The 50,599-nt window shown below is 38.9% G+C and overlaps 3 protein-coding genes across 4 annotated transcripts; 1 reads left to right on the forward strand and 2 right to left on the reverse strand.

The window, feature by feature from the left end:
• Positions 1-27,026: 27,026 nt before the first annotated feature.
• LOC101267716 (probable cyclic nucleotide-gated ion channel 5) lies at positions 27,027-34,406 on the forward strand. Of its 2 annotated transcripts, XM_069286889.1 has the most exons (9): positions 27,029-27,240; positions 27,836-27,960; positions 28,374-28,460; positions 28,947-29,532; positions 29,844-30,056; positions 30,661-30,965; positions 32,413-32,524; positions 32,881-33,117; positions 33,545-34,406. In XM_069286889.1, the coding sequence occupies exons 3-9, from the start codon at positions 28,402-28,404 to the stop codon at positions 34,238-34,240; spliced, it is 2,208 nt and encodes a 735-aa protein (XP_069142990.1). In that variant the 5' UTR covers positions 27,029-27,240; positions 27,836-27,960; positions 28,374-28,401; the 3' UTR covers positions 34,241-34,406. The 2 variants fall into 2 exon arrangements, with proteins under 2 accessions (XP_004242592.1, XP_069142990.1); XM_004242544.5 differs by lacking the exon at positions 27,836-27,960 and having other exon boundaries at positions 27,027-27,240.
• Positions 34,407-34,561: 155 nt separating this feature from the next.
• Positions 34,562-39,513, reverse strand: LOC101268005 (transmembrane 9 superfamily member 9). The gene is made up of 7 exons (XM_004242545.4): positions 39,026-39,513; positions 37,238-37,402; positions 36,980-37,089; positions 36,778-36,883; positions 36,566-36,678; positions 36,327-36,477; positions 34,562-36,009 (listed from the first exon to the last, which is right to left on the reverse strand). The coding sequence occupies exons 1-7, from the start codon at positions 39,146-39,148 to the stop codon at positions 34,852-34,854; spliced, it is 1,926 nt and encodes a 641-aa protein (XP_004242593.2). The 5' UTR covers positions 39,149-39,513; the 3' UTR covers positions 34,562-34,851.
• Positions 39,514-40,911: 1,398 nt separating this feature from the next.
• Positions 40,912-46,827, reverse strand: LOC101268290 (uncharacterized). Its single transcript, XM_004242546.5, has 7 exons — positions 46,343-46,827; positions 46,086-46,127; positions 43,606-43,688; positions 43,382-43,483; positions 42,630-42,844; positions 41,546-41,640; positions 40,912-41,463 (listed from the first exon to the last, which is right to left on the reverse strand). The coding sequence occupies exons 1-7, from the start codon at positions 46,482-46,484 to the stop codon at positions 41,210-41,212; spliced, it is 933 nt and encodes a 310-aa protein (XP_004242594.1). The 5' UTR covers positions 46,485-46,827; the 3' UTR covers positions 40,912-41,209.
• Positions 46,828-50,599: the final 3,772 nt, after the last annotated feature.

Raw genomic sequence — 50,599 nt, forward strand, 5'->3', positions numbered from 1 at the left:
TGCATAGGGTTGGCCATCACGGCTTTTCCGACCCATTTGGAGAGTCAAATGAGCCCCGAAGCGAGCATAGGCCTCATTTCGACGATTTTCGTGTGCAATAGCACACCATTTTTTGGGTGATCCGGATTCCGACGTCAAAAATGCCAAATTTTTTCGTGGACGTCCGTCAAGACCTTGTCTATGCATACAGTTGGCCATAACGGCTTTTCCGACCCACTTGGAGGGTCAAACGAGCCCCAAAGCGAGCATACGCCTCATTTCGACGATTTTTGTGTGCTATAGCTCACCATTTTTTGGGTAATCCGGATTCCGACGTCAAAAATGCCAAATTTTTTAATGGACGTCTGTCAAGACCTTGTCTATGCATACGGTTGGCCATCACGGCTTGTCCGACACATTTGGAGGGTCAAACGAGCCCCGAAGCGAGCATGCGCCTCATTTCGACGATTTTCGTGTGCTATGGCACACCATTTTTGGGTGATCCGGATTTCGACGTCATAAATACCAAAATTTTTCGTTGACGTCCGTCAAGAGCTTTTCTATGCATAGGGTTGGCCATCACGGCTTTTCCGACCCATTTGGAGGGTCAAACGAGCCCCGAAGCGAGCATACGCCTCATTTCGACGATTTTCGTATATAGCGCACCATTTTTTGGGTGATCCGGATTCCAACGTCAAAAATGCCAAATTTTTTCGTGGACGTCCGTCAAGACCTTGTCTATGCATACGGTTGGCCATCACAACTTGTCCGACACATTTTGAGGGTCAAACGAGCCCCGAAGCGAGCATACGCCTCATTTCGACGATTTCGTGTGCTATAGCATTCCATTTTTTGGGTGATCCAGATTCCGATGTCAAAAATGCCATATTTTTTCGTAAACGTCCGTCAAGACCTTGTCTATGCATACGGTTGGCCATCACGGCTTGTCCGACATATTTGGAGGGTCAAACGAGCCCCAAAGCGAGCATACGCCTCATTTCGACGATTTTCGGGTGCTATAGCACACCATTTTTTGTGTGATCCGGATTCCGACGTCAAAAATGCCAAATTTTTTCGTGGACGTCCTACAAGTCCTTGTCTATGCATACGGTTGGCCATCACGGCTTGTCTGACCCATTAGGAGGGTCAAACGAGCCCCGAAGCGAGCATACGCCTCATTTCGACGATTTTCGTGTGCTATAGCACACCATTTTTTGGGTGATCCGGATTCCAACGTCAAAAATGCCAAATTTTTTCGTGGACGTCCGTCAAGACCTTGTCTATGCATACGGTTGGCCATCACGGCTTGTCCGACCCATTTTGAGGGTCAAACGAGCCCCGAAGCGAGCATACGCCTCATTTCGACGATTTTCGTGTGCTATAGCATTCCATTTTTTGGGTGATCCAGATTCCGACGTCAAAAATGCCATATTTTTTCGTAAACGTCCGTCAAGACCTTGTCTATGCATACGGTTGGCCATCACGGCTTTTCCGACATATTTGGAGGGTCAAACGAGCCCCAAAGCGAGCATACGCCTCATTTCGACGATTTTCGGGTGCTATAGCACACCATTTTTTGTGTGATCCGGATTCCGACGTCAAAAATGCCAAATTTTTTCGTGGACGTCCGTCAAGACCTTTTCTATGCATACGGTTGGCCATCACGGCTTGTCTGACCCATTTGGAGGGTCAAACGAGCCCCGAAACGAGCATACGCCTCGTTTCGACGATTTTCGTGTGCTATAGCACACCATTTTTTTGGTGATCCGGATTCCGACGTCAAAAATGCCAAATTTTTTTGTGGACGTCCATCAAGACCTTGTCTATGCATACGGTTGGCCATCACGGCTTGTCCGATTCATTTGGAGGGTCAAACGAGCCCCGAAGCTAGCATACGCCTCATTTCGACGATTTTCGTGTGCTATAAGCACACCATTTTTTGGGTGATCCGGATTCCGACGTAAAAAATGCCAAATTTTTTCGTGGACGTCCGTCAAGACCTTGTCTATGCATACGGTTGTTCATCACGGCTTGTCCGACCCATTTGGAGGGTCAAACAAGTCCCGAAGCGAGCATACGTCTCATTTCGACGATTTTTATGTGCTATAGCACACCATTTTTTGGGTGATCCGGATTCCGACATCAAAAATGCCAAATTTTTTCGTGGACGTCCTTCAAGACATTGTCTATGCATACGGTTGGCCACCACGGCTTGTCCGACCCATTTGGAGGGTCAAACGAGCCCCGTAGCGAGCATACGCCTCATTTCGACGATTTTCGTGTGCTATAGCACACCATTTTTTGGGTGATCCGGATTCCGACGTCAAAAATGCCAAATTTTTTCGTGGACGTCCGTCAAGACCTTGTCTATGCATACGGTTGGCCATCACGGCTTGTCCGACCCATTTGGAGGGTCAAACGAGCCCCGAAGCGAGCATACGCCTCATTTCGACAATTGTCGTGTGCTATAGCACACCATTTTTTGGGTGATCCGGATTCCGACGTCAAAAATGCCAATTTTTTTCGTGGACGTCCGTCAAGACCTTGTCTATTCATACGGTTGGCCATCACGGCTTGTCTGACCCCTTTGGAGGGTCAAACAAGCCCCGAAGCGAGCATACGCCTCATTTCGACAATTTTCGTGTGCTATACCATTTTTTGAGTGATCCGGATTCCGACGTCAAAAATGCCAAATTTTTTCGTGGACGTTCGTCAAGACCTTGTCTATGCATACGGTTGGCCATCACGGCTTGTCCGACCTATTTGGAGGGTCAAACGAGCCCCGAAGCGAGCATACGCCTCATTTCGACGATTTTCGTGTGCAATAGCACACCAATTTTTGGGTGATCCGGATTCCAACGTCAAAAATCCCAAATGTTTTCGTGGACATCCATCAAGACCTTGTCTATGCTTACGGTTGGCCATCACGGCTTGTCCGACCCATTTGGAGGGTCAAACGAGCCCCGAAGCGAGCATACGCCTCATTTCGACTATTTTCGTGTGCTATAGCACACCATTTTTTGGGTGATCCGGATTCCGATGTCAAAAATGCCAAATTTTTTCGTGGACGTCCGTCAAGTCCTTTTCTATGCATACGGTTGGCCATCACGGCTTGTCCAACCCATTTGGAGGGTCAAACGAGCCCCGAAGCGAGCATACGCCTCATTTCGACGATTTTTCGTGTGCTATAGCAGACCATTTTTTGGGTGATCCGGATTCCGACATCAAAAATGCCAAATTTTTTCGTGGACCTCCGTCAAGACCTTGTCTATGCATACGGTTGGCCATCACGGCTTTTCCGACCCATTTGGAGGGTCAAACAAGCCCCGAAGTGAGCATACTCCTCATTTCGACGATTTTCGTGTGCTATAGCACACCATTTTTTGGGTGATCCGGATTCCGACGTCAAAAATGCTAAATTTTTTCGTGGACGTCCATCAAGACCTTGTGTATGCATAAGGTTGGCCATCACGGCTTGTCCGACCCATTTGAAGGGTCAAACGAGCCCCAAAACGAGCATACGCCTCATTTCGACGATTTTCGTGTGCTATAGCACACCATTTTTTGGGTGATCCGGATTCTGACGTCAAAAATGCCAAATTTTTTCGTGGACGTCCGTCTAGACCTTGTCTATGCATACGGTTGGCCATCACGGTTTGTCCGACCCATTTTGAGGGTCAAACGAGCTCCGAAGCGAGCATACGCCTCATTTCGACGATTTTCGTGTGCTATAGCACACCATTTTTTGGGTGATCTGGATTCTGATGTCAAAAATGCCAAATTTTTTCGTGGACGTACATCAAGACCTTTTCTATGCATACGGTTGGCCATCACGGCTTGTCCGACCCATTTGGAGGGTCAAACAAGCACCGAAGCGAGCATACGCCTCATTTCGACGATTGTCGTGTGCTATAGCACACCATTTTTTGGGTGATCCGGATTCCGACATCAAAAATGCCAAATTTTTTCGTGGACGTCTGTCAAGACCTTGTCTATGCATACAGTTGGCCATCACGGCTTGTCCGACACATTTGGAGGGTCAAACGAGCCCCGAAGCGAGCATGCGCCTCATTTCGACGATTTTCGTGTGCTATGGCACACCATTTTTGGGTGATCCGGATTTCGACGTCAAAAATGCCAAAATTTTTCGTTGACGTCCGTCAAGAGCTTTTCTATGCATAGGGTTGGCCATCACGGATTTTCCGACCCATTTGGAGGGTCAAACGATCCCCGAAGCGAGCATACGCCTCATTTCGACGATTTTCGTGTGCTATAGCACACCATTTTTTGGGTGATCCGGATTCCAACGTCAAAACTGCTAAATATTTTCGTGGACGTCCGTCAAGACCTTGTCTATGCATACGGTTGGCCATCACGACTTGTCCGACCCATTTTGAGGGTCAAACGAGCCCCGAAGCGAGCATACGCCTCATTTCGACGATTTTCGTGTGCTATAGCATTCCATTTTTTGGGTGATCCAGATTCCGATGTCAAAAATGCCATATTTTTTCGTAAACGTCCGTCAAGACCTTGTCTATGCATACGGTTTGCCATCACGGCTTGTACGACATATTTGGAGGGTCAAACGAGCCCCAAAGCGAGCATACGCCTCATTTCGACGATTTTCGGGTGCTATAGCACACCATTTTTTGTGTGATCCGGATTCCGACGTCAAAAATGCCAAATTTTTTCGTGGACGTCCATCAAGTCCTTGTCTATGCATACGGTTGGCCATCACGGCTTGTCTGACCCATTAGGAGGGTCAAACGAGCCCCGAAGCGAGCATACGCCTCATTTCGACGATTTTCGTGTGCTATAGCACACCATTTTTTGGGTGATCCGGATTCCAACGTCAAAAATGCCAAATTTTTTCGTGGACGTCCGTCAAGACCTTGTCTTTGCATACGGTTGGCCATCACGGCTTGTCCGACCCATTTTGAGGGTCAAACGAGCCCCGAAGCGAGCATACGCCTCATTTCGACGATTTTCGTGTGCTATAGCATTCCATTTTTTGGGTGATCCAGATTCCGACGTCAAAAATGCCATATTTTTTCGTAAACGTCCGTCAAGACCTTGTCTATGCATACGGTTGGCCATCACGGCTTGTCCGACATATTTGGAGGGTCAAACGAGCCCCAAATCGAGCATACGCCTCATTTCGACGATTTTCGGGTGCTATAGCACACCATTTTTTGTGTGATCCGGATTCCGACGTCAAAAATGCCAAATTTTTTCGTGGACGTCCGTCAAGTCCTTGTCTATGCATACGGTTGGCCATCACGGCTTGTCTGACCCATTAGGAGGGTCAAACGAGCCCCGAAGCGAGCATACGCCTCATTTCGACGATTTTCGTGTGCTATAGCACACCATTTTTTGGGTGATCCGGATTCCGACGTCAAAAATTCCAAATTGTTTCGTGGACGTCCATAAAGACCTTGTCTATGCATTCGGTTGGCCATCACGGCTTGTCCGACCCATTTGGAGGGTCAAACGAGCTCTGAAGCGAGCATACGCCTCATTTCGATGATTTTCGTGTCCTATAGCACACCATTTTTTGGGTGATCCAGATTCCGACGTCAAAAATGCCAAATTTTTTCGTGGACGTCCGTCAAGACCTTGTCTATGCATACGGTTGGCCATCACGGCTTTTTCGACACATTTGGAGGGTCAAACGGTTCCTGAAGCGAGCATACGCCTCATTTCGACGATTTTCGTGTGCTATAGCACACCATTTTTTGGGTGATCCGGATTCCGACGTCAAAAATGCCAAATTTTTTCGTGGACGTCCGTCAAGACCTTTTCTATGCATATGGTTGGCCATCACGGCTTGTCCGACCCATTTGGAGGGTCAAACGAGCCCCGAAGCGAGCATACCCCTCTTTTCGACGATTTTCGTGTGCTATAGCACAGCATTTTTTGGGTGATCCGGATTCCAACGTCAAAAATGCCAAATTTTTTCGTGGACATCCATCAAGACCTTGTCTATGCATGCGGTTTGCCATCACGGCTTGTCCGACCCATTTGGAGGGTCAAACGAGCCCCGAAGCGAGCATACGCCTCATTTCGACGATTTTCGTGTGCTATAGCACACCATTTTTTGGGTGATCCGGATTCCGACGTCAAAAATGCCAACTTTTTTCGTGGACGTCCTTCAAGACCTCATCTATGCATACGGTTGGCCATCACGGCTTGTTCAATCCATTTGGAGGGTCAAACGAGCCTCGAAGCGAGCATACGCCTCATTTTGAAGATTCTCGTGTGCTATAGCACACCATTTTTTGTGTGATCCGGATTCCGACGTAAAAAATGCCAAATTTTTTCGTGGACGTCCGTCAAGACCTTGTCTATGCATACGATTGGCCATCACGGATTTTTTGACACATTTGGAGGGTCAAACGATTCTCGAAGCGAGCATACGCCTCATTTCGACGATTTTCGTGTGCTATAGCACACTATTTTTTGGGTGATCCGGATTTCGACGTCAAAAATGCAAAAATTTTTCGTGGACGTCCGTCAAGACCTTGTCTATGCATAGGGTTGGCCATCACGTCTTGTCCGACCCATTTGGAGGGTCAAATGAGCCCTGAAGCGAGCATACGCCTCATTTCGACGATTTTTGTGTGCTATAGCACACCATTTTTTGGGTGATCCGGATTCCGACGTCAAAAATGCCAAATTTTTTCTTGGACGTCCATCAAGAGCTTGTCTTTGCATACGGTTGTCCATCACGGCTTGTCAGACCCATTTGAAGGGTCAAACGAGCCCCGAAGCGAGCATACGCCTCATTTCGACGATTTTCGTGTGCTATAGCACACCATTTTTTGGGTGATCCGGATTCCGACGTCAAAAATGCCAAATTTTTTAGTGGACGTCCGTCAAGACCTTTTCTATGCATACGGTTGGCCATCACGGTTTGTCCGACCCATTTCGATGGTCAAACGAGCCTCGAAGCGAGCATACGCCTCATTTCGACGATTTTCATGTGCTATAGCACACCATGTTTTGGGTGATCCTAATTCCGATGTCAAAAATGCCAAATTTTTTCGTGGACGTCCGTCAAGACCTTGTCTATGCATACGGTTGGCCATCCCGGCTTGTACGTCCCATTTGGAGGGTCAAACAAGCCCCGAAGCGAGCATACGCCTCATTTCGATGATTTTTCGTGTGCTATAGCACACCATTTTTTGGGTGATCCGGATTACGACGTCAAAAATGCCAAATTTTTTCGTGGACGTCCGTCAAGACCTTTTCTATGCATACGGTTGGCCATTACGGCTTGTCCGACCCATTTGGAGGGTCAAACGAGCCGCGAAGCGAGCATACGCCTCATTTCGACGATTTTCGTGTGCTATAGCACACCATTTTTTTGGTGATCCGAATTCCGACGTCAAAAATGCCAAATTTTTTTGTGGACGTCCGTCAAGACCTTGTCTATTCATACGGTTGGCCATCACGGCATGTCCGACCCATTTGGAGGGTCAAACGAGCCTCGAAGCGAGTATACGCCTCATTTTGACGATTTTCGTGTGCTACAGCACACCATTTTTTGGGTGATCCGGATTCCGACGTCAAAATGCAAAAATTTTTCTTGGACGTCAGTCAAGACCTTGTCTATGCATACGGTTGGCCATCACGGCTTGTCCGACCCATTTGGAGGGTCGAACGAGCCGCGAAGCTAGCATACGGCTCATTTCGATGATTTTCGTGTGCTATAGCACACCATTTTTTTGGGTGATCCGGATTCCGACGTCAAAAATACCAAATTTTTTTATGGACGTCCTTTAAGACCTTGTCTATGCATACTGTTGGCCATCACGGCTTGTCCGACCTATTTGGAGGGTCAAACGAGCCCCGAAGAGAGCATACGCCTCATTTTGACGATCATTTATTGGGTGATCCGGATTCCGACGTCAAAAATGCCAAATTTTTTCGTGGACGTCCTTTAAGACCTTGTCTATGCATACTGTTGGCCATCACGGCTTGTCCGACCCATTTGGAGGGTCAAACGAGCCCCGAAGAGAGCATACGCCTCATTTTGACGATCATTTTTTGGGTGATCCGGATTCCGACGTCAAAAATGCAAAATTTTTTCGTAGACGTCCTTCAAGACCTTTTCTATGCTTACGGTTGGCCACCACGGCTTGTCCGACCCATTTGGAGGGTCAAACGAGCCCCGAAGCGAGTATACGCCTCATTTCGACGATTTTCGTGTGCTATAGCACACCATTTTTTGGGTGATCCGAATTCCGACGTCAAAATGCCAAATTTTTTCGTGGACATCCGTCAAGACCTTGTCAATGCATACGGTTGGCCATTACGGCTTGTCTGACCCATTTGGAGGGTCAAACGAGCCCCGAAGTTAGCATACGCCTCATTTCGACGATTTTCGTGTGCTATAGCACACCATTTTTTGGGTGATCCGGATTACGATGTCAAAAATGCTAAATTTATTTGTCGACGTCCATGAAGAACTTGTCTATGCATACTTTTGGCCATCATGGCTTTTCCGACCCATTTGGAGGGTCAAACGAGCCCCGAAGCGAGCATACGCCTCATTTCGACGATTTTCGTGTGCTATAGCACACCATTTTTTGGGTGATCTGGATTCCGACGTCAAAAATGCCAAATTTTTTCGTGGACGTCCATCAAGACCTTGTGTATGCATAAGGTTGGCCATCACGGCTTGTCCGACCCATTTGAAGGGTCAAACGAGCCCCAAAACGAGCATACGCCTCATTTCGACGATTTTCGTGTGCTATAGCACACCATTTTTTGGGTGATCCAGATTCAGACGTCAAAAATGCCAAATTTTTTCGTGAACGTTCGTCTAGACCTTGTCTATGCATACGGTTGGCCATCACGGTTTGTCCGACCCATTTTGAGGGTCAAACGAGCCCCGAAGCGAGCATACGCCTCATTTCGATGATTTTCGTGTGCTATAGCACACCATTTTTTGGGTGATCTGGATTCTGATGTCAAAAATGCCAAATTTTTTCGTGGACGTACGTCAAGACCTTTTCTATGCATACGGTTGGCCATCACGGCTTGTCCGACCCATTTGGAGGGTCAAACGAGCCCCGAAGCGAGCATACGCCTCTTTTCGACGATTGTCGTGTGCTATAGCACACCATTTTTTGGGTGATCCGGATTACGACATCAAAAATGCCAAATTTTTTCGTGGACATCTGTCAAGACCTTGTCTATGCATACGGTTGGCCATCACGGCTTGTCCGACACATTTGGAGGGTCAAACAAGCCCCGAAGCGAGCATGCGCCTCATTTCGACGATTTTCGTGTGCTATAGCACACCATTTTTGGGTGATCCGGATTTCGACGTCAAAAATGCCAAAATTTTTCGTTGACGTCCGTCAAGAGCTTGTATATGCATAGGCTTGGCCATCACGGCTTTTCCGACCCATTTGGAGGGTCAAATGAGCCCCGAAGCGATCATACGCCTCATTTCGATGATTTTCGTGTGCTATAGCACACCATTTTTTGGGTGATCCGGATTCCCACGTCAAAAATGCCAAATTTTTTCGTGGACGTCCGTCAAGACCTTGTCTATGCATACGGTCGACCATCACGGCTTGTCAGACCCATTTGGAGGGTCAAACGAGCCCCGAAGCGAGCATGCGCCTCATTTCGACCATTTTCGTGTGCTATAGCACACCATTTTTTGGGTGATCCGGATTCCGACGTCAAAAATGCCAAATTTTTTCGTGGACGTCCGTCAAGACCTTGTCTATGCATACGGTTGGAAATCACGGCTTGTCCGACCCATTTGGAGGGTCAAACGAGCCCCGAAGCGAGCATACGCCTCATTTCAACGATTTTCGTGTGCTATAGCACACCATTTTTTGGGTGATCCGGATTCCGACGTCAAAAATGCCAAATTTTTTCGTGGACGTCCGTCAAGTCCTTGTCTATGCATACGGTTGGCCATCACGGCTTGTCTGACCCATTAGGAGGGTCAAACGAGCCCCGAAGCGAGCATACGCCTCATTTCGACGATTTTCGTGTGCTATAGCACACCATTTTTTGGGTGATCCGGATTCCAACGTCAAAAATGCCAAATTTTTTCGTGCACGTCCGTCAAGACCTTGTCTATGCATACGGTTGGCCATCACGGCTTGACCGACCCATTTTGAGGGTCAAACGAGCCCCGAAGCGAGCATACGCCTCATTTCGACGATTTTCGTGTGCTATAGCATTCCATTTTTTGGGTGATCCAGATTCCGACGTCAAAAATGCCATATTTTTTCGTAAACGTCCGTCAAGACCTTGTCTATGCATACGGTTGGCCATCACGGCTTGTCCGACATATTTGGAGGGTCAAACGAGCCCCAAAGCGAGCATACGCCTCATTTCGACGATTTTCGGGTGCAGCACACCATTTTTTGTGTGATCCGGATTCCGACGTCAAAAATGCCAAATTTTTTCGTGGACGTCCGTCAAGTCCTTGTCTATGCATACGGTTGGCCATCACGGCTTGTCTGACCCATTAGGAGGGTCAAACGAGCCACGAAGCGAGCATACGCCTCATTTCGACGATTTTCGTGTGCTATAGCACACCATTTTTTGGGTGATCCGGATTCCGACGTCAAAAATTCCAAATTGTTTCGTGGACGTCCGTCAAGACCTTGTCTATGCATACGGTTGGCCATCACGGCTTGTCCGACCCATTTGGAGGGTCAAACGAGCTCTGAAGCGAGCATACGCCTCATTTCGATGATTTTCGTGTCCTATAGCACACCATTTTTTGGGTTATCCAGATTCCGACGTAAAAAATGCCAAATTTTTTCGTGGACGTCCCTCAAGACCTTTTATATGCATACGGTTGGCCATCACGAGTTGTCCGACCCATTTGGAGGGTCAAACGAGCTCCGAAGTGAGCATACACCTTATTTCGATGATTTTCGTGTGCTATAGCACACCATTTTTTGGGTGATCCGGATTCCGACGTCAAAAATGCCAAATTTTTTCGTGGACGTCCGTCAAGACCTTTTATATGCATACGGTTGGCCATCACGACTTGTCCGACCCATTTGGAGGGTCAAACAAGCCCCAAAGCGAGCATACCCCTCATTTCGACGATTTTCGTGTGCTATAGCACACCATTTTTTGGGTGATTCGGATTCTGACGTCAAAAATGCCAAATTTTTTTGTGGACGTCCGTCAGGACCTTTTATATGCATACGGTAGGCCATCAAGGCTTGTCCGACCCATTTAGAGGGTCAAACGAGCTCCAAAGCGAGCATACCCCTCATTTCGACGATTTTCATGTGGTATAGCACATCATTTTTCGGGTGGTCCGAATTCCGACGTAAAAAATGCCAAATTTTTTTGTGGACGTCCATCAAGACCATGTCTATGCATACGGTTGACCATCACGGCTTGTCCGTCCGACCCATTTGGAAGGTCAAACGAGTCCCGAAGCGAGCATACCCCTCATTTCCGGATCACCCAAAAAATGGTGTGCTATAGCACACGAAAATCGTCGAAATGAGGGGTATGCTCGCTTCGGGGCTTGTTTGACCTTCCAATTGGGTCGGACAAGCCGTGATGGTCAACCGTATGCATAGACAAGGTCTTGACGGACGTCCACGAAAAAATTTGGCATTTTTGACGTCGGAATCCGGATAACCCAAAAAATGGAGTGCTATAGCACACGAAATTCGTCGAAATGAGGGGTATGCTCGCTTCGGGGGTCGTTTGACCTTCCAAATGGGTCGGACAAGCCGTGATGGCCAACCGTATGCATAAACAAGGTCTTGACGGATGTCCACGAAAAAATTTGGCATTTTTGACGTCGGAATTCGGATTACCCAAAAAATGGTGTGTTACACGAAAATCGTCGAAATGAGGGGTATGCTCGCTTCGGGGCTCGTTTGACCTTCCAAATGGGTCGGACAAGCCGTGATGGCCAACCGTATGTATAGACAAGGTCTTGACGGACGTCCACGAAAAAATTTGACATTTTTGACGTCGTAATCCGGATCACCCAAAAAATGGTGTGCTATAGCACATGAAAATCGTCGAAATGAGGGGTATGCTAGCTTCGGGGCTCGTTTGACCTTCCAAATGAGTCGGACAAGCCGTGATGGCCATCCGTATGCATTGAAAAAGTCTTGACGGACGTCCACGAAAAACATTGGCATTTTTGACGTCGTAATCCGAATCACCCAAAAAATGGTGTGCTGTAGCACACGAAAATCGTCGAAATGAGGGGTATGCTCGCTTCGGGGCTTGTTTGACCTTCCAAATGGGTCGGACAAGCCGTGATGGCAAACCGTATGCATAGATAAGGTCTTGACGGACGTCCACGAAAAAATTTGGCATTTTTGACGTCGGATCCGAATCACCTAAAAAATGGTGTGCTATAGCAGACGAAAATCGTCGAAATGAGGGGTATGCTCGCTTCGGGGCTTGTTTGACCTTCCAATTGGGTCGGACAAGCCGTGATGGTCAACCGTATGCATAGACATGGTCTTGACGGACGTCCACAAAAAAATTTGGCATTTTTACGTCGGAATTCGGATCACCCAAAAAATGGTGTGCTATAGCACATGAAAATCGTCGAAATGAGGGGTATGCTCGTTTCGGGGCTCGTTAGACCTTAAAAATAGGTCGGACGAGCCGTGATGGCCAACCGTATGCATAGACATGGTCTTGATGGACGTCCACGAAAAAATTTGGCATTTTTTACGTCGAAATTCGGACCACCCAAAAAATGGTGTGCTAAAGCACATGAAAATCGTCGAAATGAGGGGTATGCTCGCTTCGGGGCTCGTTTGACCTTCCAAATGGGTCGGACAAGCCGTGATGGCCAACCGTATGCATAGACAAGGTCTTGACAGACGTCCACGAAAAAATTTGGCATTTTTGACGTCGGAATCCGGATCACCCAAAAAATGGTGTGCTATAGCACACGAAATTCGTCGAAATGAGGGGTATGCTCGCTTCGGAGCTCGTTTGACCTTCCAAATGGGTCGGCCAAGCTGTGATGTCCAACCGTATGCATAGACAAGGTCTTGACGGACGTCCATGAAAAAATTTGACATTTTTGACGTCGTAATCCGGATCACCCAAAAAATGGTGTGCTATAGCACATGAAAATCGTCGAAATGAGGGGTATGCTCGCTTCGGGGCTCGTTTGACCTTCCAAATGGGTCGGACAAGCCGTGATGGCCAACCGTATGCATAGATAAGGTCTTGACGGACGTCCACGAAGAAATTTGGCATTTTTGACGTCGGAATCCGAATCACCCAAAAAATGGTGTGCTATAGCACACGAAAATCGTCGAAATGAGGGGTATGCTCGCTTCGGGGCTCGTTTGACCTTCCAAATGGGTTGGACAAGCCGTGATGGCCAACCGTATGCATAGACATGGTCTTGACGGACGTCCACGAAAAAATTTGGCATTTTTTACGCCGGAATTCGGACCACCCAAAAAAAGGTGTGCTATAGCACATGAAAATCGTCGAAATGAGGGGTATGCTCGCTTTGGGGCTCGTTTGACCCTCTAAATGGGTTGAACAAGCCGTGATGGCAAATCGTATGCATAGACAAGGTCCTGACGGACGTCAACGAAAAAATTTGGCATTTTTGACGTCAGAATCCGAATCACCCAAAAAATGGTGTGCTATAGCACACGAAAATCGTCGAAATGAGGGGTATGCTCGCTTCGGGGCTTGTTTGACCCTCCAAATGTGTCGGACAAGTCGTGATGGCCAACTGTATGTATATACAAGGTCTTGACGGACGTCCACGAAAAAATTTGGCATTTTTACGTCGGAATCCGGATCACCTAAAAAATGGTGTGCTATAGCACACGAAAATCGTCGAAATGAGGGGTATGCTTGCTTCGGGGCTCGTTTGACCCTCCAAATGGGTCGGACAAGCCGTGATGGCCAACCGTATGCATAGACAAGGTCTTGATGGACATCCACCAAAAAAATTAGCATTTTTGACGTCGGAATCCGGATCACCCAAAAAATTGTGTGCTATAGCACACGAAAATCATCGAAATGAGGGATATGCTCGCTTTGGGGCTCGTTTGACCCTCCAAATGGGTCGGACAAGCCGTGATGGCCAACCGTATGCATAGACAAGGTCTTGACGGACGTCCACGAAAAAATTTTGCATTTTTGACGTCGAAATCCGGATCACCCAAAAAATAGTGTGCTATAGCACACGAAAATCGTCGAAATGAGGCGTATGCTCGCTTCGAGAATCGTTTGACCCTCCAAATGTGTCAAAAAATCCGTGATGGCCAATCGTATGCATAGACAAGGTCTTGACGGACGTCCACGAAAAAATTTGGCAATTTTGACGTCGGAATACGGATAACCCAAAAAATGGTGTGCTAGCACACGAAAATCGTCGAAATGAGGGGTATGCTCGCTTTGAGGCTCGCTTGACCTTCAAAATGGGTCGGACAAGCCGTGATGGCAAACCGTATGCATAGAAAAGGTAATGATGGACGTCCACGAAAAAATTTGGCATTTTTGACGTCGGAATCCGAATCACTCAAAAAATGGTGTGCTATAGCACACGAAAATCGTCGAAATGAGGGGTATGCTCGCTTCGGGGCTCGTTTGACCCTCCAAATGGGTCGTACTAGCCGTGATGGCCAACCGTATGCATAGACAAGGTCTTGACGGACTTCCACGAAAAAATTTGGCATTTTTGACGTCGAAATTCGGATCACCCAAAAAATGGTGTGCTATAGCACATGAAAATCATCGAAATGAGGGGTATACTCGCTTCGGAGCTCGTTTGACCCTCCAAATGGGTCGGACTAGCCGTGATGGCCAACCGTATGCATAGACAAGGTCTTGACGGACGTCCACGAAAAATTTGGCATTTTTGACGTCGGAATCCGGATCACCCAAAAAATGGTGTGCTATTGCACACGAAAATCATCGAAATGAGGGGTATGCTCGCTTCGGGGCTCGTTTGACCTTCCAAATGGGTTATACAAGCCGTGATGGCCAGCCGTATGCATAGACATGGTCTTGACGGACGTCCACGAAAAAATTTGGCATTTTTGACGTCGGAATCTGGATAATCCAAAAAATGGTGTGCCATAGCACATGAAAATCGTCGAAATGAGGGGTATGCTCACTTCGGGGCTCGTTTGACCTTCCAAATGGGTCGGACAAGCCGTGATGGCCAACCGTATGAAAAGACAAGGTCTTGACGGACGTCCACGAAACAGTTTGGCATTTTTGACATCGGAATCCGGATCACCCAAAAAATGATGTGTTATAGCACAAGAAAATTGTCGAAAAGAGGGGTATGCTCGCTTCGGGGCTCGTTTGACCTTCCAAATGGGTCGGACAAGCCGTGATGGCCAACCGTATGCATAGAAAAGGTCTTGACGGACGTCCACGAAAAACATTGGCATTTTTTACGTCGGAATCCGGATCACCCAAAAAATGGTGTGCTATAGCACACGAATATCATCGAAATGAGGGGTATGCTCGCTTCGGGGCTCGTTTGACCTTCCAAATGGGTCGGACAAGCCGTGATGGCCATCCGTATGCATAGACAAGGTCTTGACAGACGTCCACGAAAAAATTTGGCATTTTTGACGTTGGAATCCGGATCACCCAAAAAATAGTGATCTATAGCACATGAAAATCATCGAAATGAGGGGTATGCTCGCTTCGGGGCTCGTTTGACCTTCTAAATGGGTCGGACAAGTCGTGATGGCCAACCGTATGCATAGACAAGGTCTTGACGGACGTCCACGAAAAAATTTGGCATTTTTGACGTCGGAATTCGGATCACCCAAAAATGGCGTGTTATAGCACACGAAAATCGTCGAAATGAGGGGTATGCACGCTTCGGGGCTCGTTTGACCTTCCAAATGGGTCGGACACGCTGTGATGGCCAACCGTATGTATAGACAAGGTCTTGGCGGACGTCCACGAAAAACATTGGCATTTTTGACGTCGGAATCTGGGTCACCCAAAAAATGGTGTGCTATAGCACACGAATATCGTCGAAATGAGAGGTATGCTCGCTTCGGGGCTCGTTTGACCTTCCAAATGGGTCGGACAAGCCATGATGGCCAACCGTATGCATAGACAAGGTCTTGGCGGACGTCCACGAAAAAATTTGGCATTTTTGACGTTGGAATCCGGATCACCCAAAAAATGGTGTGCTATAGCACACGAAAATCATCGAAATGAGGGGTACGCTCGCTTCGGGGCTCGTTTGACCTTCCAAATGGGTCGGACAAGCCGTGATGGCCAACCGTATGCATAGACAAGGTCTTGAAGGACGTCCACGAAAAATTTTAGCATTTTTTGAGGTCGGAATCAGGATCACTTAAAAAATGGTGTGCTATAGCACATGAAAATCGTCGAAATGAGGGGTATGCTCGCTTCGGGGCTCGTTTGACCTTCCAAATGGGTCGGACAAGCCATGATGGCCAACCGTATGCATAGACAAGGTCTTGGCGGACGTCCACGAAAAAATTTGGCATTTTTGACGTCGGAATTTGGATCACCCAAAAATGGCGTGTTATAGCACCCGAAAATCGTCGAAATGAGGGGTATGCTCGCTTCGGGGCTCGTTTGACCTTCCAAATGGGTCGTACAAGCAATGATGGCCAACCGTATGCATAGACAAACTCTTGACGGATGTCCACAAAAAAATTAGGCATTTTTGACGTCGGAATCTGGATCACCCAAAAAATGGTGTGCTATAGCACACAAAAATCGTCGAAATGAGGGGTATGCTCGCTTCGGGGTTCGTTTGACCTTCCAAATGGGTCGGATAAGCCGTGATGGCCAACCATATGCATAGACAAGGTCTTGATGGTCGTCCACAAAAAAATTTTGTATTTTTGACATCGGAATCCGGATCACCCAAAAAATGGTGTGCTATAGCACACAAAAATCGTCGAAATGAGGGGTATGCTCGCTTCGGGGCTCGTTTGACCTTCCAAATGGGTCGGACAAGCCTTGATGGATAACCGTATGCATAGACAAGGTCTTGACGGACGTCCACGAAAAATTTGGCATTTTTGACGTCGGAATCTGGATCATCCAAAAAATGGTGTGCTACAACACACGAAAATCGTCGAAATGAGGGGTATGCTCGCTTCGGGGATCGTTTGACCTTCCAAATGGGTCGTACAAGCCGTGATGGCCAACCGTATGCATTGACAAGGTCTTAACGGACGTCCACGAAAAAAATTGGCATTTTTGACGTCGGAATCCGGATCACCCAAAAAATAAGGGGTATGCTCGCTTCGGGGCTAGTTTGACCTTCCAAATGGGTCGGACAAGCCGTGATGTCCAACCGTATGCATAGACAAGGTCTTTACGGACGTCCACGAAAAAATTTGGCATTTTTGACGTCGGAATCCGGATCACCCAAAAAATGGTGTGCTATAGCACAAGAAAATTGTCGAAAAGAGGGGTATGCTTGCTTCGGGGCTCGTTTGACCTTCCAAATGGGTCGGACAAGCCGTGATGGCCAACCGTATGCATAGAAAAGGTCTTGACGGATGTCCACGAAAAACATTTGCATTTTTGACGTCGGAATCTGGATCACCCAAAAAATGGTGTGCTATAGCACACGAATATCGTCGAAATGAGGGGTATGCTCACTTCGGGGCTCGTTTGACCTTCCAAATGGGTCGGACAAGCCGTGATGGCCATCGGTATGCATAGACAAGGTCTTGACGGACGTCCACGAAAAAAATTGGCATTTTTGACGTCGGAATCCGGATCACCCAAAAAATAGTGTGCTATAGCACATGAAAATCGTCGAAATGAGTGGTATGCTCGCTTCGGGGCTCGTTTGACCTTCCAAATGGGTCGGACAAGCCGTGATGGCCAACCGTATGCATAGACAAGGTCTTGACGGACGTCCACGAAAAAATTTGGCATTTTTGACGTCGGAATCCGGATCACCCAAAAAATGGTGTGTTATAGCACACGAAAAATCGTCGAAATGAGGGGTATGCTCGCTTCGGGGCTCGTTTGACCTTCCAAATGGGTCGGACAAGCCGTGATGGCCAACCGTATGCATAGACAAGGTCTTGACGGACGTTCACGAAAAAATTTGGCATTTTTGACGTCGGAATCCGGATCACCCAAAAAATGGTGTTCTATAGGACACGAAAATCGTCGAAATGAGGGGTATGCTCGCTTCGGGGCTTGTTTGACCTTCCAAATGGGTCGGACAAGCCGTGATGGCCAACTGTATGCATAAACAAGTTTTTGACGGAGGTCCACGAAAAAATTTGGCATTTTTTACGTCGGAATCCGGATCACCCAAAAAATGGTGTGTTATAGCACACGAAAATCATCGAAATGAAGGGTATGCTCGCTTCGGGGCTCGTTTGACCTTCCAAATGGGTCGGACAAGCCGTGATGGCCAACCGTATGTATAGACAAGGTCTTGAGTAGGCAAATGTAGATTTTTCCAAATTTCGTGTGCTATAGCCCATGATTTTTTTATCCGAAAATCTTGAAACAAAATGTCTGAAATTTTTCATGGACGTCCGTTAAGATAATTGAAATGAAAATAATTCACATACGGGGAAAATGGTGTATTTTCAAGTACAAATGAGCCCCAAAGCAGGCAAAGACAGATTTTATCGATTTTTGTGTGCTATAGCTCATGTTCATTCAGAAATCCTAAAACTATATGACCGATTTTTTTTATGGACGACCATAAGGACCTTAGAAATGAAATAATTTTGTTCAGTAAGGAAAATTGTGCCTTTTCAATTTTAAACGAGCGTCGAAGCAGATTTAACCGATTTTCGCGTGTTGTAGCCCATGAATTTTTTTTAATCTGAAAATTTTGAAATCAAAACGAAGAAATTATACATGGACGTCCCTTAATACCTTAAAAATGGAACCAATTCATTTTATGGGGAAAACTTGTGCATTTTCAAGTTCAAACGAGCCCAAGCAGGCAAAGACACATTTTATCGGTATTTGTGTGCTATAGCTCATGAATTCTTTTTTATATGAAAATTTCAAATAAAATGGCCTAAATTTTTTTGAACGTCCATTAAGACCTGGATCAACTTACCTGTGGAGAAAAATGGTACATTTTCATGTTTAAACGAGCTTTAGAGTAAGCAAAGACACATTTTACCAATTTTCATGTGTTATAATCTATAAAAAAATTTAGAATCGAAAATCCAAAAACAAAATGGCCGAAGTTTTTCATGGACGTCCGGTAAGACCTTAGAAATAGAAGCAGTTCGTCCCGTAGGAAAAAATTGTGCATTTTCAAGTTCAAATGAGCTCACAGCAGACAAAGACAAATTTTACTGATTTTTATGTGCTATAGCCTATGTATTTTTTAAATCCTAAAATCCCGAAATAAAATGACCTGAATTTGTCATGGACGTCCGTTAAGACCTTATAAATAGAACAAATTCATTCCGTAGGGAAAAATGGTTCATTTCAAAGCTCAAACGAGTCTCAATGCAGGAAAAGACAGATTCTTTACTAATTTTTTGTGCTATTGCACACGATTTTTTTATTTCAAAAATTCTAAAACAAAATGGCCGAAATCTTTCCTGGACGTCCATTAGGACCTTAGAAATAGAACATGTTCATCCCGCGGGAAAAAATGGGGCATTTTAAAGTTCAGATGAGCCCAAAAGTAGGCAAATGCAGATTTTTCTAACTTTCGTGTGCTATAACCCATGAATTTTTTTATCCGAAAATCTTAAAACAAAATGGCCGAAATTTTCAATGGACGTACGTTAAGACCGTAGAAATGAAAATAGTTCAACGTACGGGGAAAAATGGTGCATTTTCAAGTTCAAATGAGCCTCAAAGTAGGCAAAGACAGATTTTATCGATTTTTGTGTGCAATAGCTCATGGGTTTTTTAATTCAGAATTCCTAAAACAATATGACCGAATTTTTTTATGGATGACTACAAGGACCTTAGAAATGAAATAATTTTGTTCAATAAGGAAAATTGTGCATTTTCAAGTTTAAACGAGCGTCAAAGCAGGCTAAAGCAGATTTAATCGATTTTCGCGTGTTAGAGCCCATGATTTTTTTTAATCTGAAAATTTTGAAACCAAAAGGAAGAAATTATTCATGGACGTCCCTTAATACTTTAGAAAGGGAACCAATTCGTTTTGTGTGGAAAACTTGTGCATTTTCAAGTTCAAACGAGTCAAAGCAGGCAAAGACATATTTTATCGGTATTTGTGTACTATAGCTCATGAATTCTTTTTGATATGGAAATTTCAAATAAAATGGCCTAAATTTTTATGAACGTTCATTAAGACCTGGATCAATTTACCCGTTGAGAAAAATGGTACATTTTTATGTTTAAACGAGCTCTAAAGTAGGCAAAGACACATTTTACCAATTTTCATGTGTTATAGTCCATGGATTTTTTTTAGAATCCAAAATCCAAAAACAAAATGGCCGAAGTTTTTTCATGGACGTCCGGTAAGACCTTAGAAATAGAAGCATTTCGTCCCGCACGGCAAAATTGTGCATTTTGAAGTTCAAATGAGCTCACAGCAGACAAAGACAAATTTTACTGATTTTTATGCGATATAGCCTATGTATTTTTTAAATCCTAAAATCCCAAAATAAAATGACCTAAATTTTTCATGGACGTCCGTTAAGACCTTATAAATAGAATAAATTCATTCCGTAGGGAAAAATGGTTCATTTCAAAGTTCAAACGAGTCTCAAAGAAGGAAAAGACAGATTTTTTACTAATTTTTGTGTGCTATAGCACACGATTTTTTTATTCCAATAATTCTGAAACAAAATGGCCGAAATCTTTAGTGGACGTCCATTATGACCTTAGAAATAGAACATGTTCATTTCGCGGCGAAAAATAGTGCATTTTCAAGTTCAGATGATCCCCAAAGTAGGCAAATGCCGATTTTTCTAACTTTCGTGTGCTATAACCCATGAATTTTTTTATCCAAAAATCTTGAAACAAAACGGCCGAAATTTTCCATGGACGTCTGTTAAGACCGTAGAAATGAAAATAGTTCAACGTACGGGGAAAAATGGTGCATTTTCAAGTTCAAATGAGCCTCAAAGCAGGCAAAGACAGATTTTGTCAATTTTCGTGTGCTATAGCTCATTGATTTTTTCATTAAGAAATCCTAGAATAATATGACCGGATTTTTTTATGGACGACCATAAGGACCTTAGAAATGAAATAATTTTATTCAGTAAGGAAAATTGTGCATTTTCAAGTTTAAACGAGCGTCAAAGCAGGCTAAAGCAGATTTAATCGATTTTCACGTGTTACAGCCCATGATTTTTTTTTAATCTGAAAATTTTGAAACCAAAAGGAAGAAATTATTCATGGACGTCCCTTAATACCTTAAAAATGGAACCAATTCGTGTTGTGAGAAAAACTTGTGCATTTTTAAGTTCAAACGAGTCAAAGCAGGCAAAGACACATTTTATCGGTATTTGTGTGCTATAGCTCATGAATTCTTTTTGATATGGAAATTTCAAATAAAATGACCTAAATTTTTATGAACGTCCATTAAGACCTGGATAAATTTACCCGTGGAGAAAAATGGTACATTTTCATGTTTAAACGAACTCTAAAGTAGGCAAAGACACATTTTACCAATTTTCATGTGTTATAGCCCATGGATTTTTTTTAGAATCGAAAATTCAAAAAAAAAAATAGCCGAAGTTTTTTTCATGGACGTCCGGTAAGACCTTAGAAATTGAAGCAGTTCGTCCCGCAGGAAAAAATTGTGCATTTTCAAGTTAAAATGAGCTCACAGCAGACAAAGACAAATTTTACTGATTTTTATGCGCTATAGCCTATGTATTTTTTAATTCCTAAAAATCCGAAATAAAATGACCTAAATATCATTGACGTTTGTTAAGACCTTATAAATAGAACTAATTCATTCCGTAGGGGAAAATGGTTCATTTCAAAGTTCAAACGAGTCCCAAAGCAGGAAAAGATAGATTTTGCTAATTTTTGTGTGCTATAGCACATGATTTTTTTATTCCAAAAATTCTAAAACAAAATGGCCGAAATATTTACTGGACGTCCATTAGGACCTTAGAAACAGAACATGTTCATCCCGCATTGATTAATGGTGCACTTTCAAGTTCAGATGAGCCCCAAAGTAGGCAACTACAGATTTTTCCAACTTTCGTGTGCTATAGCCCATGAATTTTTTTATCTGAAAATCTTGAAACAAAATCGCCTAAATTTTCCACAGACGTCCGTTAAGACCGTAAAATTAAAATAGTACAACGTACGGGGAAAAATGGTGCATTTTCAAGTTCAAATGAGCCTCAAAGCAGGCAAAGACAGATTTTGTCGATTTTCGTATGCTATAGCTCATTGATTTTTTCATTCAGAAATCCTAAAATAATATGACCGAATTTTTTTATGGACGACCATAAGGACCTTAGAAATGAAATAATTTGGTTCAGTAAGGAAAATTGTGCATTTTCAAGTTTAAACGAGCGTCAAAGCAGGCTAAAGCAGATTTAATCGATTTTCGCGTGTTACAGCCCATGAATTTTTTTTATCTGAAAATTTTGAAACCAAAAGGAAGAAATTATTCATGGACGTCCCTTAATACCTTAGAAATGAAACCAATTCGTTTTGTGGGAAAAAGTTTTGCATTTTCAAGTTCAAACGAGTCAAAGCCGGCAAAGACACATTTTATCGGTATTTGTGTACTATAGCTCATGAATTCTTTTTGATATGGAAATTTCAAATAAAATGGCCTAAATTTTTATGAACGTCCATTAAGACCTGGATCAATTTACCCGTGGAGAAAAATGGTACATTTTCATGTTTAAACGAGCTCTAAAGTAGGCAAAGACACATTTTATCAATTTTCATGAGTTATAGCCATGGATTTTTTTAGAATCGAAAATCCAAAAACAAAATGGCCGAAGTTTTTCATGGACGTCCGGTAAGACCTTAGAAATAGAAGCAGTTTGTCCCGTAGGAAAAAATTGTGCATTTTCAAGTTCAAATGAGCTCACAGCAGACAAAGACAAATTTTACTGATTTTTATGCGCTATAGCCTATGTATTTTTTAAATCCTAAAATCCCGAAATAAAATGACCTAAATTTTTTCATTGACGTCTGTTAAGACCTTATAAATAGAACAAATTCATTCCGTAGGGAAAAATGGTTCATTTAAAAGTTCAAACGAGTCTCAAAGCAGGAAAAGACATATTCTTTACTAATTTTTGTGTGTTATTGCACACGATTTTTTTATTCAAAAAATTATGAAACAAAATGGCCGAAATCTTTACTGGACGTCCATTAGGACCTTAGAAATAGAACATGTTCATCCCGCGGGAAAAAATGGTGCATTTTCAAGTTCAGATGAGCCCCAAAGTAGGCAAATGCAGATTTTTCTAACTTTCGTGTGCTATAACCCATGATTTTTTTTATCCGAAAATCTTGAAACAAAATGGCCGAAATTTTCAATGGACTTACGTTAAGACCGTAGAAATGAAAATAGTTCAACGTACGGGGAAAATGGTGCATTTTCAAGTTCAAATGAGCCTCAAAGCAGGCAAAGACAGATTTTATCGATTTTCGTGTGCTGTAGCTCATGGATTTTTTCATTCAGAATTCCTAAAACAATATGACCGAATTTTTTTATGGACGACTATAAGGACCTTAGAAATGAAATAATTTTGTTCAATAAGGAAAATTGTGCATTTTCAAGTTTAAACGAGCGTCAAAGCAGGTTAAAGCAGATTTAATCGATTTTCGCGTGTTACAGCCCATGATTTTTTTTTAATCTGAAAATTTTGAAACCAAAAGGAAGAAATTATTCATGGACGTCCCTTAATACTTTAGAAATGGAACCAATTCGTCTTGTGGGGAAAACTTGTGCATTTCAAGTTCAAACGAGTCAAAGCAGACAAAGACACATTTTATCGGTATTTGTGTACTATAGCTCATAAATTCTTTTTTATATGGAAATTTCAAATAAAATGGCTTAAATTTTTATGAACGTCCATTAAGACCTGGATCAATTTAACCATTGAGAAAAAGGGTACATTTTCATATTTAAACGAGCTCTAAAGTAGGCAAAGACACATTTACCAATTTTCATGTGTTATAGCCTATGTATTTTTTAAATCCTAAAACCCCGAAATAAAATGACCTAAATTTTTCATGGACGTCCGTTAAGACCTTATAAATAGAAAAAATTCATTTCGTAGGAAAAAATGGTTCATTTTAAAGTTCAAACGAGTCCCAAAGCAGGAAAAGACAGATTTTACTAATTTTCGTGTGCTATTATGCACACGTTTTTTTTTTATTCCAAAAATCCTGAAACAAAATGGCTGAAATCTTTAGTGGACGTCCATTAGGACCTTGGAAATAGAACATGTTCATCCGCGGGGAATAATGGTGCATTTTCATGTTCAGATGAGCCCCAAAGTAGGCAAATGTAGATTTTTCCAATTTTTGTGTGCTTATAGCCAATGAATTTTTTATCCGAAAATCTTGAAACAAAATGACCGAAATTTGCCATGGACGTTCGTTAAGACCGTAGAAATGAAAATAGTTCAACGTACGGAGAAAAATGGTGCATTTTCAAGTTCAAATGAGCCTCAAAGCAGGCAAAGATAGATTTTATCAATTTTCGTGTGCTATAGCTCATGGATTTTTTCATTCAAAAATCCTAAAACAATCTGACCGAATTTTTTATATGGACGACTATAAGGACCTTAGAAATTAAATAATTTTGTCCAGTAAGGAAAATTGCATTTTCAATTTTAAACGAGCGTCAAAGCAGGCTAAAGCAGATTTAATCGATTTTCGCGTGTTGTAGCCCGTGAATTTTTTTTAATCTGAAAATTTTGAAACCAAAAGGAAGAAATTATTCATGGACGTCCCTTAATATCTTAGAAATGGAACTAATTCATTTTGTGGGGAAAACTTGTGCATTTTCAAGTTTAAACGAGCCCTAAAGTAAGCAAAGACAAATTTTATCGATTTTCTTGTGCTATAGCCCATGGATTTTTTTTATCCGGAAATCCCAAAACAAAATGGTCGAAATTTTTCATGGACGTCATTTATTACCTTAGAAACTGAAACGGTTCGTCTCGCTGGAAAAAATAATGCATTTTCAAATTCAAACGAGCACCGAAGTTGGAAAAGACAGATTTTATCAATTTTCGTGTGCTATAGCTCATTGATTTTTTTAGATCCAAAAATCCTGATGAAAATGGTTAAAGTTTTTAATGAACGTCGATTAAGACCTTAGAAAAGGAACTAGTTCATCCCGATGGGGAAAATAATGCATTTTTAAGTTCAAACGAGCCCCAAAAAAGGCACAGACAGATTTTATCGATTTTCGTGTACTATAGTTCATGAATTTTTTCATTCGGAAATCCAAAATAAAATGACTGAAATTTTTTATGGATGTCCGTTAAGACATTAAAAATAAAACCAGTTCATTCCGTGAAGAAAAATGGTGCATATTCAAGTTCAAACGAATCCCAAATCAGGCAAATGCTGATTTTATCGATTTACGTGTGTGATAACCCATGAACTTTTTTAATCAAGAAATCTCAAAATAAAATTGTCAAAAAATTTCATGGACGTCCGTTAAGACCTTAGAAATGAAATCAAATAGTACCGCACGGAAAATGAGTCTTTTTGAAGTTCAAACGAGCCTAAAGCAGGCAAAGACAAATTTTATTAATTTTCTTGTACTATAGCCCATGAATTTATTTGATTCGGAAATCTCAAAATAAAATGGCCAAAATTTTTGTGGACGTCCGTTAAGACCTTTGAAATGAAACAAGTTTGTCCCATAGGAAAAAATGATGCATTTTCAAGTTCAAATGAGCACCAAAGCAAGCAAATTAAGATTTTACCGATTTTTGTATGCTATAGCCATAGATTTTCTTATCCGGAAATCCCAAAATTAATTGGCCAAAATACTTCATGTACGTCTGTTAAGACATTAGAAATGGAACCAATTTGTCCCGAGGGGAAAACTAGTGCATTTTCGAGTTCAAACAAGCCCCAAACAAGACAGACACATTTTACCAATTTTCGTGTGCTAATAGTCCATGAATTATTTTTGATTTGGAGATTCTGAAATAAAATGGACGAAATTATTTATGGACGTCCGTTAAGACCATAAAAATGGAACCAATTTGTCCCGCGAAGAAATTTGGTATATTTTCAAGTTCAAACAGCTCCAAACCAGATAAAGACATATTTTTTCAATTTTTGTGTGCTAATAGCCTATATATTATTTTAATCTGGAGATTCCAAAATAAAATGGACGAAATTATTAATGGACGTCCGTTAAGACCATAAAAATGGAACCAATTTGTTCCGCGAGGAAAATTGGTGCATTTTCAAGTTCAGACGAGCCTCAAAGCAAGCAAAGACAGATTTTATTAATTTTCGTGGTCTATAGCCCGTGGATTTTTTTCCCGAAAATCGTGAAATAAAATGACCAAAATTTTTCATGGACATCCGTTATCACCTCAGAAATGGAACCAGTATATCCCACGAAAAATCGGTAAAATTGGGAGTTTACCTACTCTGAGGCTCGTTTGACCTTGAAAATAAGCCGTTTTGACCGTGTTGACCAAATGACTCCATAGATAAGTTCTTAAAGAACGTCGAAAATTTGTGGCAAAAATAACGTCGGAATTCCAGATCACCAAAAATTTATAGACTATAGCATACGAAAAATTGCAAAATGGGGGATTTACCTGCTTTGGGGCTCATTTGACCTTGAAAAATGGATTGTTTTGACCGTGGTAATCAACTAGCTCCATAGCTATGTTCTTAATGGACGTCGACAAAAATTTTTGGCAAAAATGACGGTGAAATTTCGAATCACCAAAAATTCATGGACTCTAGCACATGAAAAATTGATCAAATAGGCTGTACCTGCTTTGGGTTCATTTGACCTTGAAAATAGATCGTTTTGACCATGACATATATATATATATATATATATATATATAAATATCTCTGTAGTAATTTTGTTTAAAAATTAGTTATATATATTATATAGAACAGATACTTAAATGACAAATCAAAAAATATTGAGACAAACTATTTGCAGTTCCTTTCTCGGTAAATTACTACATTTTCAGTTCCTTTGTCTAGATATGTCTATTTTGACTTCATCTATGTTCCATTCTTAACCCCCACCACCCCAACAAAAACAACTCACCATTTTCTTCATCATCGTCTTCTTCAGGTCTATTTTCAAGAATTAATTTTTCAAGACTTCCAACTGTAAGTCCTTTTACTCTGATCTATACTCATATATTGTCTTAATTATCCACTGTGGTTTCATATTTGTTCATTATGCTACAGTATGTTTGTTTGTTGGACTAAATTGATCTGAAAGTGGTCAATCAAGCTTAAAAATTGAATCTTGAAGGATTAAATCTTAAGGGGTTTGACTAAAAATTCAATCTTTATGTGTTACATCTTAAAAGGGATGTGTAATTTAGTGTATAGATGAGAATTTTTTTGTCTTATTGATGTTAAAATCATTGGATTTTGGAGATTGGTTGTAGAAATATGGGATTCATCTGGATTCAGTCAACATGATGAGTATGCTGAAATTATTCAGAAATTTTTTAACTTGTTATACTGATATTGAGATTTAGAATTTGTTCAAATTTGGATAATTTATGTAGTAAATAATAAAAGAGGGTAGAGGAGATGGTGTGGGGGGGGGGGGGGTAGGGGGGTCAGGCTTACTGATGTAGTACCAAATTGTAGGAAATTGAAGTATGATTTAAGCGATTTTAGTTATCGGGTATTTGAGCTATTATCTGGAGATTTTGCATTTTGAAATGCTATTGCTATATCCACAATGCAGACCTTCTTCTTTCTCTTGAAGTTTGTGTACTTCTCGCGATAGCTAAGCTGGTTTAATTTCCAAAGTCTAACTTCTAGTGGATTTACCGCACTGTGAAGTAGTAGCTCAGTGTGTCTGAGGTCAAGGTGAGCCAAAAAATTTGAGGGACCCCTTTCAATATTTTTTCATTATCAACTGTGGTTTCATATTGGGACTAGTTTCTTTACTATTTTGTTCATTATGCTAAAATCTGTTCCTTTATTGGACTAATTTATATATCCATGTGCAAAATTTGATCTGAAGTGGTCAATGGAGCTAAAAAAATCAATCTTGATGGATTAAAATCTTAAAGGATTTGACTAAAAATTCAATCTTGGTTACATCCAATGGGGATGTATCACTTAGTGTAGAGATGAGAAGGATTTTGTCTTGTTGGTGTAAGAATCCTGGGATTGGAACTTTCTTCTGGAAATAGCAATAGCATTTCAAAATGCAGAACTTTGGGTGCAGAACTTTGTTTTATTCCGTGATTAACTTTAAATGTTATGGTTTGCTGCAGTGACTGTATATGTGTTTGATAGTACAAGATGTTCGACTGTGGTTCCAAGTCCCAATATGTTGGGGGCCAGCGAGAGAAGTTTGTAAGGTACTAGAATTCATTCTCCTTTAAGGTTATTAATTTTATTTTCTTTTCACTTGATTTTTTTAGTCTAAGGACCCATTTGGACGTACAATATGAAATCAGATTGAAATGAAGTTGAAGGTTTGTTTGGACATGCAATTTGGATTTCGTGAGTTGTACTTTTTTTCCTCATAAACATAAGAACCCCACAAGTTGTGAAAACTATCAAATTTTCCCAATTCTTATATAATCTTACCAAATGAGTATTGTAGGCTTACATGTTTATTGTAGGCTTTTACTATTGTACTTCACATTTGAAGGATTTTCAGGCCTAGTAGTTAAAACCAATGTAGCAAATATGATATTTTTGCAGTATAGAAATTTAATTCTGATGAACGAGGAGACTTAACATTAACAGTGTGATTGTTACAGTTTTTTCACTGTTGTTCTTCCCTGATTATCTTATCTTCTTTTTGGCATCTAATATTGCTTCTTCACATTTTGGTTTAGGTTGGATGACTTGGATTCTAGACTATCCTCTCCTTCTGCATCACTAACAACAAATACATGTGGCTTCAATATTGAGGGTTTAAAACGTTCAAGCCATGCGACTAGCAGTCCGTCAAGGTCTTTCAAGAGAGGAGTGAAAAAAGGATCCGAAGGACTTAAATCAATTGGTCGATCACTGGGATTTGGTGTCTCTCGGGCTGTATTTCCGGAAGATCTGAAAGTTTCAGAGAAGAAGATTTTTGACCCTCAAGATAAATTCCTTCTGTTATGGAACAAACTGTTTGTTGTATCATGTATTCTAGCCGTGTCTGTGGACCCACTGTTTTTCTACCTTCCAGTTTTTGATAACAAGTCAAATTGCCTTCAGATCGATAGGAAGCTAGCTGTCATAGCCACTACCCTACGTACAGTGATTGATGCTTTCTATCTTATTCACATGGCTCTTCAGTTCCGCACAGCTTATATTGCACCTTCATCTCGAGTTTTTGGACGGGGTGAACTTGTGATAGATCCTGCACAGATTGCTAAAAGATACTTGCGATTCTATTTTATCATCGATTTTCTTGCTGTGCTTCCCTTGCCGCAGGTTAAAAGAAATACATTTCTCCATATGGAAGTTTTATTTGCTTTAGTAGTCTACCATGCCTCTGATGGTCACAGATTGAAAAAAGATACTAAACTATGGTTTTCCTTCTTTACATCATAAACCCTCTTTTAAAGGTTCTTGCTGATCTTATGTGTTTCCTGTTTCTTTATATGTTAGGGCAGTCATCAAATGTTTTATGTGTGGGTTTAGTCTTCTGCGTAAACACTTTTTTTGAATCATAGAACAGTACTGCTTATCAATAGGTGAATCTGTGTATTCTAACTTACTTTTCTTTTTATGCATCTATGCAGATTGTGGTCTGGAGATTCCTGAAGAGCTCAACAGGTTCTGATGTCTTCACTACAAAGCAAGCTTTGCTTTACATCATCTTACTTCAGTACATCCCCAGATTTGCCAGAGTTGTACCCTTAACTTCGGAATTGAAAAGAACTACTGGTGTCTTTGCTGAAACCGCATGGGCTGGTGCGGCGTCCTATTTGCTATTGTATATGCTTGCTAGTCATGTAAGCTCACAAGCATTCTCTTTTACTCTCTATGATATTTTTGTGTTTTTGTTCTGTTTGTCGGTCTGTATGTCACTTCCTTTTGTTTTCCTCTTGTCTATGCAGGGGAAGTGGGGCTAGCTAAGTATAGATTTGGGAAGGAGGGTTAAAAGGCCTAGATTTTTTTCATTTTCTTATCGTAAAAGATTGGAAAAAAAGGCAGTCTTGTGGTCCAGTTCAATTGTTGGTGATAGTGACACAATGGGTCACTTTTAATATATATTTGCATTGTTTCGTGAGTTGAAATTTGGGATTTTTTCACTCGCGAAAATATTCTTGCACCATGTGTGTAGGTATGATTATTCTAAGTTGAAAGTTTAGAATGTGTTAAGAGTCATGTTGGTGGCTTCTTTAGATCTATGAGTCTAGTGAATGCACATTTGTCAATTGCATGGAGTACGTGAATATCGTTCATTTATCTGTTCATCTTTTTTGACTCACATCTTATTTTATTACTTTTGAAACATGACAAAGGCTAAACTTTTAGGTCCAAATGTATGATCATGATCTACTTTCTGTTCATTAGACATGTTTTTCACTTCCCTTTTTTATGTATTCTTTGCAGATAGTTGGGTCTTTTTGGTACTTGCTAGCTGTGGAACGCTATGATACATGCTGGCAGCAAGCTTGTAAACACAATGCAACGTGCAACACTGATTTCTTGTACTGTGGGAATCAGTACATGACGGGTTATAATAGATGGAGCAGCATAAGTGAATCAGTTTTAAACAATGCTTGCCCTGCAGATAGTGACAACTCACCATTTGATTTCGGGATTTTTGATCAGGCTTTATCGTCTGGCATCATTTATTCCATGAAATTCGTGGCTAAATATTGTTATTGTCTGTGGTGGGGGCTGCAGAACTTAAGGTGAGTTACTTTAACGCTCAGCTGATATTGTGGTTGTCTTGATTGCTAATGTTGTTTCAGTCTTCATTTCCTTGGTTAATATTTCCATCTTTAGATTAAAGTATAAAATTCACTGCTGAGAATGACTGGTAAATGAAGTTTGATTCATGTTCCCTGTCCAATATTGCATTTTTTGACTTACGGGCTTTAATGTTTATCATATGTGTTAGAATGTCTCATATTGGTTGAGTAAATGAGTTGTTGTCTCCCCATATTACCATTTTTATTTCTATAAAGAGTTGTCTCCTCGTATGGTCTTAGGAAATTCTCAACTCAGGAGCAATCTTTCGGGATTGTGTTAGGTCTACGTTCTATTTTCTTAATATGGCCTTCAGACCCATCCCTACTGTTATTGATCTGTGAAATGTTGGACTCCTGCGTTATATTATGCGATCTCCAGCTTTGGCGTGTGTCTGTTTTTTTTGTTTTTTTTTTTTTTTTTGGGGGGGAGGGGGAATCTTCACCTAGTAAGCTAGCTTTTGGGTAGAGTTAGGCCTAAGATTTATTTTCTTAACAATCTGAAATAACAATGTGCAAATGACCTTCGGGACACCTGCATCTCCTCACCCTAGGCATTCAGGTGGTGGTAGGGGGTGGTGTTCTTTCACATTCTCGAATGGTATCAGAGTAGAGAAACCTCGACAAAAAAGTATATTGTATTAGGAAGTGAAACTATCTGTCATTAGTTACGAAATGGGAGAAGAGAATTGTATGAAGCAGAATTGCAATTATACTCGGTTTTGTCTGTACTTCTGTAGCAGAATGTGCACTTAGACTTTAACATCAATACAACGCCATGAATTTCTTCAAGAAAACTCGAATGATTTCTCTCGTGAAGACTCAGTTCTTTAAGGAGTTTATCATGGTAATATGTCTGAGGTTGCTGATTACGTAAAACAAACAGGAAGTCTACTTTGGTGGAGAACTTTGATGTTGCTCTGGACTGTAATCCTTTTCTCGTTTTGATAAAGTTAAAGAAACATGGACGGAGGGAGTATTAGTTAATTTTTTCTATTATAGGATCATACTTCAAGAATAACAATATAGAAGAACCATGACCACTTCGAATCCCATTCCGTCATAGGCACACATTGTTAAGTAGTATGCTCAAAAGTTGGATTTTGTAACAGAAAATTTACCAAATTAGAAACCGATGATCCTTTTTATGGAATGCTGAAATGCATTATTTTTGCTTGATAGCCCCGCTTCTGACATTTTGCATAATCTACTGCACAAATACTTGTAAAACGTAGCATTACCAATGGAATTAAGGACTCTTTTGATATATAATACGCTGCATATCTGTTAAATGCTGTATTATTTGATTTACAATTGATCTTTGCTGAACTTGTATTAATGATGATCTCTTTTTTTTTCTTTTTTTTTTTTGTTCTTTCTGTCCATGCAGTACCCTCGGACAGGGACTTCAAACTAGCACATATCCCGGGGAGTCTATTTTCTCTATAGGATTGGCTATACTTGGGCTCATTCTCTTTGCATTATTGATTGGTAACATGCAGGTAATGATGGACTGAATTGTACGTTTCTTTCTGTCAGTTCCATTTGAGTTTAGGCAGTAGTTATTGTCGATATGACGGAACTACCATCGGGAGAAGTATGTAATTAATAGTTATTTCGAAGGATGAAGGAATATTGAAGCTTAACGTGAAGAGTTGGCTCGAAATAAAGCAACACTTTTTGTTTATCAAATTATGAATTATGTGGAAAGCTAAAAAGTGAGATGTAGAATCACATGGTTACTATTTGCAAGATATCTATTTTATGGCATTTACGTTCTTCGCAATGCAGTGTTTGGTAATGACATTTGTATCTCTTGAGAAACCTGCGCTCAGATTTTGGTGCTTTTCTGTTACAGACGTATCTACAATCTCTTACCATTCGACTAGAAGAGATGAGAGTTAAAAGGCGTGACTCAGAACAGTGGATGCATCATCGGTTACTCCCACAAGATCTCCGGGAACGGGTTAGGCGCTATGATCAGTATAAGTGGCAGGAAACACGTGGAGTGGATGAAGAGAATATAGTCCAGAGCTTGCCCAAGGATCTTAGGAGGGATATCAAACGTCATCTTTGTCTGGCTTTAGTGAAGAGGGTAACCAACCAACTCTTATATTTCTGTGCTTCTGTTACATTTACACATTTTATCCACTTGTCTTTGGGCGGAGATTGAAGTATGATTTTTAGATCCCAACGAAGATAAAACACTAGGTGATCTCTTCCCATCTGTCTAAGCTTTGGTGGGGAGTGGTATCTGATAAATGTTGCTGATGGGAGGTAGCAGGTATTACGGGGAATTAGTCGAGGTGCACGTAAGCTGGCCCGGACACTGCGGCCATAAAAAAAAAGTCTAATTCTGTTGTTTCATTGTTTCCCTTTTTCACAACTACATACTAATGAGATGATGGGAACTAGTTGAAAATGTTCACTCCACAACAGGCGTCGTCTTGTTGCTAACTGTTGTTGGAGTCGGATTCTATCTGGTTGTGTTTTACTAATAATCTATTTGTCATTGATTTCAGGTTCCTCTATTTGAGAATATGGATGAAAGGTTACTTGATGCTATTTGCGAGCGTCTGAAACCATGTTTATATATCGAGAACACTCACATTGTTCGAGAAGGAGATCCGGTGGATGAAATGCTCTTCATCATTCGCGGCCGCCTTGAGAGTGTGACAACTGATGGTGGTAGAAGTGGTTTCTTCAACCGTAGTTTGTTGAAAGACAGCGACTTCTGTGGAGAGGAACTTCTAACCTGGGCACTGGATCCAAAATCTGGCTCTAACCTCCCATCTTCCACTCGTACGGTGAAAGCTCTTACAGAAGTGGAGGCTTTCGCTCTTACAGCAGATGAGTTGAAATTCGTTGCCAGTCAGTTCAGACGTCTTCACAGTAGGCAAGTTCAGCACACATTCCGTTTCTACTCACAACAATGGCGGACTTGGGGTGCTTGCTTTATCCAAGCAGCGTGGAGGCGGTACACAAAGAGAAAACTTATGGAGCTCCAACGGAAGGAAGAAGAAGAAGCCGAGGCATTAGCTGCAGGTAGTGGTAGTTCCGGTGGCCCGACTTACAGTATTCGTGCAACGTTCTTGGCATCGAAGTTTGCAGCAAATGCCCTCCGAGGCGTTCATAGGAATCGGAATCTCAAGAGTGCTAGGGAGCTGGTGAAACTACAGAAGCCTCCAGAACCAGATTTTAGTGCAGATGCAGATTGATTTTGTTTTTGAATATATGCTCATTCTGATTTTGGTGAGTTTGCAAAGAGGCTTTAATGTATAATTTTATGATTTAGAGTGCTACTGCAACAATATTGTGTAATTAAATATGGTTAGTATGACCTCTAATTCAAATCTTTATTGAATTTATAGCTATTTATGAAAATTTATATGATGTTGATATGAACTCTTAACCCTAGCCAGAGAAAGAAAACAACTTTGGTGATTCATGCTGAAGTCTTTGTAGGTCATCGATAGTGGTAAGATTTTGTGTTAAATTATGGGTAAATTGTGATAGCTGGTTAACAAAACTTCAAAATATAAACTGACTAGATTAACAAATAAACCATCCTTTACGATTTTTTTGGTACAAGAATAATATTGTCAACTAAAACATGCCGTAAATGAGGATTGAATTGGCCTAAAATCCTCTTAAAATGTCTCCATACAGAAGGAAAAAAATAAAACTAAAAAGAACAAATAGATTCGTGGAAAGGTGTTGGGTAGGTTACAGGAAGCAACTTTATACTATCAAAACCTGGAAGCAACAAACAATCTTGGTCCACAGTATGATATTATATGCGGTCTCTCTGGAACTGCAATACGACACTTTAGTCGATCTTCACAGATGAGTAGATGAGCCTTGTGAACCAGAAGCAAGCGTAGAACCCGATTGTGCCAGTCAAGACAAAGAAAGCATATGATGCAATCAACATGTAGCCAAAGTAGAGCATACCAGATACGGGCTTTGTGATCTCGAGCTTCGTGAAGAAATAGAATGCTGCATATAGGAAAAGGTAGAGAGCTGATGACCCTGAAGTGAGGTATGACCTCCACCACCAAAGGTAATCCTCACTGCATAGCTGGAAATAGCAGAGCACAATGGTGATCTCGGCACAGGTGACGATAAGGATGACGAGCACAATGAAGAGGAAACCAAATATGTAATAGAACTGCTGTAGCCAGATTGAGGTGAGGATGAAGAATAGCTCGATGAATACGGCTCCAAATGGGAGTATGCCACCGATAAGGATAGAGAACACTGGGTTCATGTACCAGGCTTGCTCTGGTACTTGTCGAGGGATCTTATTTGTTTTCACAGGATCCTCAATAGCTGGCTTCTTAAAACCAACATAACTGCCAACAAAAACGAGTGGTACAGCTATGCCAAACCACAAGAAAACTAAAGCAAACATGGTTCCAAAAGGCACTGCCCCTGACGATTTCTCTCCCCAAATTAGAGCATTCAACACAAAGAAAAGAACAAAAACAACTCCGGGGAACATGAGTGCTGTCTTGAGAGTGATTTTCTTCCATTCAGATCCTTTGAACATCTTGTAAAGGCGGGCTGAAGCATAACCAGCAAAAACACCCATGAAAGCCCAGAGAAGCAACATTGCTGTCATCAATCCTCCCCGATTTGAAGGGGATAAGAATCCAAGGACAGCAAATGTCATTGTAACTACTGTCATTCCAAAGAACTGGACACCAGTACCAACATAAACACACAACAGATCAGAGTTAATTGGAGGCCTAAAGACATCCCCATGGACCAATTTCCATCCTGTTTCTTCTTGAGCCTCTTCCTGGGTCTCTAACTGATTATACTTGGAAATGTCACGGTAGAGGGTCCGCAACATAATCATTGCTACCATTCCCGACAGGAAAAGAACAATCATCAATGAGTTAACAATTGAAAACCAGTGGATCTGATCATCAGCCATCAAAAGATAAGTATCCCATCTTGATGCCCACTTGATATCACTTTCCTGAGAGTCGAAGAACAGACACGGGAGTTACAAATTCATCACAACCAGCTAGCTTGCATGTGCTATTTATGTTGGCAACGAACTTTCTTTTAATTGTTCATGATTGTTACAAAGTAAAACACCGTCTTGAGAAAGTTTCATGAGAAATTCAACATCACCAGTAAAGTTTTGAATAGGACATTGGAGGTACTTTTGGGCATAAAGATAATGGCTGACCAGGGTATCAGGCTAGTAGTATATGCACTTAAACAGTAGAAGAGTCAAACACGGAGACTTAAAAAGATAAAACATTATCTCCATAGTTAGATGTCGTATACCTCAAATTCAACATCATATGTGAAGATGATTTCCTTCTTATCTTCAACCTCTTGGGGAGAATCAGAACTTGTAACAGTACGTTTGGCATGGGGATCACAAGTGGTCAATCGATTTTTGCCATTCCATTCCCCATCATATTCGTGTTTCACACTGGAAATGAAAAACACAATTTATAGATCAACATTCATGACAAAGAAACAATAATTGAAGTTGAAGCATATAGACCACACAAAATTACCTGAATGGTTTCACTTCAAATCCTACAACTCTCGCAGCATCAGTTTGTGGATCCTTGTGAAACTTGACAGTGAATGTCAGATGATTATGGATGAAATGCTTCTCCTCCTTGCTCTGAAGAGTAAAAAAATGCAGAGGAAATAAGTTCACAATACCTCCAGAGTATTACAAACCAAATTCACCAAAAGAACATTGAAGAAATCTGATACATACTCCAGCATATTGTCCCTTAAGACCAACATGAAAACCATGCTGATAGACTGTAGTGTCCAGATCAGGCCTTTTGATAGGCATAACAAGAGGAAGATTGTCCAAGATCCTGTTAAACGTCACATCTCATGTCAGACCCAATACTATAGAACCAGAAAAAAAGGAAACAAAATTTAATATGCAGAGTCCACAAGAGATTTCTCACATGTTGACCCGATACTCATCTTCAATCTTCTCTTTTAACTCTTTGGCATTCTTTGCATTGAGAACAACACGACACACAACATTGCACATCTGTGGTTCTCTCATATGGAACTGCATAACACATTTTCCAGTCAAAACAAATTCCCCCTTGTTCAAAGAATAAGACAACTGCACACTAGCAACCCAGCAAAACCCTCCACAAGAAGAAGATAACAAAGAAAAAGCATGGGGAAAAGCATATCTGAGATAAGTGACTAACCTCAAAAGGAGAGTTCTCAATACGATCACCACGAAGAACTTCACCAAGATTCTCTGCACTGTCAACAATTTGTTTTGGCGTGCAGTAAGGTAGGGAATAATAGGAATAAGGAAGTTGTGTTTTTGTAGAGGTCAACTTGTTGACTTTCACCATCAGAGGGTCACCCTGCCCCATGAAAAAGAGAGGTGAAAGAAATCAATTTAAGACAAAAGAACATTTTTTACCAGACTGACTAAGAAATTTTAGCGTGCTGAGGAGCTATTTAAATGTGGATACATGAACAAAATCATCATTTAACTTAAAGAAACTTGTACATAATTTCTTTGGACAAGAACAAGAAATGCTTAATAAAATTAAAGCTTTTTTCTGCATTCTGTCTACCAAGAATGTCTCTCTCTGACATTGCTCCTAACAATACTAGTAACAAAAGAAATTTCCTTTTTCATTATATCAATCTACAGAGTATACTCACTAAACATCTGAATCGACAACTAAAACTCTCAACAAGGACAACAACTTATACACCTCAATTCCAAGCTAGCTAAGGTCAGCTCTATGAATCTTTAGTCTCCAGTTAGCTCAATTTGGTCCCATTTCGTTCTGATATTCAAATGACAGTGATGATATTAACTTTGAATGACATCTTTTATAGAGATAAAAACAAAATATTCAAAAAAATTCTGATCCTACGTGGACACAATGAACACTTGATATAGTATATCAACCAAAGACTAGAAGTAAAACCAATAAACACAGAAAAGTTAGTGATGGTAATTAGCCAAATGCACGGCAAAGACACAATATATGAAACACCAAAGACATCCTAATTAAAACCATTGGCCCAACTTGCAGGCATAGACAATCGAAACGCCCATAAACTGCGGTGCTCAATAAATGTTGGATAGTAGGATCAACCATTTGTATAGCACATTCGAAAGTACAATGTTGATAATACTTCCTTCTTTTTACGAATAGAATGTTGATAATACCCGATTAAAACCATGTGTTTCTCTTGTACAAGGGGGAGTTGATTCAGACCATGACAAACACATCAAATCTAACAGAAAAAAACAGTAAAAACTACAGACACTAGACGACCAAAACCACTAAAATCCATTAAATGATATGCGTAGATCTAACAGAAACAAAGTGTTACATAACATCGGTCAATCTTACTAAATTTATTATCATTTTACTCTCAAACTTCCTAATCTACACCAGATCTAACATATAAGCCGCCAAATATCCAAATCTAAACTTATATCACCAAATAGCACATGTATCAACAAAATAGAATCCAGTTACATACTGCATAACAGCACACAAACTAGAATCGAGATCAACAAAGTACACTCATTTCTATCTCTAACCTCCAATATTCCCACCGAATAATGTAATTACAACAAATCGCACACATAAACACACATAAATAGCACAAAATATTAGCATCGAGATCAGCAAAGGAAGCTCATTTTTTCCTCCATCATTCTATCTTCAACCACTAATATCTTCACATAATCATGTAATTACAACAAATCGCACACATACCACATAAATTAGCAACGAGATCAGTAAGGAAGTTCATTTTTTCTCCAATATTCTATCTCAAACCTCCAATATCTCCACATAATCATGCAAATACAACAAATCGCACACAATACACACATAAATAGCACAAAAAAACAGCATCGAGCTAATATTTTCCTCATCATTCAATCTCAAACCTCCAATATCTCAACATAATCATCTAATTACAACAAATCCTACACTACAGCTGGAAAATCTCACCTTCATGAAATCCTGCGGAGCAACACCTGGTAGATAAAAACATTGAGCTTCAAATGAAAACAAACATATCAGCACAAAAACCGAGATCCACCGGTGAATCAACTGAGGCCTTACGACCTCCATAGCTCTCTCCCTCACTGAGATCTAGATCCACACACACAAGACACACAGTGAAAATCAAAATCCGAGAGCGGTAGAGTACAAACTCCGCTTCTCTCTCTACAAACTTTCTCTCTCTATATGTAAATCTTTCTTCAAAGCTTTGGTGATATATATATATATATCTAAATGATACACACAAAGTTAATTAGTGAAGAGTGGGGTAAAATGTGGATTAAGGAAGTGATTAAGAGATTAATTATGACGCGTCTGTTGTATAATGAACGGTTTAGATTGGATCTGAATGACTGCCGTCATATATATATAAGTAATAAAAAACATTTAATGAAGTACTAATGGATTATTATTGGTAGATTATTAGATTTAATTTGTATTTACTTGCCAAAACTTTTGTTTATAAAACCATCTTATTTTCTTAAATTTTTTTTCTTTCTTTTTATTATGTAGGGAAGTCGTTCTCCTATTTTAAAACACTTGTCATGTTTTATTTTTTGAGAATTGATTTAGTTAATTTCAGAGTTAAATAAATTAAATTATTTTAATGTTTAAAATAAAATTTAAAAATTCAAAAACTATTAAAGAAATGTTATAAGATACAATTTAAAAAGAAGCATCTTAAAATTAGGAGCAGATCTGGAGGGAGTGAGGATATTCACCCGAACCTGATTATAAAAAAAAATTACAATGTTTTTTTAATCAAAACAATAAAAATTTACTTAGTGATTAAGGAGTTCAAAATTCACTTATGAGGTACTAAGTTCAAATCTTACTTATATTAATAGTTTTTGAATCTACATAGTGAAAATTTAAATTCGTAACAATTTAATATATTAGATAAAATATGTGTAATTTAATTCATGAAAAAAGATGTAACAAGTAATTTGAAATGAAGGAAATACGTTTTAGGCTTATAAATACCTTTTTTCTTGTTGAGATTTTTATAAATTTGTTTTACTTAAAAGAATAAATAGATCAATCAAAATTGACACCGATTTTTACATTGACAAGTTTTGAAGGTTATATTTAAGAAAAATTCAATACCAGAATAAGGGAAAAAGGGTAAATATTTTATAAGATTATCATTGAAATTTATATATATAGTATATAGAAGTGGGAAAAAACATGTATATGCATGTTACATTTTTGCAACTTAATATATTAAAGTTATTTTTCTTCTCACTTATCTTTAATAATAAATATTCGATATCCAAAATTTACTAATCGAACTTATACGAGAAAATCAAAGCATTTCTAATCATGATCCTTTTTTTTCATTTATCAAACTCGAATCAACACCTTTGATTGAGGTTGATTTTACTTATCATTCAGTTTATTATAATCCTTGATGGTATCATAAATATACACCAAAAAAATAATATAATCAAACTTTTCTATATAACAATTATTTTCTATAACATCTTTTTTTACTATAACTGATTTTACTTATATTATTGTATCATAGCAATCAAAAAGTATTTTGAATTTTTCAAAAAAAGTATTTTTTGTCATACTAAAGTCTTTTTCATGGCAATTACTTTCACTTTAGAAATATTAAAATTTGGTAGAAAGCAAATTGAATCACCAAGCAATAAACAAAATTCCAACTGTAAGAGTACTTAAACAAGAAATAATTTGAGTATTTAATTACCTAGATTAGGACTACCTACTTGTATATGACTAAACAAAACTTTTATTATAACACATTAAAAAAATGTAAGTTTAATTCCTAAAACATACATATATAACAGAATTACACACACTTACAATAACACAAAATGGTATTAACCATTACTGGAATTTATTATCTGTCGTGTTTCTCTATTACACGCTTCAAAGAAAACATTAATATTAATTTCACTGAATAAGAACATGGTTCAGTATTGTAACCAACAAAACCACTCATTTTCCATTTGTTAACCAACAAATAAATCTTTCAACTTATCTCAATGAATTCACAGAAACAAGATCTTTGAGCCAATATACCAGCAACAAAAGAGAAAAAAAAATCAATCAATAAATAACAATGCACAAGAGCGAAATGGCGAAAAGTTCAACAAGTATAGTTTAGGTTTCGTTTTCAGGGGATGCTTCGGTTAGCCTTACTGAACGAGGAAGCATGAACTCGGCGTATACAGGATAATGAGAAGAAGGATAAAAGCCATCAATGTTGTCGCTTACCACCTCACACGAGACGGGTATGAGAGATCTGCCTCTGAAAAGGATCCAGTCAACATGTAGATCCTGAGTTTGGCGATCCCAGCACAAGCAAAGTGCTCGGAATATTAACTTGAAGAACTCGAGTGGACCTTGTTTGGTACCTGATAGAATCGAACAGTCATTTTCATCACATCATATATCGGTATGTCAATATAGCAATGGAATTTTGGAGGATTACACAACCTTTGAATCCATGATACGTCCGTATAAGGGATACGTTTTTTCTCACACGAGCATTTGGCCAAACATCTCTCATATCACCGACAACTCCGTGCTCTCTGAGAAATACAACATGTCAGCTATATCAAGCATTTTAGCTCATATATAGAACTAAGCATGGTACCATTTCGCTTCACACTTTAGTGGTAACCACCGGTGGTAGAGCCGGATTTTTACCACATGAAGAACCCGAAGGTATTCATCATATACTATATATACATAAAAAATAATTTTAACCATGTATAAACAATGTGATTTTCAAACCTGGCTGCACTCCTGGTAATCACCGACAGGCATGCAATCTAGGCGATGACAAAAATGTAAATCATAATTTACTATAGCTCGCGCTACTAGTTTAGTTATTTCTTTTTCTGTTTGGTAATCAATGTTCATAGAAAGCAAAAGTTATCATAGCTCAAATGCGAGGGGAAAAGGTTGTTTCCGATAGATGCTCGGCTCAAGGAAAAGCAAATGAAAGCAGTTCAGAAAAAGAAATAACGGAAGTGAAGAAGTCTTGGCAAAGGGAAAAACAACATTGATCAATAATATCTCCCGAATTTATTCACACGGCACAGTATGACAAGGCTTTGAAATCTATACGGCGCAGAATAGTAACGAATATTGTCAAGTCCTGAACAAATATGTCCTCTGGGGTTAATGTTCTAATAATACAAGTACAGTAGTTAATGATTTTCTAAACTCGATTATGTCTGAATAGCAACAATTTTCAAACTACATTTTGTAATCAGTATATTCCAAATGTTATATTGGAAGACGACAATCAGTTATTTGCTTATTCTATATGATAGATTAACCTGGCCGAGTAGAAACATCCTACGAGTTTGCCAGTTGTCAAATCACAACTTAAGGCAATATATCCCTTGTTTGAGTAGTTAAAACAGGCCATATTCCGTGGTCTGACAGGAAAACTAAGTAGTGCCATTGCAAGGTCGAGTTTGTGAATAACTGAATATAGTAAGCAAGGTACTATAATGGTAAGACTGCAGAAGTGATACAATAGAAAATAAAATGCCAGCGGCATTATTACCTAGATCTCCCAAGAAGAAAACGACCTGTAGTGGATTCCTTTTGGGTATTAAATCCCCCACAGTACACAACGGATAAGCTAGGGGGCAAGGATGCAATATGCTGCCAAGTGAGCAAAGCACCTCGCCTGCGAGCACGGGGACTGAACTCATCCATGGTTGTATTAACAATCTGAAATGAAAAACCTGGCGGCTCAACGCCTTTCAGCTGGAATGTGTAGAGTCTATGTCAAGGGAGCAAAGCACTCAATAATACATGCAGTAAGGGGTCATTTCGTTGCCGGTTAAAGTTATGCAGGTATTAGTTATTCAATAATCCATGAATATTTTTTTACCTTTCTCCCGGAGTTAAATTATAAAAGTCATGTTTGGCCATAAAATTCTAAAAGTCATATTTGGCCATATCACTCACAAAAATTCCAAAACAATTCCAATTTGTATTCATGGCCAAACACAACCCGGGAATCTCAGTAGCTCAGGTGGTTCGCTAAGGGCTTGATTCCCCATCATGCAATTCCCTCCCCCATTTCCCTTCCCCTTTGTAATACACCAATTTCCAAATACCATTTTTCACTTTGAAAACAAAAACGAGTTTTTTCAAATTTCGCAATTTTCATGGCACAAAGCAACTAATAACATGGTAGTAGCTCTTCTACTTTTGGATAGTTCCCTTCCTAGCCGGCAACCAAACGACTCCTAAAGAACAACGATGAAGGTGAAAAGACAATTAAAATTAAATAGATCAAAAGGATATTGCCCATGTTGCGGTGCACGGTACTGTAGAACCCCAAGACATACTTCCAGGCACCGAAGGTGATTCAGACAACCAAAATGTTCCCCCTTCTAAAAGCTCGACCTTCAATCGAAACCAGATGATCTAAGATAGCTTGTATAGAATAATTTTGTTTGATTTTCTCTAAGCCAGATGCTGAAGTTACATAACAAAAGAAAACATGGTTCTTTAGGGGGAAGAAAGACCTTTTCCTTGTCGTAAAATATGGTACAGTGCTGATCAGAAGTGTCTTCAGCTCCTTTTCTTGATATTCCAAACTGTTCATAACCTAGTTGGTAAAAATAAAACGATACAAATAACGACCAGCCATTAGCTCTTCAACATAAAGAATACTAACACAAAAACATAACTAGTGTAATCCCATGTGTGTAGGCAGACCTTACCCCTACCTTGGGAGGTAGAGAGGCGGTTTCTGATGGGCCCTCGGCTCAATGATCAAGAATACTAACACTCCAAAAGAAAAAGGGAAATCATAAATGTTGTCATATTATACTTATCAATAATATAAAATTAATTACTAAATACATCCTTGTATTTCTTAAAACACATGAGGAACTCCTTAGACTGAATATAAACAATGTATTGTAAAATGCATTATCTTATTTTCCATGAATAAAGTAAACTTGGTAAAATTATACATTCTATTCAGCAATCAAAAAAAGAAGGAAGAAGGTATTCAAAAGTCTATTTTTGACGACCAAGGAATCTGTTGTTTCAACTTCGAAAGTCGGGAATAATGTACTCATCCCTCTACCCCTCCCCACTTAATACTAGACAACCATGTTTCAAGCTCATAATGTGTGTCTACTATATCCCACTGTACTACTTTACTGTTAACAAAGTCTTTAAAGTTACTCTAGTTTCTAAGGTTCATATCTATCATACACAACGATCATTTGGGGAGGACATGATGATAAGAACAGGTGATCGAGGCAGATACTTCATCTATCCCATGTGAATAGAATGAACACAAACATTTCTTAGGAGAAAATTATGTATAGCTTTAACATTTGTTTGCCTATTACCTTCATTGTTTTTGCCTCAATTTGCATCATAACATGTAGAACCATCTTGATTCAACCCCTTTTCTCTCCCTACATATTCCCTCATACTTTCTAAGTCATAGACATGTTAGTTCCTACAAGTCCAGAAATAGGATATGTACAACAGTAATGCCTATTTTTTCATTACATATACTAACCTTCTCTCTGGTGGACCAAACACTAAAACATAGTCATTGTTTGGGTATTGAGTTGAACAAGCCGAGCCAAATCGAATTAGAGACAGAGTTTATTACAATACTATGTCAAGCTGAGATCAACCAAACTTGCCATAATAAGGAGTAGAGCTGAACTAAGCTATAATATATTCGAGCTAGACTTAACTGGAGACAACTCTTCAATATTTGTTTTACGAAAATCAAGTTGAGGTTATACAGTTTTAAGGTCTAAGTTTAGTTGGAGTGGAATGGTTATCTGAAAAACTAGTTTACCAGGATATAGGGTGAATATATACCACTCTGCAGTTCATGCCTTAGTTACTATTTTCTGGAAAACCATCTTCAAGAAATGGTACAACAATCTTCAGAAGAAGATGAAAGTAAAAGCCAAAGGTATCTCCTATCCCCAAACAGCTTTCTATAAACTGTAATTCTTCTATATACCATCCCCCGTGTCTTCTAATCGGAGATCTTTACATGGTAGTCCATCATCCACATTCCTTACACCGCCTCATTGAACATTATGACCCTCGTTTAATGTATTTGAGTTGTAAGATACTTATTTGAGTTGCCAATTGTGCTTGCCTACCAACCTACTTAATGTTTACAATGTTGCTTGGACTCTTCAAATATGTTGCAGTGTTCGTGTAGGATGCTCCAAAAGTAGTGTGTTTTCTTGAGGATCCGACATGAGGGCAGCAACATTTTTGGAGAGTCTAAGCAACATATATATTTCTAGAAGGCTGAACTTATAACTATATACAATAGAAGCTCCCTCTTGACGAAATGCTCAATATCTTACTCTTCGTAGCATATTTGAACAAACACTAAACTCTGGTCCATAACTCCATATACGGAAATATGTTCTTTACATGACATAAACTCAAAGTAAAGACGACGACTCTCAAACTGTCATCTATCTCCCCAACAACCATTTTCTGGAATGTCACACACAAAGAACAACCAGAAAAGTTGAAAACAAACATCTTCAATTTAACTTAGCTATACTGGCTACAACATTACACCCCCCACCCAAATTCTCATATCCAATTGATTCTGAGCACAAGCATGTGAGCACTTTGAAACAATTCTTCAGAAAAGCAAAATAACCTATTCTTCCCAGACAATGTGCAGAGATAATGAAGCTAGCTATAGTTCACAACTAACAACAATAGCACACCTAAACTATCACTTTTTCGCGACTTTCATACCTCAACCACCCATGGTTCTCTCTACCTACCTAAACTCTCATTCGATTTGTATTAAAACACACCTCGATGCTGAGTTGGTCAAATATTTGTTCCCAATCAACAACAACCCGTGTACGCCTACTCAGCATCGAGGTGTGTTTTAATACAAAGGAAGTGATAATTGAGATATAAAACTCGCAAAAAGGTGAGTTTTTTTTACCATTAACTCAAAATAAGATCAATCTAAAATATTTACCTTGCAAGCACTGCTGAATATAGTCCAACTGTGACTTCACACCTAAAAAGCAAACACAACCAAACATTGATTAACAAATGGCTGCAGAAACAAAACACAAATCCAAAGAACTGCAAAAAAAGACACAAAACCCATAAAGCAAATCACAAATCAAAGCAACCCCAAATCACCCATTCCAACAAAAACCACAGAAAACCCAATCAAGATCCACCTAAATACAGAAAAGTAACCAAAAAAAAATGAAACTTTATTCAAACCTTGTTGGGTACAGAGAATCATAGGAGAATAACTTGTAATAACACTTATACACAAATCTTTCCTCTTCTCCCATGTGTTTGGACTGTCCTCTAACTGATCTTCAAGAAGATTAAAAGTCATTACACTCAAAGAAACACTCATTTTTTCCAAAAAAAATTGAATCTTTTTCTGTATAATCAACTAAAATTGTATCTTTTTTATATAATCAAATACCCTTTATCTACATGTTCATGAATCAATCATCAAATACAAATTCAAGAACAAAACAACAAAAATCAAGATTGTTTTTTTTAAAATTATTTTCTGAAAGTTGTAAACTTTTGAAATGCAGTTTTATTCAATTTTAGCTAAAGAGAGCAGCAGACAGAATCAATCAAAGACGTGTCTGAAACCCAGAAGAAAACAGTGGCCATTTTCAACTTTCGCACGTGCCAAGTCACACGTGTGAAATGGATCAACAACAGTTGGACTAATTTTATTTTATTTTTGCTATTTATTGTTAAAAAAAATAATTCAAATTAACCAACGAAACGAAAGAAATGTGGAGAGTAAAACAAGAATATAAAAGCAAAAATTTGTTCATTTTATTATAATCCCAAAATTTGATAGTCACGTATAAAGCCATTCATACACAAACTATGAAAATAAAAAATGATTACAAGTCTCGGTGGCTTTGTTTCTCAAATTGAACAAAACATAAGATAAGGAACAAGAGAGTTCGTCGCAATGACAAGTAGCTATATCTCAAAAGTCCTCCGACAAGCTCCGAAAATAGGAGAATTTTCGGAGAAGAAGAAGGGCAATCATACTGTTTTGAGCTCGGAACCTTCACAAGTGTAGAAGCAAGGAGTTAGACCGACGAACACAAGTAACCAATAAACAAGATAAAACTAGCTAGAAAATGAGTACTTTTTCATTCCAAACAAACCTTCTTAAACTACAATATACATATAAATCAACTCATCCTGACAATTTCGCAATACACCATTCACAAGGCTTTAACGATCACAGTTCAATATGTCTATCACAAGTAACCAAATGCATCAAACCACAATATACAACTCTTGCTGGAATCATTTCTATTTGGCACAATATTACTAGCCAGAAATATTTCTCTTCAATTATTATATATCACTAGTAAGAACCTTTACCCTTTGCTTTATATCACATTAATTGCAGAAACGATTCCCCTTGGGCACATTATCACTAGTCAAAATTATTTTCTTGCGATTTCGTATCACATCACAAGTCGAATCATTTTTCTTCGACTTTATATTATGTTACTTATCCAAATCATTTTCTTAAACATAACATCACATATCTCATCACGATACACAATAATGTTAATGCAATAAATAATTTCACACTAATACTAATAATTGGTTAAAAAACATCCAAGTGTATCAAATAGGTTCAATTTTACCCCTTGTAGTATTAGATACTTGTTAATATAATAATCAGAAAAATAAATAAGCCAAAAATAAATAAAATTGGATGCATTTAATTAAAAAATATATTTCATCATTGTTTGGGAAGATCCCTAGAAAAAATTGATGTAATTGAGAATAATTTTTGTTTTAATTATTCTTCTTTCTTCACTATAAAACCATCATATTGTGCTATTAAGTTTTCAATCACATATCAAAAGTTTTAATTTAATGGACAAATCTAGAATTTTATATTTTATATTTCTCCTAGTAATTTTCACTTTCTTTTTCCTTTCATCAACAGTAAGTAATTTTTTTTTTAATTTCTCCAATTAGTTACATTGCTACTTTATTGTTATTTTTCCTTTTGTTGGTTTTGTTTACTATCTTCATTGAACCATCTTTTGGAATTTAATTAATTAAATTTTAGATTTATAAACATGATATTAGAACAAAATTTATTATTGATATTCGATCAGTCATATTATATATGTTATTTTTACGCTTTAAATGTCCAATTCTAAACACGAAAATAAATCTAACAAATGGTTATATAACTAGCATCGTTAACTTTTAAAACTGAGTTATTTTTGCCGTTTTTTAAATAAATCTACATGTGCTTGACCTATTTACCCAAGTTTTATACAACTAATTAAACATATATTAGGATAAATTAATATTATCAGGGGTGACTCAAACAATATTGGTGACTTAAAATTACTTATGATTCAAAAAGTAAATATGTACTCAGCTAGATCATTGGAAAAGAATCTTTTATAATTCACCCTTAAATAAGATTAACGTTAAATTACTATATTTAGCTATAAAATTTATCCGTCACATATTAAAAGAATCTCAATTATTTGTTGGTGCAGATATTGTAAGAGTTGAAGGTGGTGGTCTTTGTAAGATATGGAGTGGACAATTCAAAGGGCCATGTTTAGTTCCCTATTCTTGTGATGAGACATGTAGGTTAGAAGAAGGGGCTCTTCATGGAGAATGTGAATGGACTGGCATTAAAGGATTTGCTTGTATTTGTATAATTGGTTGCTAATTAATTTATAATTGTATTTAGCATTCAATAATGGTTTAAAGTGGCACGGTCAGGAATTTCACGAAGAGTGTTCTGCATTTTATTTATGCATAATAAAAGTTGATGAAAAGAAAATATTATAAGTTGTAGAACTTTAAAAAAGAAGAAGACAGATTTGGGGATAGATTCTGATTCGAATAAAATGAATAACAAGTTAATAAAGAGATTATTTTTTTCTTTACTACAATTCTGCTTTGATAATATTTCTTTTAACGAATCATGAAAATAAATAATATCTACGTAAATCTTATTTTACTCATTAAGTCATAGAAATACTCCATATATGTTATTGTTGTTGTCATTGTAGTGACTATTAACCGGTTGATATTGTTTATAGAATTAATGTGTATAATTTTAAATAGAAGTTATTAAAAGGAAATTAAATTTATAAATATTTTGTAAATTTAGAGTATGCCTTAAATAGAGTTTTAAAATCAGTTATATGTGCACTAAAAGCGCATTTCATAAAATTATTTTGAGAAAATTGAATAATGTTTTGGTTTAAACAAAACAAGTTTGGTTTGACTTTTAGGTAAAGTCCAAGATTATTTTTTGTTTTTAAAAAATAGTTTTAAGGCTATGAGTACTTTCTGAAACTACTTTGACTATATAATGACAATTAAGATATATTAATTTTATAATAAAGATTTTAAATTTAAATACTTGAAAATAAAACTATTCTTATTTAAAGAATATGAATTTAAATTTAAATGATCTCTGAATACGGAAAATATTATTCACGAAATGTTTGAAACATATCACATCAAAGTGAAAGCTAGAGGGGAAGATTTATAACTTGAAGCAACAAAATTTGTTTTATTTGTGTATTATTTGCTTAATTATATTATTTTTACAAATTTATATATTACACTCAATCGTGATGGAAATGTAACAAAATTTTAAATTGTAGAAACATTACCTCAATAATATATACTACAAGTTATCAGAAAATCGTTATTTTTTTAGAAAATATTTTTTTTGAACCGATCATAACCTTTATTTCAATTGTTTATGTAAGAATATAATGAAATTTAAAATCGTTATAAGCAGATGCTAATTATTGACTAAATGACATTTAAATGGATTTAAGAGGACCAAAAATTTCAATTTTTAACCCTTGGTGGATTAGATGCTTGTTAATATAATCAGACAAAAAAAGAGGAAATTTGAATGCATTTAATTCAAAATTATATTTCATCATTGATTTAGGAGATCCCAAGAAAAAATTGATGTAATTGAGAATAATTATTGTTTTCATTATCCTTTTCTTTTGCCTATAAATATGAAAATATTATGCTAGTACAATATAAAAGTTTTAATTAATGGATAAATCTAGAATTTTCTATTTTACATTTTTCCTAGTATTTTTCACCTTCTTTCTTCTTTCATCAACCAGTAAGTAAATATTTTTGTTTTTTTAAAAAAAAATCTTCCAATTAGTTACATTTCTACTTTATAGTTGAGTTATTTTTCATTATGTTTGTTTTATTTACTATTATCATTCAATAAACTTTTAGAATTGAATTAAATATAGAATCTGTCTCTCTATATAGATAAAAAAATAGGACAAGTAAACTAATATTAGGGCAACTTGATAATACTAGTCACTTAAAGTTGAATATTAATAAAAATCCAATACACTACAAGTTAAAAAAAAATAATTCTAACTTCTTGTTAAATAATTCATAACTAGCAGTATGATTTTTTCTTATAATTCATTACTAAATAAGATTATC

Source organism: Solanum lycopersicum, chromosome 7, assembly GCF_036512215.1.
Source record: "Solanum lycopersicum chromosome 7, SLM_r2.1".
Classification (NCBI taxonomy): domain Eukaryota; kingdom Viridiplantae; phylum Streptophyta; class Magnoliopsida; order Solanales; family Solanaceae; genus Solanum; species Solanum lycopersicum.

Coding starts and splice junctions, on each gene's coding strand:
- LOC101267716 (XM_004242544.5), top strand. CDS start 28,402: ATGTTCGACTGTGGTTCCAAGTCCCAATATGTTGGGGGCCAGCGAGAG. Junction 28,461..28,946: donor CAGCGAGAGAAGTTTGTAAG/GTACTAGAATTC, acceptor ATTTTGGTTTAG/GTTGGATGACTTGGATTCTA. Junction 32,525..32,880: donor TATTGATTGGTAACATGCAG/GTAATGATGGAC, acceptor TTTCTGTTACAG/ACGTATCTACAATCTCTTAC.
- LOC101268005 (XM_004242545.4), bottom strand. CDS start 39,148: ATGGAGGTCGTAAGGCCTCAGTTGATTCACCGGTGGATCTCGGTTTTT. Junction 36,884..36,979: donor GATGAGTATCGGGTCAACAT/GTGAGAAATCTC, acceptor GACGTTTAACAG/GATCTTGGACAATCTTCCTC. Junction 36,679..36,777: donor TTAAGGGACAATATGCTGGA/GTATGTATCAGA, acceptor TTTACTCTTCAG/AGCAAGGAGGAGAAGCATTT.
- LOC101268290 (XM_004242546.5), bottom strand. CDS start 46,484: ATGAGTGTTTCTTTGAGTGTAATGACTTTTAATCTTCTTGAAGATCAG. Junction 42,845..43,381: donor CGTGCACCGCAACATGGGCA/ATATCCTTTTGA, acceptor CATAGACTCTAC/ACATTCCAGCTGAAAGGCGT. Junction 41,641..42,629: donor TTTCTTCTTGGGAGATCTAG/GTAATAATGCCG, acceptor TGTATTTCTCAG/AGAGCACGGAGTTGTCGGTG.